This window comes from Somniosus microcephalus, unplaced genomic scaffold (genome assembly GCF_052327205.1).
Source record: "Somniosus microcephalus isolate GS21.2 unplaced genomic scaffold, FLI_Smic_1.0 unresolved_chr1, whole genome shotgun sequence".
NCBI lineage: Eukaryota > Metazoa > Chordata > Chondrichthyes > Squaliformes > Somniosidae > Somniosus > Somniosus microcephalus.
This window is the reverse complement of record NW_028225179.1, coordinates 175,642,275-175,705,647: the sequence shown is the minus strand read 5'-3', so window position 1 is coordinate 175,705,647 and position 63,373 is coordinate 175,642,275. Positions and strand designations below refer to the sequence as shown.

The 63,373-nt window shown below is 47.8% G+C and overlaps 2 protein-coding genes and 1 non-coding gene across 3 annotated transcripts in view; 2 read left to right on the top strand and 1 right to left on the bottom strand.

Annotated features, from left to right (window-relative positions):
* Positions 1-3,387: 3,387 nt before the first annotated feature.
* Positions 3,388-43,098, top strand: LOC147096614 (zinc-binding protein A33-like). The gene is made up of 4 exons (XM_085975394.1): positions 3,388-3,712; positions 33,162-33,184; positions 33,293-33,414; positions 42,291-43,098. The coding sequence occupies exons 1-4, from the start codon at positions 3,452-3,454 to the stop codon at positions 42,833-42,835; spliced, it is 951 nt and encodes a 316-aa protein (XP_085831520.1). The 5' UTR covers positions 3,388-3,451; the 3' UTR covers positions 42,836-43,098.
* trnal-uaa (transfer RNA leucine (anticodon UAA)) lies at positions 19,521-19,602 on the top strand. Its single transcript has one exon. It is a non-coding gene; the product is annotated as a tRNA-Leu (tRNA).
* A 12,933-nt stretch (positions 43,099-56,031) lies between the features above and the next one.
* The window catches only part of LOC147096613 (major histocompatibility complex class I-related protein 1-like), a 19,626-nt gene continuing 12,284 nt past the window's right edge, over positions 56,032-63,373 (bottom strand). The window contains exon 5 of the mRNA XM_085973851.1: positions 56,032-56,276. Within this exon, the coding sequence (XP_085829977.1) occupies positions 56,032-56,276 (245 nt within the window). The remainder of the gene's footprint in view (positions 56,277-63,373) is intronic.

The following is a 63,373-nucleotide window of genomic DNA, read 5'->3' as shown; positions in this document are numbered from 1 at the left end:
GGAGGGAGTTCCAGGATTTTGACCCAGCGATGATGAAGGAACGTGATATATTTCCAAGTCAGGATGGTGTGTGACTTGGAGGTGGTGGTGTTCCATGCACCTGCTGTCCTTGTCCTTCCAGAAACATAGAAACATAGAAGATAGGAGCAGGAGTAGGCCATTCGGCCCTTCGAGCCTGCTCCGCCATTCAATGAGATCATGGCTGATCATCCAAATTCAGTACCCGGTCCCTGCCTTCTCCCCATATCCCTTGATCCCTTTAGCCTTAAGAAATATATCCTACTCTTTTTGAATATATTTAATGAACTGGCCTTCACTGCCCGCTGTGGCAGAGAATTCCACAGGTTCACCACTCTCTGGGTGAAGAAATTCCTCCTCATTTCAGTCCTAAATGGCTTACCCCTTATCCTTAGACTATGACCCCTGGTTCTGGACTCCCCGACCATCGGGAACATCCTTCCTGCATCTAGTCTGTCCAGGCCTGACAGAATTTTATAGGTTTCAATGAGATCTTCTAAACTCCAGTGAGTATAAGCCCAATCGACACAATCTCTCCTCGCACGTCATTCCTGCCATCCCAGGTATCAGCCTGGTGAATCTTCGCTGAACTCCTTCCATGGCAAGAACGTCCTTCCTCAGGTAAGGTGACCAAAACTGCACACAATACTCAAGGTGCGGTCTCACCAAGGCCCTGTACAACTGTAGCAAGACATCCTTGTTCCTGTACTCAAACCCTCTCGCTATGAAGGCCAAGATACCATTTGCCTTCTTAACCGCCTGCTGCACCTGCATGCTTACCTTCAGCGACTGGTGCACAAGAACACCCAGGTCTCTTTGCTCTTCCCCTTTTCCCAATCTATTGCCATTCAAATAATAATCTGCCTTCCTGTTTTTGCCACCAAAGTGGATAACCTCACATTTATCCACATTATAGTGCATTTGCCATGTTTCTGCCCAATCACCCAATCTGTCCAGATCGTACTGGAGTTTCACGACATCCTCCTCACAGCATACCCTCCCACCCAGCTTTGTGTCATCTGCAAATTTGGAGATATTACATCCAATTCCCTCGTTCAGATCATTAATATATATTGTGAACAGCTGGGGTCCTAGGACCGATCCTTGCGGTACCCCACTAGTCACTGCCTGCCACTCGGAAAACGACCCGTTTATTCCAACTCTCTGCCTTCTGTCCACCAACCAGTTCTCTATCCAACTCAATACCTTGCCCCCAATCCCATGTGCCTTAATTTTGCACGCTAATCTCTTATGTGGGACCTTATCGAAAGCCTTCTGAAAGTCCAAATACACCACATCCACTGGTTCTCCCTTATCTATTTTACCAGTTACATCCTCAAAAAATTCCAGTAGATTAGTCAAGCATGATTTACCTTTTGTAAATCCATGTTGAATTTGTCCGACCCTGTCACTGCTTACCAAGTGCTCTGCTATTACATCTTTTATAATAGATTCTAGCATTTTCCCCACTACCGATGTCACGCTTACCGGTCTATAATTCCCCGCTTTTTCTCTACCACCTTTTTTAAATAGTGGGGTAACATTAGCTACCCTCCAATCCATGGGTACTGTTCCAGAGTCTATCGAGTTCTGGAAGATGATCAGCAATGCATCTGCTATTTCTAGGGCCACTTCCTTAAGTACCCTGGGATGTAGATTATCAGGCCCTGGGGATTTATCGGCCTTCAGTCCCATCAATTTTCCTAACACCATTTCCCTACAAATACTGATTTCTTTCAGTTCCACCCTTTCATCAGGCCCTATGTTCCCCGGCATCTCTGGGAGGTTATTTGTGTCCTCCTTTGTGAAGACAGAACCAAAGTATGTATTTAGTTGGTGGAAGAGGCTGGGGGTTTGGGAGGTGCTGCCGAAGAAGCCTTGGTGAGTTGCTGCAGTGCCTCTTGTAGATGGTACACACTGCAGCCACGGTACGCCGGCGGTGGAGGGAGTGAATGTTTAAGGTGGTGGATGGGGTGCCAATCAAGCGGGCTGCTTTGTCCTGGATGGTGTCAAGCTTCTTGAGTGTTGTTGGAGCTGCACTCATCCAGGCAAGTGGAGAGTATTCCATCACACTCCTGACTTGTGCCTTGTAGATGGTGGAAAGGCTTTGGGGAGTCAGGAGGTGAGACACTCGCCGCAGAATACCCAGTCTCTGACCTGCTCTTGTTGCCACAGTATTTATGTGGCTGGTCCAGTGACGTTTCTGGGCAATGGTGACCCCCAGGATGTTGATGGTGGGGGATTTGGCAACGGTGATGCCGTTGAATGTCCATGGGAGGTGGTTAGACTCTCGCTTGTTGGTGATAGTCACTGCCTAGTGCTTGTGTGGTGCGAATGTTACCTGCCACTTATCAGCCCAAGCCTGAACATCGTCCAGGTCTTGATGCATTCGGGCATGGACTGCTTCATTACCTGAGGAGTTGCGAATGGTGCTGAACACTGCAGTCATTGGTGAACATCCCCATTTCTGACCTTATGATGGAGGGAAGGTCATTGATAAAGCAGCTGAAGATGGTTGGGCTGCAATGCCTCCTTCGTATTTGTGAATTGGGCATTGGGTCGTCATATATTCCATGGTTTGTTCTAGGTGATCAAAGTCACCCACTCGAGAGTTTTTAATTGTCCATTAAAATCCGGCCTGAATGGCCTTTGACCCTTCACCTCACGGTCTTTTTTAAAATTCATTCCTGGGATGTGGGCGTCGCTGGCAAGGCCGGCATTTATTGCCCATCCCTAATTGCCCCTGAGAAGTTGGTGGTGAGCCGTCTTCTTGGACTGCAGAGGGCAGTTAAGAGTCAACCACAATGCTGTGGGTCTGGAGTCACATAGAGGCCAGACCGGGTAAGGGCAGCAGATTTCCTTCCCTTAGTGAACCAGATGGGTTTTTACAACAATCCGGTAGTTTCATGATCACCATTACCAGATACTAGTTTTTTAATTCCAAATTTATTTAATTAACTGAATTTACACTCCACAGCTGCCATGAGTGGGATTTGAACCACATCTCGGGATCACGAGTCCAGGCCTCTGAATTACTAGTCGGTAACATTACTACTATGCTGCCGTACCTGAGCGATTTGAGCTCTTTCTGCCAGGCGGGAAATGGACCGCAGTCAGTGCCTGGGATGCTCATTTTACACCCGATTTTCCACTCCATTGACCCCACCCCGTCTTTGTTACCATTTCTAGAATAGTCCTTGCACTGGCCATTGAGGGAGCAAAATTCCTGTCTCCACTGCTAACATGTTCACTTTTTTTTTTTGCAAAATCCATTTTGAAATTTGATTCCCAAGTACATTTCCCTCCCAACCATTTGTGCATTTCATTGGCGCTCTCGTCATTTCCTGTCGACCGCCCCTTGCTTTAGTCAGAATTTGATGTACTGTTCAGCCAGGTGGTGTGGTTTTTGACGCCAGTTAGGAATGATGGGAGAATGGTCCTTTTTCTCTCTTTCTTGAAGGAAACCTCGGGAAGCCTTTTGCATCACATCGCCTCGGAATTCTCTAAAATGCACCAATTCCTCACGGACAAAGAGCAGCGTTTGAGCAAAGCGCTCAGGCAAGAGGTGGAACAGTGTCTGCAATCGATGGAGCAAAATCTGACAGTCATCGAGGAGGTCTGGTCCGCCACGGAAGAAGATCTCTCCCACCTCCGAGCGGGAATCGCTCTGCAGGATGACTGCGCTTTCCTCAAGGTAATGAGGCATTTGCTGTACCCGGCGCGCCACCGAATTTCGCAGCCGCTCCAGAATTCCGCCTGACATTTTTCCCCTCTTGCCCATTGCACCCCACATCTGAAGTGCCAATATCAATTTCGTGGGCCACTTCCCGCTCTCCTGTGGGCGGGGGAATTGGCGGAACTCCTGGAGAGTTGGCATGAGAGGCCATTTTTTAGCCATTTACTCATGGAGGGATTTCATAGAATCATAGAAAATTACAGCACAGAAGGAGGCCATTTCGGCCCATCGTGTCCGTGCTGGCCAACAAAGAACTATCCAGTAAATCCCACTTCTCAGCTCTTGGTCCGTAGCCCTGCAGCTTAGAGCATCCCAAGTGCACATCCAAGTACTTTTTAAATGTGGTTAGGGTTCCTGCCTCTACCACCCTTTCAGGCAGTGAGTTCCAGACCCCCACAACCCTCTGGGTGAAGAAATTTCCCCTCAAATCCCCTCTAAACCTTCCCCCAATTACTTTAAATCTGTGCCCCCTGGTTTCTGACCCCTCTGCTAAGGGAAATAGGTCCTTTCTATCCACTTTATCTCTGCCCCTCATAACTTTATACACCTCAATAAGGTCTCCCCTCCGCCTCCTCTGTTCCAAGGAAAACAGACCCAGTCTTTCCTCATAGCTAAGATTCTCTACTCCTGGCAACATCCTTGTAAATCTCCTCTGTACCCTCTCTAGTGCAGTCACATCTTTCCTGTAATGTGGTGACATCCTCCTTTAAGATGTTCCTTCAGTGTCAGCTGTGTCTCAGTGGGTAGCACTCTCTAGGTGGGAGGGGCTAGGAGTGAGCAGGTGTTACTGGTTGCCTGATTGCAGCAGGGAGTTGGAGGGAGTTTTGTAAAAAGTTGGTGGTGGGTTTTGGGGTTTTGTTTTCAGGTTTTAGGGCCTTTTTGGCCCACAAAAAACAGCCAGATGGCTGCTGAGGGGTCCGGAGTGCCGGGCCCCTCAGAGGACAATGTTCCCGAGAGGAATTTAATTAGGGAAGAAACTGGTGGGAAAGGGAAAAAAAAGGCCCAAAGATTTGGGCCGGGACCCCAGGAGGTTTGGTAAAGAAAACACGGTGGTGGTGCAGTGTGAAGATAAGAAGATTCGAGCCTGGGATATAATCCAGGCGGTTCATGAGGACTGTGGTGAGGGAAGCTGCTTTGCTTGCCGACCAAAGCCGAATGTGGGATTCGAGGTGACGGCCAGTGGCCGTGAGGAGGTGGAAAAACTGTTACTCAGTCTGAAAGTTGGGGAGAAATTCTTGGAGGTGACTCTCTGCTATATTCAGAGGAGGTGGTGGTTTCATTTTTAAACTTGCCAGTTTACATCGAGGACGAAGTGCTGAGCAAAAAGTTGGAGTCGTGGGACATTAAAATCTGTTCTGCAATAAAGAGGAGGTACTATCCAGGAACACGGGTAGCAGACGGAACCCGGTATGTAAAGGTGCGGTTCCCAGAGGGGGTGAGGTCATTGCCGTACAGTATGAAGTTCGAGACACTGGAAGGAGTGCAGTACTTTCGTGTGCTGCATGATAACCAAGTAAAGGTGTGCTATTATTGTCTTGGACATGACCATCTCGTAAGAAACTGTCCAGACCTGTATTGTTACAATTGCGGTGAGTCGGGAAACATCGCTCGGAGCTGCAAGGAGGAGAGCTGTGGGGTGTGTCACAAAGGCCCCACCCACTGTGAGTGTGTGGCAGAAGGGAGCGATATGAGTGATGAGATGGGAGAAGGAGCAGGAAATGAGAGTGGAACAGCCAGAGGAGCAGTGCAGTCGGAGGACACAGCCGGTAAAATGAAGGAGAAAGGAGCACAGGAAGAGGCAGAGGATGGCGGAGCGGAGAACGGGATGGAGATGGCAGAAAACACGCCGAGTGCTGTGGAGGGGAACAAAGACGGCAGCGGGCAGCGAGGGTCGAGTGCAGACTCGAGCCTTAGTGCGGTTCAGCTCCCCCTGAGGAGTCTGGTGTCTGCGGGGGGAGAGGAGGCGGGAGCGGGGTGTGTGGTGGATGTGGGTGCTCCGGGAGAGGCGGGGAGTCGGATATCTTGGTGAGCGGGAGGGGGCAGGATGGGCAGAGGGTACAAGAGGCAGGAGCCTTAAAGGGACAGCAGGATGGGATCGGCGAGATAGAGACGTCAGAAGGGAACAATTTAGGTGCGCCATTGTCCCATGGAGAGAGGGAACAGGGTGCAAGGGTCAGAGGTGGAGATGTGGTCGAAGGGAGCGGCACAGTGGGAGAAACTGCGATAGCAGGAAGACTCTCTATGGGAGATGAAGTATCTGACGGGGAGCAGGATTATGTATCTGACGGGGAGCAGGCACAGGGGGTTGCAGAAGAGCTTGAGTGTGAGGAATTAGAGGGGTGTAGGAATTGATGAATTCCTAACTAAGAACTGAAGTCGACTCAGGCGATCAAACAAACAGGCTTTTAATGTAAAACTAACGAGTTTAAACAGTTTGTTAAGATCGATACAGGAGAACCACGAAAACAGGTCTGTACAAGATGAAGCTTTCACGAGGACTGCCTGGGCCGTCACGTGGTTTGCGACATGACGTCATTGCGTTTACCCGTGTTTTCCCGCACTCTTAAAGGGGCCACGCCCCGTGCATACAAACACTATATACAAAACGAAGTAATGTCTAACACAATGGTACAGACTTAGGTTGGTGTTAGAACATTGTTAAAGGGAATTATGTGCAGTTGCCCAGAGTCATTCAGTGGCTCCGCCACAGGGGGACAGAGACATGGAAGTCGGGGGTGGGGTGGCATCATGTGGAATTGGAAAGGTTAGTGAGGGGCAGAAGGAGGGAGGAAGGGCAGCTCCTGGGCCCAAATTTAATGCAAGGAAGAGGCTGAAACAGCAGGGAAAGTTTAAACAGGAGGTGAAAAAGAGTCGGAGGCTGCAAGAAAAAGCAACAGCTGCCCGAAAAGTTGGGAAGGAGCATGTGAGGAGGGAAGGGCCAGAGATTAAATGATGGGGAGATTATCAGACATCCTTCCCTTCTTTGGAGCCATGATTACATTGGCCTCGATTAATGTGAACGGACTGAGGGGTGAGAGGAAATTGCAGTAGTTGTTGCAGGGTTTTAAAGGTATGGACTTGTGTCTGTAAGAAACCTTTTGGGATGAGGATATCCTAGAAAGATTTCAGAAGGTTTGGAAGGGAGAGGTGTTTGCAAGTTGTGCAAACAATAACCGTAGAGGTGTGGCTGTTTTGGTGAGTCCGTCCATAGAAGAGAACGTTGCCTTGGTGGACTGAGGGGAGAGTTTTACAGCTAAGGGTAAAAATGGAGGGATTTAATTGCGATCTCTTTAATATCTATGCACCGAACGACCATTGCAAGTGTCCCGAGTTTTTTGGGGGGTTATTCACTGAAGCGGCAGAGGTGGAAAATCCTTGTAGAGTGGGGGATTTTAATGTATTTTTATCTCGGATGGACATTTCAGCCCAGATGACCTTTAAGGATGATAACTCCAGAGGGATGATTGTAAAAATGATGGCAAATTTAAATTTAAGAGACTTATGGAGGGATCGGAACCCCATAAAAAGGGAGTTCTCCAGAGCAGGTTGGGTGGGTGATGTTTTAAAACCGAGCCGAATAGATTTTGTGTTAATGCGGGAAGGGTTAAGTTCGGAGGTGATGGAGATTTATTATAAAAAAGTATTTTTTAGTGATCACTCGGCTTTGGTTCTGAGAATTAGGAACAGCAGAGTTAAGATTGGTTTAGGGGTGTGGATTTTAAACAAGCAATACCTGAAAGAAATTGCTTATAAAGAAGGGATTATAAATATAATAAAGAATGCTCAGAAGGAACTTTTGTTCTTGAAAGAAAGAAGAGTTTGGTGGGACAATTTCAAATATGAGGTAAAAGTTTTTTCGGTATGTTATGCGAAAAAGAGGGCGGCAGCTAACCGGCGTCGAGAAGAGAATATAAACAAAAGGTTTACGGATGTCTGTAAAGCAGTTGACGGAGGGGATAAGGGAGCGGAGACTAAGTTCCGGGTGCTAAAGGAAGAGTGGGAATTATTGCAAGCTGAAAAATGCAAGGGGGCCATTCTCCGTGCAAAGGCTAGGGATACATTGGAGGGCGAAAGATGCACTAGATATTTTCTAGAGCAAGAGAAGCTGCGACAGAGATTATCATTAATTGAAGAGTTGAAGGTCGGGGAGAAGATTATTCATGAAAGTGGGGAGATTTTAGAGGCGGCTAGCAGCTTTTATCAAGAGTTATATACAAAAGAAGACATTTCCAATTTGGTGATGGAGAAGGTTACTGCTTTTATTGAAGAAGGATTAAAGGAGGATGAGAGAAGCATGTATGACAAAGAAGTAGGATTAGCGGAAATAAAAGTAGCAATAAGTGGAATGAAGGGGGGGAAAAGTGTTAAGTCTGTGTGTTATAGTGAGAATTACTACACAGACCACAAGAGTAAATTCAACAGGTCTTTACTGGTTGGAGGTCGGACTATACTGAATACAATATTATTACACTGTGCTTATATACCGGTGTGGTCACCACCGGTATTACGTATACAGCAGCCAAAGAAAGTAGTACCTTTCTTAAGGTGGACCAGGCTTAAGCTCTCTTAAGGTGGAACAGGTTACATACACCACAATCCTCCCTTTTTAGCTTAACAGTCATATCCCCAAATAAACATAACATATATACATATATAACTTCAGGTATAACAGTTCAAAGGTTCAGTCTCTCAGGAGGCTTTCTGATTCGGCTTGGATAACGCCTTTCAGTGGTCTCTGATTCTTGTTGTTGAGGTGCCTCCTCTAGTTGGTTGCCAATGTATTGGGTGTCATCATCATCAAATACATTCTCGGCCGAGGTAGATGCTTCAGGTTCATGAACGTCTTCCACAGCTGTCTCTGTCACAACCATGGGTTCGACCCTTGCTCTCGACTCTACCAGTTGATCCGCATGACTCCTTATCACATTATGACCAATATCTACGGTGTACATCAGAGGTCCTTGTCTGGCCCGGATTGTTCCGGACTGCCATTTGTCATTTCCATAGCCCCTTGCCATCACTGGTTGTCCTACGTCGAAAGTTCGAGTGGTCTTGCTGTTAATATGCCGAAACTGTTTGTTTTCCACTTCCCTCCGCACATTTGGTTTTAACAAGTCCAACTTGGACCGCAACCTCCTGTTATAAAACATCATAGCAGGACTTTGGTTAGTCACGGCATGATCGGCGTTTCTATATGACATCAGGAACTTATCGACCTTGTGTTGCAGCGGAATCTGATCATCATTCATGGCCTTAATAGCTTTTTTGAATGTCTGGACAAATCTTTCAGCCAACCCGTTTGTCGCCGGATGATATGGGGCAGAGGTATAATGTTTAACTCCATTCTTCTTTAAGAATTGTTGGAATTCTTCCGATACAAACTGTGGTCCGTTGTCCGAACAGATCTGTTCTGGCAATCCGTTCCTTGCGAATATTGTTCTCAACACCGCAATTGTCTTTTCTGAAGTAGTGGTATTCATCTTGATGACTTCTGGCCATTTGGAATGTGCGTCCACCGCGATTAGGAACATGGAGTCCATGAATGGACCAGCAAAGTCAATGTGTACATGTTGCCATGGGGCTGAAGGCCATTCCCATGGGTGTAGCGGTGCTATCGGAGGTGCATTTTGCACTTTTTGACACCCAGCGCAGCTTTTCGTTAACTCCTCAATCTGTTGGTCAATACCCGGCCACCATACGTAAGCCCTAGCAAGACTTTTCATTTTAACTTCCCCCAGATGACCTTCATGTAGTTCTTTTAAAACTCTTTCCCTTAACTTGGGAGGAATAATCACTCTTGTCCCGTACATCAAAGTACCATGGCAGACGGACAGCTGGTCTCGCCTTGCCGAGAATGCCGGTAACAGAGGATCACCCCGTGTTGGCCATCCTTTCACTGTCACCTCGTAGACTCTGGACAGTGTCGGGTCGTTCCTGGTTTCTCTTTCAATACTTGCATTGGTGACAGGTAAACACTCGATAATGGTCGAATGAAATAACTCAACAGGGTCAACTTCCGTCGTGTCTTCATCTTCAGGTAGTGGCAGGCGCGACAGGCCATCAGCATTGCCATGCTGTTTCGTACCTTTGAATTCTATCTGATATTGACGTGCCCCTAAGAAAAGAGACCATCTCTGGAGACGCTGTGCTGTCATCACCGAAACACCCTGTGGTAAACCACGTTCACTATCGTATCACTGTTAGTAGTTAGCACTGTTCACCACTGTTCGTTATAACTGTATCACTGACCACTATTGTATCACGGTACGAGGTCGCCTCTTGCCACACTGCTATACCTGGGATGACCACTGCCGACTCCGCCTTGGCTCCACCCACCAGGCCAGGTATAAAGGTGAGCGACTGGCTGGTATTCCTCCTGCTTGGATCGGATCACCCACGAGAGTGGGCTCTGTTATTTAGTCAATAAAAACCTTTAGTCACCTTCGTAACTCTTCGCCTTTTATTGGAGGAATTGATAGGTATATCAATTTTATTGACTAAATTTAATGATGTCCGACAACGAGTCACAACCGGCGGAGGAGCCACCAGCGCAGCTCCCAGGAGCACAGCCACACCAGCCAGCTTGGCTGCGAGCCCTCAGACCGCCGTACCTGGACCTGAACCCACGAGCAGCAAACTCAGCCGCAGACTTTAAACACTGGCTGGTCTGCTTCGAATCATACCTGAGAGAATCCAGCGTCCCTCAGGCATCCAAACTAAGTGTCCTGCAGGCACAACTGAGCCCGAGAGTATACACTCTCATCGAGGACATGACTACCTACGAGACCGCCATCAACCTGCTGAAACAGAAGTACCGGACCCCGGTAAACTACATGTACGCTAGGCACCTCCTAAGATCACGGCCACAACAGCCAGGAGAATCAGTAGCCGAATTCTCACAGGCGCTATATGCACTCGCCAGGAACTGTGACTTTAAATCGGTGTCGGCAGCCGAAAATACTGAAGATAATATCCGCGACGCATTCCTGAAAGGCCTACGGTCCGAGTACTCACGGCAAAGACTGCTGGAAGCTAAAGACCTCAGCATGGAAAAAGCTGAAGCCCTCGCTATCTCCCTGGAAGTGGCCCACCAAGATCAGGAAGCATTCACCAGGTACTGCTCGCGACCCTGGGACTCGGGCCCGACCCCTACCACAGCACCCTTCCCAGCGCCGCCCCCGGGACCTACCTCTGCGTCGGCGTCCCGGACCCGACCGGCCCCGCCACCCCCGGCACCGGCCCCGACATCGGGCATCCGCGATCGGGCCGCCGGCTGTTTTTTTTGTGGCCAGGAGAAGCACCCGAGGTCGCGCTGCCCAGCCAAGAACTCCATATGTAAAACCTGCCTGAAGAAAGGCCACTTCTCCAAGGCCTGCAGGAGCGGATCCTCAGAGGCCAGCAGTGCCGCATGCGAACTATGGGGGCGGCCATCTTCGTTTAGGGCAACTGAGGCCAGCATCCCCACACATGAGTCATGGGGGCGGCCATCTTTGTTTAGGGCAACTGAGGCCAGCATCCCCACACATGAGTCATGGGGGCGGCCATCTTTGATTAAGGCAACCGACCCCAATAGTGCCTCATGGGGCCCTACCTCGTGGGAGACGCCATTTTACTCACCACGCCCGACCGCCTCGCCCGCAGATGACAACGACTCGCTCAGCTACACACTAGCTTCCGTCACCCTGGACCAAGCCCGCCCGCACCATCTGTCCAAGTCAATGATGGACATCAAAGTGAACGGCCACGCCACGACCTGCCTGTTTGACAGCGGAAGCACGGAGAGCTTCATCCACCCAGACACGGTGAGCCACTACTCCCTCTCTGTCCTACCAACGCGCAGCCGAATCTCGATGGCATCGAGGTCCCACGCCACGGACATCAGCGGCTACTGTGTCGTGACCCTGTCGGTTAAGGGCACGGAGTATAAAAACTTTAAACTCCTCGTCCTCCCCCATCTCTGCGCTGCCGTCCTACTAGGGCTGGACTTCCAATCCCACCTCCAAAGCGTAACCCTAGCATACGGTGGACCCCTCCCCCCACTCACAGTCAACAACCAGCAAACGTTAAACCGCCCACCGCGTAACACCTGCAGTCTCTCCACCCTCAAGGTCCCGCCACCCTCTCTGTTTGCTAACCTTACCCCTGACTGCAAACCCGTCGCTACCAAAAGCAGGCGGTATAGCGCCGGGGACAGAGCCTTCATTAGCTCTGAGGTGCGGCGCCTCCTGAAAGAGGGCATTATCGAGGGGAGCAGCAGCCCCTGGCGTGCCCAGGTCGTAGTCGTAAAGACCGGCGATAAAAACCGCCTGGTCATCGACTACAGCCAGACCATAAACAGATATACCCAGCTGGACGCATACCCCCTCCCCCGCATATCTGACATGGTCAATCAGATTGCACAGTATAAAGTATTCTCGACCATCGACCTGAAGTCGGCCTACCACCAACTCCCTATCCACCCTGAGGACCGCCAGTATACCGCCTTCGAGGCGAATGGGCGCCTATACCACTTCCTTAGGGTCCCCTTCGGTGTCACTAATGGGGTCTCGGTCTTCCAAAGGGAGATGGACCAGATGGTTGACCAGAACGAACTGCAGGCTACATTCCCCTACCTAGATAACGTCACTATCTGCGGCCGCGACCGGCAGGAACATGACGCGAATCTGGAGAAATTCCTCCGTACGGCCCAACGGCTGAACCTCACCTACAATAAGGAGAAATGCGTGTTTAACACCACGCGCCTTGCCATCCTCGGCTGCGTAGTGGAGAACGGAATCATCGGCCCCGACCCAGAAAGAATGCGCCCCCTCATGGAGCTACCCCTCCCCCACTGCCCTAAAGCACTTAGGAGAACCCTGGGGCTTTTCGCCTACTATGCCCAATGGGTACCCAATTACGCGGACAAAGCCAGACCCCTCCTGAAAGCCACTTCCTTCCCCCTCACGGAGGAGGCGTGCGCGGCCTTCTCCCTCATTAAGGGAGACATAGCCAAGGCCACGATGCACGCAGTGGACGAGTCCATCCCCTTTCAGGTGGAGAGCGACGCATCCGACTTCGCCTTAGCCGCCACCCTAAACCAGGAGGGGAGGCCAGTGGCCTTCTTCTCAAGGACCCTACAGGGCCCCGAGATCCGACATTCGTCGGTCGAGAAAGAGGCCCAGGCGATCGTGGAGGCAGTACGGCGCTGGAGGCACTACCTGGCAGGCAAACGATTTACCCTCCTCACCGACCAGCGTTCGGTGGCTTTCATGTTTAATAACAAGCTGAAGGGCAAAATCAAGAATGACAAGATTTTGAGATGGAGAATCGAGCTCTCCACCTACGATTATGAGATCTTGTACCGGCCAGGCAAGCTGAACGAATCCCCTGATGCCCTTTCACGAATGACATGCGCCAGCGCGCATATCGATAGGCTTCAGACCCTCCACGACCAGCTCTGCCACCCCGGAGTCACCAGACTCTACCATTTCATTAAGGCCCGCAACCTGACCTACTCCATCGAGGAGGTCAGGACCATGACCAGGAACTGCCAGACCTGTGCGGAGTGCAAACCGCACTTCTATAGGCCGGACCGAGCAAGCCTGATCAAGGCCACCCGCCCCTTCGAGCGCCTGAGCATCGACTTTAAGGGGCCCCTCCCGTCCTCTGACCGTAATGTGTACTTCCTCAACATCGTTGATGAGTACTCCCGTTTCCCCTTTGCCTTCCCCTGCCCCGACATGACCAGTAGCACGGTCATTAAGTGCCTGAATGCCCTCTTCGCCTTGTTCGGGTTCCCGAACTATATACACAGCGACCGGGGCTCCTCCTTCATGAGCGAGGAACTCCGGCAATTCCTCCTAGAGAGAGGTATTGCAGCAAGCAGGACCACCAGCTACAACCCCAGAGGTAACGGTCAGGTGGAAAGAGAGAACGCGACGGTATGGAAGGCCGTCCTCTTAGCCTTAAAGTCTAAGGGCCTCCCAACCTCCCGCTGGCAAGAAGTCCTCCCGACAGCGCTGCACTCCATCCGGTCATTACTTTGCACGGCCACTAACACCACCCCCCATGAACGAATGTTCGTTTTCCCCAGGAAGTCGACTACGGGAACCACTCTACCAACCTGGCTGACCGCCCCGGGGCCGGTCTGGCTGCGGAAACACGTGAGGACCCATAAAACGGACCCCCTGGTCGAGAGGGTGAACCTCCTGCACGCCAACCCCCAGTACGCCTACGTGGCGTACCCAGACGGGCGGGAGGACACTGTCTCCCTACGAGACCTCGCACCCTCAGCCGATCCGGAAACACCGCCACCACCCCCCCCAACCTCAGTCCAGGTAGACGGCATGCCGGAACCCCACGAGCCCTCGCCGACCACGCAAACACCAGCATCAACACCGGATAAGGCACCAGCACCGGATAAGGCAACACCACCGCTGCGGCGATCGGAGAGGCTTACGAAGCCTCCGGACAGACTGACCTACCAGAATTGGTAGTACACTTCACCCCGCCGGACTTAATTCTAAACAAGGGGTGAATGTGGTAAACCACGTTCACTATCGTATCACTGTTAGTAGTTAGCACTGTTCACCACTGTTCGTTATAACTGTATCACTGACCACTATTGTATCACGGTACGAGGTCGCCTCTTGCCACACTGCTATACCTGGGATGACCACTGCCGACTCCGCCTTGGCTCCACCCACCAGGCCAGGTATAAAGGTGAGCGACTGGCTGGTATTCCTCCTGCTTGGATCGGATCACCCACGAGAGTGGGCTCTGTTATTTAGTCAATAAAAACCTTTAGTCACCTTCGTAACTCTTCGCCTTTTATTGGAGGAATTGATAGGTATATCACACCCTTCTTAGGGTTAAAAATGGACACCAACGGTTGATGGTCCGTCAGAAGTGTGAATTTTTGGCCCTGTAGGTAATGATTAAACTTCTTCACTCCCCATACAAGGCTAAGGGCCTCCCTATCGATCTGCGCATAGTTGCGCTCAGCGGAGGTCAATGATCTGGATGCAAACGCGACTGGCCTTTCCGTGCCATTTGGCAATTTATGTGAGAGTACTGCCCCAATACCATATGAAGAAGCATCACAAGCCAACCGAATCGGCAGTGTCGGGTTGAAGTGAGCCAACACTTCCTCTGAGGCGATCAATTCTTTGCTTTTGCGAAATGCCTTCTTACAGTTTTCGCCCCAGTCCCATGGTACCCCTTTCTGTAAAAGAGCGTTCAACGGATGCAGCACCGTGGATAGATTTGGCAGAAATTTATGGTAGTAGTTAATTAATCCTAGAAACGACCTCAACTGAGAGATATTCTCCGGAGCGGGAGCCTTTACAACTGCCGCTATCTTGTCAGGAGACTTATGAAGCCCCTCCCGGTCAATGACATGACCACAGTACGAGATCCGCTTCTGGAAGAACTCACATTTCTGCCGATTTACCCTCAGTCCATACTTTTTCAGTCTGTTAAGCACCAGTTCCAAGTTAGCGAGATGCTGTTCATCACCATCACCTGTGATCAGAATTTCGTCCAGGTAACATTGTGTGCCTGGAATTCCCTGTAATACCTGCTCCATGGCCCTCTGCCAAATTGCTGGAGCCGATGCCACACCAAAAACCAGCCTATTGTACCGGTACAACCCTCGATGCGTGTTGATAGTGAGGTATTGGCGTGACTCTTCGTCAACCTCCATCTGCAAGTACGCCTGCGCCAGGTCTATCTTGGTGAAGTGTTTCCCGCCAGACAGTGAAGCGAAAATATCCTCAATCCGTGGAAGCGGATACTGCACCGTGTGAAGCACCGGATTAACGGTGATCTTGAAATCTCCACAGATGCGAACCTTCCCTGGATCTCCTGGCTTATTGTTCGCAGGACGTTTCATAACGGGAACAATGGGCGTAGCCCACTCACTCCAATCTACTTTAGACAGTACCCCTGAACGTTCTATTGCTTCCAGCTCCGCTTCAACCGCAGGTCGTATTGCATAGGGTACCGGTCTGGCTTTAAAAAATTTTGGTTGTGCATGTTCATCAATCTTGATGTTTGCCATAATTCCTCTGTGTTCCCAGTCCCGGCTGGAACACCTCTTTAGCCTCATCCAATATTCTGGACAATCGTTTAGGTTTGACAGCTGTTTCCCCGGAATCTACCGTTAGTGCTTTCAAGGAGTGCCAGTCCATATTCATTTTCCTAATCCACTCCCGTCCTAGTAGTGGTGGACCTTCTTCAGGTAGCACATATAAGTCCATTACTTGGCTTCCTTCGCCCTTGTGGACCACTTCTACCTCTATTTTTCCGATGGGGTACACTCTTTGCCCCGTGTACGTTTTCAATATAACCTCCGTATCCTGTAAGGGAATATGTTGGAATAACCTTCTGTAATCTTTCTTATTCATGACCGTCAATGCCGATCCAGTGTCCAATTCCATTTTTACTTGGACTCCTGCTATCTTAAGAGTGACCCAAATTGTCTGGAGGTCTGTATCCTTACCAACGTTGTGTATTCTTAAGCTATCCAGTTCATTACTGCTAGCGTCTGAATCTGACTTCTGTTCAGTCAAACTGTTGTCACCTTGTGTACCTTTGCATATTTTCCTTGCGGTGACTTTTTATTGCTGGTCTTCTTTCCTGACCGGCATACTTTAGCTATGTGGCCAAACCTGCCACACGTTCTGCATTCTTGGTTTTTAAACCAACACTGGTTCTGATCGTGCGTTGTCTTTCCACAACGATAACATTTGACAGAACTCAAACCCAATTTGTTTGTACCGAGTTCCGGTGGCCGTAGCTGCATTACTGCCGTGCCTCTCGCTGCGGCCTCGTGTGCTGCTGCCATAGTGACCGCCTTCTCGAGAGACAGCTCATTCTCCTCAAGCAGTCGCCTTTGTGTATCCTGTTTAAATAAACCACACACAAATCTATCTCGAAGTGCCTCTGTCAGTCCCGTTCCAAACTGACAATATTTTGCTAGCTTACGTAATTCCATCAAATATTCAGCATTGCTTTCATTTTGCCGCTGTCTTCTATCGTAAAATTTAAATCGTTCCGCTAGCATCAGCGGCGTGGGGCTAAGATGATTTTTTTTAGGACAGTAACAATCTGTTCGAACGTCTTATCCGCCGGTTCATCTGGTGATAACAGGTGTTTCAATTGCCCGTATGCCTTCGCACCCATTAAGTTTAGTAATGTTAGTGCTTTATCTGTCTCAGGAATTTTATTTGCCTTACAATAGTTTTGTATGCGTTCTACATACATAGCCCAGTCTTCTATATCACTGTCGAAGGCATTAATGTTCCCATGTTTAGGCATCGTAGCAATTTATCGTATTTTTAATGTTATCTAAGATGGCGGCTTCCCGCTCTTGCCGTCGTCCTCCGCCCACAAAATGGCGGTTTTCCCGCGCTTGGCGGTCTTCACCCGTCCCCCGACGCTGTCTCTGCTTCACCGCGGCTCTCGCGCCTTCAGTTTCCCCAGACGCTGCGCCTTTAGCCCAAATGCGGCCCTTATCTCCGGTCGCGATCGATGTCCCGCGCTGCGCCTCTCGCTCGAAAGCGGCCCGGCCCTTATCTCTGGTCGCGATCGACCTCACCGCCCTTATTCCTCCGTCTTCCCAGCCCCGTCTGTACAGCCAACGCGGTTGACTTTCTGTCGCGTTGCTGCCCGGCTTACCCACCACGAGGTAGTAGAAGAAGCTGACAGTCGCTGATGGAGGCTTCGAGGTCAGGATGTCTTCTGCACTCCGGTTGCTCGATGCCTGCCGCTCGACGTGTCTTCCTGTAGGTGATGAGGGTGGAAACCTCTCTTCGACGTCCTGTCTGTGGACGAAGTCGCCGTGGAAATTACTGCAGCAGGGTAAGAATCGGACTCGTCGCCACTGTTAAGTCTGTGTGTTATAGTGAGAATTACTACACAGACCACAAGAGTAAATTCAACAGGTCTTTACTGGTTGGAGGTCGAACTATACTGAATACAATATTATTACACTGTGCTTATATACCGGTGTGGTCACCACCGGTATTACGTATACAGCAGCCAAAGAAAGTAGTACCTTTCTTAAGGTGGACCAGGCTTAAGCTCTCTTAAGGTGGAACAGGTTACATACACCACAAAAAGCCCAGGGTCCGATGGACTAAGTGCAGAATTTTATAAAGAATTTTTCGAGATTTTAAGTCCATTGCTCTTAGGAGTTTTTAAGGAAATTAAAATTGAGGGAAGCCTGGCCCCATCTATGAGGAGAGGTATCATAAGCTTAGCTTATATAAAAATAAAGGGGATAGACGAGATCTGAAGAATTGGAGGCCTATCACATTATTAAATGTGGATTATAAGATCTTGGCGAGGGTTATGGCAAATCGTTTGAAGGAGGTGTTGCCGCAGATAGTTTTGCCCTCTCAGTCCTATGGAGTCATAGGCCGGGACATTGCAGACTCTGTGGTCTCAATCTGAGATGCGATACAGCTCATGGAAGAGAGTGGGAGAGAGGCTTATGTATTAAAGATAGATCAAGAGAAAGCCTTTGATAGGGTCTCTCATGAGTTTTTATTGAAGGTTTTGGAAGCATTTGGTTTCAGGGAAAATTTCATTCAGTGGATAAGGATTTTTTATTCAAACATATTTAGCTGTGTTAAATGTAATGGTTTTTTATCTAAGTATTTTCCGATACAGAGATCAGTGAGACAGGGTTGTCCCCTGTCTCCATTGTTGTACACATTGGTTGCAGAACCATTAGGTTACATGATGCGAAAGAAACAAGGTGTAGTTGGGATTGTGGTCCCCAGCTCTGGGCTGGTGTCGGTGATACACCAATATGCAGATGACACAACCTTAACATTGAGAAATAGGGAGTTAGTGAGGAAAGCTATGGATGTAGTGGAGGAATATTGTAGAGCTTCAGGAGCCAGAGTGAATTATAGTAAGTCCCAATGCCTGGTTGCTGGGAGGGGTAGGGAGGAAGGGTTGGGGGAATGTCCCTTTAAGGTGGTGGAGGTTTTGGAAGTTCTGGGGTGCAAGAAAGACAGGGATGAAGTGGGTCGATTAAATTGGGAACCAAAGGTTATGAAAACTAAAAAGATTTTGGGAAGATGGGAAAGAAGGTGGTTGAAAGTGCAAGGAAGAGCAACAGTGGTGTCTGCTCTCCTGCTATCTAAGCTATGGTACTTGTTGACGGTGGAGGATATTCCCGAGTGGGCGGAAAAGTCCATTCGAGAGGCTTGTGTGAGGTTTTTATGGGAAGGGAAACCAGCCTTGGTGGCTTACAATACCATCATTGGACGGAGAAATCAGGGAGGACTCAATTTCCCAGATATTGATTTGAAGAAAAAATCCTTTAGAATCAAATGGGTGAAGAGATTTCTTCAGAAGTCAAATACAAGTTTTTGGAAGAGTTATTTTGAGCATTTTTTAAAACGAAGTGGGATAGGAGGGCAGGGGATATTGTATATGGAATATAATAATATGTTTTTGAAATCGGTTAAACTTCTCCCGAGGTATTATAAGGGGGTTGTAGAGACTTGGGCCCAATTTTTAAAAAGTGTGCAGTTTATGCCCAAGGGGGCTGAGGAATTTCTAGAACAGCCCTTATTTTTGAACAGGTGGGTCAACATCGAAGGAGAGGTTTTATTTAATCAATCTTTTATAAAAGCTGGGATTATATCTGTTGTGTATGTACCTTTAAGAGAAGAACTGATTCTATACTGCAGTACCGGCAGTGACCACCCCTGTATATAAAGTCATAGCAGGCTTCTGTATTTCAGTCGAAAGTTACCCTCTGTTCAGGGCTGCGATGGCCGAGTGGTTAAGGCGTTGGACTTAAAATCCAATGGGGTTTCCCCGCGCAGGTTCGAGCCTTGCTCGCAGCGGGTTTTCTCATTTAATAAAAGAGTACCCTCTGTTCAGTAAATACCTGTTATTATTGTTCTCCTGCAGTCCGTGTATTATTTATACTCAGACACTACATTGGCGACGAACAAGTTCGAACTCCCCTGCAGTACTGCATCACCTCACGGGGATCTTTCCCTGAGAAGAAGCTTTTGGAGGTCGAAGTCAGAACAACAGGCATCGACCGCGGGCAACCGCCCAAGGATCCATCGGAGTTCGGAGAGTTGCAGGAGAGGCTGTGGAGAGCTGGGCTTGGCTCCCCAGTCAAGGTGTTCTAGCAAATCGTGCTGGTAGCAGGTAGTGCGCTGACCCTTCCGGACTGCGGCGGGCTCGAGCTCGATCGAGCGGCTCTGCAAAAGGGGCCGTGCAGCGTCGTCGGGAGGAAAAGAGAGAGGGTGGAGCGCACAGGGCGCGGTCGGTGCTCAAGAACCGGGCAGCGTAGCAAAAATAAAACAAGGGGAAGGAAAAGTGAGACGCGCCGAAGCCGCGGGTCGCTGCCATTACCCTGCAGAACGCTAGGAGCAGCGTGGCAGCAAGGGGAAGAAGGAAAAGCGCGGGAGGCACCATTTTATTCCATTGGGGAAGAAGGAAAAGCGCGGGAGGCGCCATTTTAATCCATTGGTGAAGAAGGAAAAGCGCGGGAGGCGCCATTTTAAATCACCCAAGATGCCGAAAAGTGGCAGTATCACTGCTTTCGACAACGAAGTAGAAGACTGGACCACGTATGTGGAAAGAATTGACGTGTACTGCAAGACAAATGAGGTGGCCGATGGAAAGAAGGCCTCGGTTATATTAAATTTGATAGGCGCGAGAACGTACGGCCTATTGCGGAATTTAATTACCCCAGCTAAACCAATGGAGAAAAGTTTAGAAGAAATTGTTAATATCTTACAGGAACACCTAAACCCTACACCGCTGCTGATAGCAGAAAGATTCAAGTTCCATAAAAGAAACCAGCACAAAGATGAGAGCAATGCTGACTATCTTACGGAACTACGCAAGTTATCGAAGCACTGCCAGTTCGGAGCAGGACTGGCAGACACCTTACGGGATAAGTTTGTCTGCGGGCTCCAGAGTGAAGGAACCCAGAAACAACTACTTTCGGAAAAGGACCTGACGCTAGAACAGGCTTTCAGCGTGGCAGTATCCTACGAAGCAGCAGCACGGGGAGCTGCGGAAATACAACAGAAACCACAAGAATACAGCGCTAACGAAATGGCGTATGGAGCAAAAAAGTGCTATCGCTGCGGCAGAACAACCCATGATCAGAAGGACTGCTGGTTTAAGGACAAAGTATGCAGGCAATGTGGGAAAATGGGACACATAGCAAGAGTCTGCAGGTCGGGAAAGAAAACCAACACTACAAGAACTACTAAGGAAAAGTACAAGAAAGTAAAGAAATTGACAGACAGTAGTTCGGAAGATCAGGAGAGTGATAATGACCCCGAGAGCAGGAGACTAAGTTGTCTAAAGTTACACAACATGATCGCAAAGGAGGATCACCGAACCATTTGGGTCACCCTCATGATAGCAGGGTCCCCAGTAAAGATGGAATTGGACACAGGATCAGCCCTAACTGTCATGAATCGACGAGACTATGAGCGGCTATTCCCACACATACCCTTGAAGGACACATCCATTGTATTGAAGACATACACGGGGCAAAAAGTCTACCCCAGAGGAAAAATAAGGGTGCCAGTTGAATACAACGGCAAGGAAACACAGAAATTGTATCTATATATACTACCAGATGGAGGACCACCATTATTGGGATGTGAATGGATCCGAAAAATACAATTGGATTGGCATTCCATTCAGGCGCTAACTGTGACTGACAAAAAGGATGATGACGTCACACCTGGCCGACTGTCAAAGATTCTAACTGACATGAAAGAGGTGTTCCAACAAGGACTTGGGACTCTAAAAGGAGTAATGGCAACGATTAAAATCGAAGATAACGCAAACCCAAAATTTTTTAAGGCCAGACCGGTACCTTACGCGATCCGCCCAGCCGTTGAAGCAGAGCTGGAGAGACTGGAGCATTCGGGTGTGCTGTCCAAGGTAGACTGGAGCGAGTGGGCCACACCCATCATTCCTGTAATGAAGAACTCATTGAGCAGCACGCTTGGGGAACCGAAGAAGGTTCGCATCTGTGGGGACTTCAAGGTAACTGTGAACCCAGTCCTGCACACAGTACAATATCCACTTCCACGGATAGAAGATATTTTCACCTCACTATCTGGAGGGAAACGTTTTACAAAGATTGATCTGGCCCAAGCGTATCTACAAATGGAGGTGGAAGAAGCATCTAGGAAATACCTCACGATAAACACTCACAAAGGCCTTTACCAGTACAATCGACTGGTATTCGGGGTAGCATCAGCCCCGCTATTTGGCAGAGGGCGATGGAACAAGTCCTGCAAGGGATCCCGGGGACCCAGTGTTATTTGGACGACATCCTGGTTACGGGCGTAAATGACAGTGAACACCTTGCCAACCTGGAGCAGGTGCTCACGAGATTACAGGAATATGGGCTACGAGCCAACCGCCCCAAATGCGAGTTCTTCAGGAGACAAATCTCGTATTGTGGCCACATGATTGATGAGGAAGGGTTGCATAAGTCGCCGGACAAGATTGAGGCAGTAGTCAAGGCTCCAGCACCGGAAAATGTGTTGCAACTGAGGTCGTTCCTCGGGTTGGTGAACTACTACAATAAGTTCTTGCCGAATTTATCTACAATTCTACACCCACTAAACGCCCTACTGCAAACTGGAGTAACATGGAAATGGAGTGATGAGTGTAAGCGTGCCTTTCAGAAATGTAAATGCCTAATCACTTCAAAAGAAGTATTGGCCCACTACAATCCAACACTACCGATTCGGTTAGCATGTGATGCGTCTCCCTACGGCATCGGAGCGGTGCTGTCACACAAATTCCCTGACGGTCCAGAGAGGCCAATAGTCTTTGCGTCGCGCTCGTTAACCTCAGCCGAGCGTAATTACGCCCAGATTGACAGGGAGGCCCTCAGCCTGGTGTGGGGGGGTGAAGAAGTTCAATCACTATCGGCACGGGCAGAAATTCACCCTACTGACTGATCATCAGCCCCTGGTCTCCATTTTTAACCCAAAGAAGGGCGTTCCGGTGATGACGGCGCAACGGCTGCAAAGATGGTCACTTTTTCTAGGGGCACATCAGTACGACATAGCGTACAAGGGTACGAAACAGCATGGAAACGCTGATGGGCTGTCGCGCCTACCGTTGCCTACGGTAGAGGAAGCACCTGCAGTGGACCCTGTTGAGATATTCCATGCGACCATAGTCGAATGTCTACCTGTTACAAACTCAAGTATAGAGAAGGAAACCCGAAATGACCCGACACTCTCTCGGGTCTATGCTTTGACGGTGAAGGGATGGCCAGCACATGGTGACTCACTGTTGCCAGCATTCTCGCCAAGGAGAGAACAGCTGTCAGTGTGCCGGGGGACCTTGATGTGTGGATCCCGAGTGGTAATTCCACCCAAGTTGAGAGATAGAGTGCTCAATGAGCTTCATGAGGGTCATCTGGGAGGGGTAAAAATGAAGAGCCTAGCCAGGGCGTTTGTGTGGTGGCCGGGAATCGATAAAGAAATCGAGGATATGACCAAGAGATGCACAGGATGCCAGAAGGTCCAAAACGCTCCACCACAGGCCCCGCTACATCCATGGGAGTGGCCCTCATCTCCATGGCAACGGGTACACATTGATTTTGCTGGTCCATTTATGGACTCAATGTTCCTAATCGCTGTGGACGTCCATTCGAAATGGCCAGAGGTCATCAAAATGTCCTCCACCACCACGGAGAAAACTATTGCAGTCCTACGGACCATCTTCGCCAGGAATGGCTTGCCAGAACAGATTTGCTCCGACAATGGGCCACAGTTTGTGTCAGAGGATTTCCGGAGGTTTCTGAGGGATAATGGGGTGAAGCATTACACATCTGCCCCATATCATCCAGCCACAAATGGATTGGCTGAGAGGTTTGTTCAGACCTTTAAAAAGGCCATAAAGGCAATGCATAATGACGACATACCACTACAACACAAGGTGGATAATTTCTTCTTTGCTTACCGGAATGCGACACATGCAGTCACCAACCAAGCTCCAGCCATAATGTTCTTCAACCGAAGGCTAAGATGTCGCCTGGATTTGCTCAAACCAAACATAAGACGAGATGTTGAGGATAAGCAGTTCCAGCACATAAATGAGAAGCCAACCAGGAGCTTCAAGATAGGGCAACCAGTCTTGGCCCGCGACTACCGAACAGAAAAATGGCAGCCAGGAACGATATGCACACAGCAGGGACCACTAATGTACACACTGGACATTGGCGAGAGCATCGTGAGATGCCATGCTGACCAGATTCTAGAGTCACGGGAACAAGCCAAACCCATACCACGAGCAGGTGCACCTGGTAATCAACCCGAACTACAGATTGCGTCTACCTCAGAAGCAGTGGTATTGGAAGCTGACGAACCAACCAATGACAATGAGCCAGAATCAACTCTGCCGCAAGAACAGGATACTCGAGAAAGCGCTATCCAGTCAGGATCAGGAAGCCTCCTCAAAGACTGAACTTATAAATGATTATTTCAGTTGATGTATATAGTACAGAGAAAATTGTAATTGTAATTAGTTATTATTTAGTTGTTAAATGAATGTTATGTACTGTTTATCTAAAAGGGGAGGAATTGTTGTGTATGTACCTTTTAAGAGAAGAACTGATTCTATACTGCAGTACTGGCAGTGACCACCCCTGTCTATAAAGCCATAGCAGGCTTCTGTATTTCAGTCTTAAGTTACCCTCTGTTTAGTAAATACCTGTTATTATTGTTCTCCTGCAGTCCGTGTATTATTTATACTCGGACACTACAATATCTGTGAAAGATGTATTATATGAGGTAATTCCAGGTTGGTTGCCGGAAGCGATAGTGAGGGATATGGTGTGGGAGGAGGATCAGGAGGTAGAAGGAAAAGCAATAGGAATCATTTATGAGAAGATTGTGAGGGCAATGCCACAGGATTGGATGGGAGAAATAAATGCGGAAACCTCCAAAGGAAGTAAAATGCGTCCAAGCTTTGTACTGGAGAAAGGGGAGAGTTGGTCCAATTTGACAACTAATACCTGAGATTTCTATGAGGTATTTAGAGAATGGAGATTCAAGACACCTGCTGGTCAGGAGTTTTGGCAGAGTATATACCCACAGCTGGACTTCAACAGGATTTGGAAGGGAGTGTGGGTGAGTTTTAAATGTCCTGAATGGATTGAACTGCATTTCAAATTGGCTCAAAACCGGATTTTTACCATGACGGTCTTGTACAAGATTGGACGAGTGGAGGCGGCAACTTGTGCAGTTAAATGATTTTAAGTACTATGTTCGACAGTTGTGTGGAGTTTTTTTTGCTGGGTGGGGACCAAAGAGTGAGAATGGGAATCCCGTGGGACTCAATTTTGAGATGGGGATTGCAAGAGAGTCTGCCCGAGTCTAGCGGAGCGGCAATTAATTTAATGTTCAGTTTGGCTAGATTCATGATTGTGCAAAGAAGGAATGCTCTGTTTTTTAAGGGGAGGAGAATCAATCTAAGAGTATTTTAAATATAAGTTGAAGGATCATTATAAGGCTCTGTGGTTGTTTTATACAGTAAGGAATTTAAGGATCATATTTTACAACCAATTTTTAAAGTACAATCGATTAATATATGTTACAGGTGACAAATTAAACTTCAGGTTTTGATGTGAAAATGTGGTGGCGGAATGGCTGTGCAGAGCGGTGGAATTGATTGGTATCATACAATGTAATGATCACGATGCTGTAAATGTTCTTAATGTTCAATAAAGTATAATATAAAAAAAAGTGGGTAGCACACTCACCTCTGAGTCAGAAGGTTGTGGGTTCAAGTCCCACTCCAGGGACTTGAGCACATAAAGCTAGGCTGACACTGCAGTGCAGTGCTGAGGGAGTGCTGCACTATCGGAGGTGCCGTCTTTCAGATGAGACGTTAAACCGAGGCCCTGCCTGCTCTCTCAGGGGGACGTAAAAGATCCCACCGCAACTATTTGGAAGAAGAGCAGGGGAGTTATCCCTGGCGTCCTGGCCAATCTTTATCCCTCAACCAACATAACAAAAACAGATTATCTGGGTCATTATCACGTTGCTGTTTGTGGGATCTTGCTGTGGGCATATTGGCTGTCGCGTTTCCCACATTTACAGCAGTGACTACATTTCAAAAATACTTCATTGGCTGTAAAGCATTTTGAGACGTCTGGTGGTCGTGAAAGGCGCTATATAAATGCAAGTCTTTCTTTAAAACCTACCTCTTTGTTCAAGTTTTTGGTTACCTAATTTCTCCTGATGTGGCTCGGTGTCAAATTTCAGTTTGATAACGCTCCTGTGAAGCACTTTGGGATGTTTTACTGCGTTAAAGGCACTGTATAAATACAAGCTGTTGTTGTGACCTGGAGATTCCCCCTGGGATTTCAGGACCCTGATGTTCTGGGGCCAAATAGTGTCATGTGACACCAATCTTCTGACCCCCCTCCCTTGACAATACAGCTCCTTAATCCCCATGCATTTCACACCTTGTACAGTTCACCTGCAGCTGTTGTGCGGAAATTGTGTCTCCACCCAGTTTAACTCCTGAATGAGGTGGTTTTGCTGTTTGGCAAGTTGTGGCGTGCTTGGGGTTCAACCAGCTGCTAATCCACGGGATTGGGAGACTGGTGTCGAGCGATACCATTCTGATTGAGAACGTCAGCTACTGATGTACCAGATATTGGTTACTGATTACTCAGCACTTTGCTAAAACTGAACACCGAGCTGTCTCAACTGGCATCTGTACAAGGGAACGCAGGGGCCGAACACAGTGCAGTAGATTTTCAATCCCAGACATTTCATTGAGAATGAGCAAGCTCAGTGTGATGATTTCAATGTTGTGCCCATCAATAAGGAGAGTTTCTGTCTGTCAATTAATGGATAACACACGGGGGATCATTTTAACTTCGGCCACTGGTATAAGAGAAGCGATCGGGAGTGAAGTTTATGGGGAGCGGGCGGGGAAGTGGTTTTGAGCCCAAGATCAGCCATGATCTTATTGAATGGCGGAATAGGCTCGAGGGGCCAAGTGGCCTATTCCTGCTCCTATTTCTTATGTTCTTACGTTCTTATGATACTGAATGCACCGCCCGTTGTACACTCCGCCCGATTCCATTCATCTCAATAGAAAGGAAAGTCGAGCGGGGCCGGTTAATCCGATATTGCCCATTTTACACCATCGCCCACAGTTAAAATGACTCCCTGACCTGCTTTCTGGTAAAGGGTCAAAGGGCAGGGGCTTCCTGCACTGCTTTCTTTTAAAGGGTCAAAGGACGGAGCTGTCTGTTCTGCTCTCTCTGCTCCTTTGACTCTGGATTAATAATTGTTCCGTACTCCCTGCTCTCCGTCATCATCAGTCCCTCATCCCCTGCCCTTGACGATTCCCTTCCACAACCACTTTGACTTGTTGCCTCCCTTCGTCGCTGATGGTTCCCCTTTAATCTTCCCATACGCCCCTTAATCATTCCGACTCCCACTCGGTGACTTGCCCGCTTAAAGCACTCTGAAACACTCCTTGTCTGTGAGGAGTGTGTTATGTTCATAAATAAATAGACGTTTTCATTATGAACAGCTAGCTTGAGCTAGTCATTTATTCAGCCATGTGGACTAGTGTACAGGCATCCATCTTGACTACTGCCTTGTGGGTAGCCCCTTACTAAACATACAGCTCCACCTAATGTACCATTCTAGAATGACATGATACTGATCATTACATCCCCCTTCCTTAGAGGTTAAACAAAATCAATATCAATCAATATCAATCAATCATAATGACATAAACATCTTCAACAGTCAACATATTTTCAAAGCTTTACTTTATGAACTCTAAGCTTTTCATTCTTTTATTAGACTTAATCTTTGAGTACAAAGAAAACTATATCTGGCTTTTTTACTTCACGTGTGGATCTTCTCAGCACAGGTAAGTCTGATGTGTTTTCATGAGAGCCTGTATGTGTGTTTGTGTTAGATTGTTCTGGTGGTGAGTGACAAGATTCAGTTGCGGCATTGTCATCGATTTGCTCTTGGATAGTTTCTTGTGATTTCAGGAGGGAACGGCGGTTCCTCCTGAGAATCTGTCCTTCCTCAGTTCTAACAGTGTATGACCTTGGTCCTACTTCCTCAAGAACTGTAGCTTTCCTGTTCCATGCATCTGGATCCTCAATCCTGACAACATCATCCCTTGTCAATGGTTTCAGAGTTTTGGATGACTTGTCATAGTGTGATTTCTGTTTCAGCTTTAACAGTTGAAGTCTCTGTCTCAGTTCCTTACTCTACTTTTCTTTTGCACAGCAGGGTAGCGTGGTGCGCAACTTGCGATCCATTAGGAGCTCAGCGGGTGAAGAACCAGAGTCAAAGGGGAGGCTCGGTAGCTCAGCAGGGTGAGATAAGGATCAGACTTGCTTTCTGTCGCTTTCTTCAGTAGCTGTTTGAGAACTTGAACACCTTTCTCTGCCTTACCATTCAACTGAGCATACAGAGAACTGGATGTGATGTGTTGAAAGTCATAATGTGCTGCAAACTGTTGCCACTCCTTACAGTTGAAGCACGGACCATTGTCGCTAACGGCAATCCTGGGAATTCCATGTCTGGCGAAGATGGATTTAACATGCATTATGACACTGCTTGCTGATGTGCTTGAGAGCAGTGTCATCTCAGGATAGTTAGAATAGTAGTCAATCACTATTACATAGTCTTTACCATTCAAATGAAAGAGGTCCATACCAACCTTTTGCCATGGTGCTGTTGGTAAGTCAGCTACTATCATTGGTTACTTTGCTTGTTTGTTTTGGTGTTTCTGACATGTCTCACATTCGCCGATCATGTTCTCAATGTCCTTATTTATGCCAGGCCAATAAACAGTGTCTCTTGCTCTCCTTTTGCATTTTTCAATTCCGAGGTGTCCCTCATGAACCCTTTTGCGCATGTCTCGATGTAGAGCCTGTGGAATGACTATTCTGTTCTGTTTTAGTAATAGTCCACTTGCGACACTCAACTCTGACCTGATGTGATAGTACTTTGGACAGGAACCTTTTGGCCAACCATGATGAATGTTCTCTCTTACTGTTTGTAACACTGTATCTTTTACTGTTTCTTCTGCTATTTGCTTTGATTTTGTGTCTGACACGGGCAGCGCAGCAGTGACCATACTCACATGAACATCCACGTCTTCCTCAGTAGAGCTCACATGACTCATTGTGGGTGCTCGGGATAGTGCATCTGCTAACACTATGGCCTAGAAATTGAGTTGACGCCGCGCCAGGGCTTTAGCGCCGGAAATTTAGCGCCGGCGCTAATTCCCTTGCGCGCGCCAAAAATTCAGTAGCGCCGCGCCCAGACGGCTGCCGGCGCTACTGGCGGGCGTGAGTGCCTCCCAATGGGCGCTGAGTGCCGAATTGCGGCGCTAATCCGGCGCTGCGGCACCCGATGCGGTGCGGCAGGCTGGGGAAGTGCAGGCCTCCTCCTTCAGTTAAGGAGGAGCTGCCTGCACCCGCCCGCTGTCCGTTCAAATATTGAAAAAATGAGCCCGGCACCTCGGACAAGTGCCGGGCTTGCAGGCCAGACGCATCTGTTCCGCGGGGGGGGGGTGGAGGAGTCCGGGGAGGGAGGTGCGGGCAGGCGGCCGACGGGAAAGCGGCCGGCCGCCGCGCGACCTTAATGCGCCGGCGCTAACTCGGGGAAGACTCGGTTGCCAGAGTCTTAGTTGCGGCTGCCACGGGCGAGGCGGCCGCAACTGAATTTCGGCGCTGGGGCCCGTCGGCATGGCAACCGGGACGCTGCGCACACCGATGACGTCATCGGTGCTGGCGCAGCGCTACCGGCTTAACGCCGACGGAAGGGCCCCACTCAATTTCCCAACTGGCCATAACTCCGGTGCTAGGCCCTCTAGCGCCTCAAATGCGGCGCTAAGGCTACTCAATTTCTAGGCCTATGTGTTTGCCTGGTGTGTAGATCAGTTCAAAGTCATATCTTTGCAGCTTCAGCATGAGTCGTTGAATCCTTGGAGACATCCCATTCAGATTTTTTTTTTATGATGGCAACCAGTGGGCAGTGGTCTGTCTCAACTGTGAAGGTGGGAAGTCCATATATGTAGCCATGGAACTTTTCTAGTCCAACTACCAAGCCTAGACATTCCTTTTCAATCTGGGCGTATCGACACTCAGAATCAGTCATAGACCTGGAGGCATAGGCAACAGGCTTCCAATCTTCACCCTCTGCTTGTAGCAAGACCGCGCCAAGGCCATCTTTTCATGCATCCATTGACACTTTGATTCTCTTTGTTGGGTCAAAGAAGGTGAGTACAGGTGTGGTTGTCAGCACTATTTGAGGTTCATCCACTCTTGTTCATGTCTTTCTGTCCATGCGAACTCATTTGTTTTATGTAGCAGGTCTTGCAGACAGGCTGTCTTGGCTGACAAGTTAGGAATGAACTTTCCAATGAAGTTTATCATCCCCCTGATGTGTAGCACTCCTTTTTTGTCAGTGGGTCGGGGCATTTTGAGTATGGCGTTTACTTTTTCCATATCTGGCTCTGTTCCTTTACCAGATAGATTATCTCCTAAGAAAGTGACTTCCTGGACGCCAAACTGACACTTGGCTTTGTTGAGCTTCAGTCCATTCCGGCGTATGCTCTGTAGCACTTTAGTCAGTCTCTCATTGTGTTCTTTCAGTGTGGAGCCCCAGATGATGATGTCATCAACATAGACCCGAACTCCTTCCAGACCTTCAATTATGTGTTCCATTGGTCTATGAAAGATTTCAGATGCAGATATTATCCTGAAAGGCATTCTGAGGAAACAATACCTGCCAAATGGCGTGTTGAAGGTACAGTATTTGGTGCTCTCTTCATCCAGTTTTAGTTGCCAAAATCCTTGTGAGGCATCGAGCTTTGTGAAGTATCTGGCACCTGACATTTCACTGGTGATTTCTTCTCGCTTGGGAATCTGGTAGTGTTCACGTTTTATGTTTGCATTTAAGTCCTTTGGATCCATGCATACTCTTAGATCATTGTTCTTTTTCTTTACACATACCATGGAGTTAACCCAGTCTGTTGGCTCTTCAACTTTCCTGATGACTCCTAGTGTGGTCATTCTGTCCAGTTCTTTCTTGAGCCGGTCACGCAGGGGTGCTGGAACTCTCCGTGGAGCATGTACCACTGGCTGAGCATCCTCCTTTACCTGGATCTTGTAAGTGAATAGTAGAACTCCAAATCCTTTGAACACATCCTGGAAATTACTCACTACAGAATCCACTGAGTCATCTGGTCTGCTTATGGCACAGTTTATATGGTAGACTCTCTTGACCAGTTCTAAGTCCTCACAAGCTTTGTCACCTAATAGTGAATCAAGTCCTTCAGCCACAACAGAAAACATGAGATGATGCACTTTGTCTTTGACTGTCACTAAGTCTGCATACACCTAAGCTATCTATTTTCTGTCCATTATAGTTCTTCAGTAGTACTGACTTTTTCTGTATTTTGGGCTTTTCTTTCATATTTTTAATGTCACTCATACTGATTAAGTTTGCTTTTGCCCCAGTGTCTAGTTTCAATGTAACTAATGCTCCATTTACCTGCAGTGGCATCATCCATTTGTCCTCTTTTACTGCATTAACTTTATGTTCAGCATTGTCAATTCCTGAGGGCTGCACATTTTCTGTATCCTTTTCTATATTGTCACATGACACCATTCCTACAAAAAATGTCTCGCTTAAATCAGTGTCCTCAATCACATTGACTTTTTGCCCTTTCTTTGTTTTTACTTTTGAAAAGCATTGTTTGGCAAAGTGATTCTTTCCATTACATTTTGTGCACATTTTCCCAAACGCTGGGCATTGTCTTGACTGGTGCTGGTAACCACAGCATTTACAATTAAAAGTTCCATCCTCCGATTGCTTTGCATTTCTGTTCTGCCCACGTTTCTTCCCCTTGTAGGACACGGCACCGACAGCAGCACAGTCACTCATTACAGTCGCATCATTATTAATTTCACTGAAAGTCTTTGCGTGCTGCTGAGCTAGCTCACTGGCATGGCGTATTTTCACAGCATCCTCCAATGTTAGTTCGGTTTCTCTCAACAAACGTTTCCTGACCTTTTTTATCATGAATACCAAACACAATCTGGTCATGAATCATGGATGATTTCAGTTCAGAGAAATTACATGTCTGTGCTTTCAGTTTCAGATCGGTCACAAAGCTATCAAAAGTCTAATTTTGCTGCTGTGTCCGTGAACGGAACACGTACCTCTCATAGGTCTCGTTCTTTTTGGGAGAACAATGTGTATCAAACTTCTTTAGCACATCGTCCATTTTTTCTCTGTCCTCCTCTTGATCAAATACAAACATACTAAATACCTCTATCGCCTGCGGGCCTGCAACCGTGAGCAGTAACGCTATTTTCCTTGCATCTGGCTTCACAGCGAACCTGATGGCAGCAATGTAGAGTTTGAATTGTTGTTTGAAAGTCCGCCAATTGCAGTCGACATTCCCCGTGAGTTTCAAACCCTCCGGTGGCTTCAAATTCTCCATGTCGCGTTTCACAATATTCAGCAGATATTACCAATCCTGGTACCATGTTATGTTCATAAATAAATAGACGTTTTCATTATGAACAGCTAGCTTGAGCTAGTCATTTATTCAGCCATGTGGACTAGTGTACAGGCATCCATCTTGACTACTGCCTTGTGGGTAGCCCCTTACTAAACATACAGCTCCACCTAGTGCACCATTCTAGAATGACATGTTACTGATCATTACAGAGTGGTAGGTAAGTGCTGGTTATTTTTGATACAGGTCAGTCTGTTTATCACATGAGCAGCTGATTTGAAGTCGCTACAGAGGTGGAGGCAGTTAAACCAAGTCTCTCTTGTGATCATTCTGTGGGGTCGAAATGGGTCTTGGGGCCTTAGCACAAAATGGCCGCTATCAGATCTGCCGCCTTTTCTACTTCCCGCCTGATACTCCATTCCATTGACTGCAAGACAACTGAATATTGGGCGGATCATATAACAGGCAGCCGGTGCAATACCGCCCTTTCTACAATAGAACAAACATGTCTATGTGCATAATTGGCTTCATCTTCCCCCTCCCTCATAGTATAGGCAGCCCGCCAGTACATTGCGCAGGTGGCCACTTTTCGTATGTGAGAATCGGGAAGCTATCACAGCTGAGCCTCATCCTTTAATCAACCTCTCTGCAGCCCAGGGCACTGAGCCCCATTGCTCCCTCAGCGGAGATCAGCTGACTGAGCAGGGTGATGAGCTCTCTGGGTCATTGTGGCTGTGTACGACACCGGGCGATGCCTGGAACTATTGGCCATCGGGGAGATGTGATTTTCACTTCAATGCAAAAGGCAGATTGTGTGCAGTAAAATGGTTCACTAATTGTTAACTGTTATTTTATTGATTGTACGCAGGAGCTGAATGGACTGAAGCAGAGGTGAGTGTGCATTTTAAACCATGTCTTGCACATTCATACACCGTCTATTTATTTTTAAACCCTCCATTTAATGATTCAGACAAACCTGTTAATGAACCACTTCCACAGGTTCCAGGAAAAGAGTGTAAACGACAGAGATTGTGTGGTGAGCAGCAGTCTGGAGTTGGGTGTGTTTAGGGGACCCTTACAATACACAGCCTGGAAAGAAATGCAACAAATCCTCTCTCCCGGTAAGTACCAAAAGATTTACTGTAATCCTCTCTCCCGGTAAACACCAATAGATTTACCCTAATACTCTCTCCCGGTGAGCACCGATAGTTTTACCATAATCCTCTATCCTGGTGAGCACCAATAGATTTACCGTAATACTCTCTCCCGGTGAGCACCGATAGTTTTACCATAATCCTCTATCCCGGTGAGCACTGATAATTTTACCATAATACTTTCTCCCAGTAAACACCGATAGATTTACTGTAATCCTCTCTCCCAGTAAACACCGATAGACTTACCGCAATCCTCTCTCCCAGTGAGCTCCGATAGTTTTACCGTAATCATCTCTCCTGGTAAACACTGATAGATTTACCATAATCTTCTCTCCCAGGGAGCACCGATACATTTACCACAATCCTCCCTCCCGGTAAACACCGATAGATTTCCCGTAATCCTCTCTCTCGGTAAACATCGATAGATTTATCATAATCCTCTCTCCCGGTGAGCACCAATAGGTTTACCACAATCCTCTCTCCCAGTGAGCAGCGATAGATTTACCATAATCCTCTCTCCTGGTGAGCATCGATAGATTTACCACAATCCACTCTCCCAGTGAGCACTGATAGATTTACCATAATCCTCGCTCCTGGTGAGCACCGATAGCTTTACTGTAATCCTCTCCCCCGGTGAGCACCAATAGATTTACCATAATCATCTCTCCCGGTGATCACTGATAGATTTACCATAATCCTCTCTTCTGGTGAGCACCGATGGATTTACCATAATCCTCTCTCCCGGTGAGCACTGATAGATTTACCATAATCACCTCTCCCAGTGAGCACCGATAGATTTACCGTAATCCTCACTCCTGGTGAGCACCGATAGATTTAATGTAATCCTCTCTCCCGGTAAACATCGATAGATTTACCATAATCCCCTCTCCCAGTGATCACCGATAGATTTATCATAATCATCTCTCCCGGCGAGCACCGATAGACTTACCGTAATCATCTCTCCCGGTGAGCTCCGATAGATTTACCATAATCCTCTCTCCTGGTGCACTCCGATAGATTTACTGTAATCCTCTCTCCCGATGAGCATCAATAGATTTACCGTAATCCTCTCTCCTAGTGAGCACCGATAGATATACCGTAATCATCTCTCCCAGTGCACTCTGATAGATTTACCGTAATCATCTCTCCCAGTGAGCACCGATAGATTTACTGTAATCATCTGTCAGGGTGCGCTCCGATAGATTTACAGTAATCATCTCTCCCGGTGCGCTCTGATAGATTTACCATAATCATCTCTCCCGGTGCGCTCTGATAGATTTACCGTAATCATCTCTCCCGGTGCGCTCTGATAGATTTACCATAATCATCTCTCCCGGTGCGCTCTGATAGATTTACCGTAATCATCTCTCCCGGTGAGCACCGATAGATTTACCGTAATCCTCTATCCCGGTAAACACCAATAGATTTACCGTAATCCTCTATCCTGGTGTGCTCTGATAGATTTACCGTAATCATCTCTCCTGGTGAGCACCGATAGATTTATCATAATCATCTCTCCCGGTGCGCTACGATAGATTTACCGTAATCCTCACTCCTGGATGCACCGATAGATTTACTGTAATCCTCTCTCCTGGTAAACATCAATAGATTTACTGTAATCCTCTCTCCCGGTAAACATCGATAGATTTACCGTAATCCTCTATCCCGGTAAATACCGATAGATTTACCATAATCCTCTCTCCCGGTGCACTCTGATAGATTTACCGTAATCATCTCTCCCGGTGCGCTCTGATAGATTTACCGTAATCATCACTCCCGGTGTGCTCTGATAGATTTACAGTAATCATCTCTCCCGGTGCGCTACGATAGATTTACCGTAATCCTCACTCCTGGTGAGCACTGATAGATTTACTGTAATCCTCTCTCCCAGTAAACATCGATCGATTTACTGTAATCCTCTCTCCCGGTAAACATCGATAGATTTACTGTAATCCTCTCTCCCAGTGAGCACAGATAGATTTACCGTAATCCTCACTCCTGGTGCGCTCCAATAGATTTACCATAATCATCTGTCATGGTGCGCTCTGATAGATTTACCGTAATCATCTCTCCCGGTGAGCACCAATAGATTTACTGTAATCCTCTATCCCGGTAAACACCGATAGATTTACCATAATCCTCTATCCCGGTGTGCTCTGATTGATTTACCGTAATCATCTCTTCCGGTGAGCACCGATAGATTTACCGTAATCCTCTATCCTGGTGTGCTCTGATAGATTTACCGTAATCATCTCTCCTGGTGAGCACCGATAGATTTACCGTAATCCTCTATCCTGGTGTGCTCTGATAGATTTACCGTAATCATCCCTCCTGGTGAGCACCGATAGATTTACCATAGTCATCTCTCCCGGTGCGCTACAATAGATTTACCGTAATCCTCACTCCTGGTGAGCACCAATAGATTTACCGTAATCCTCTATCCCGGTAAACACCAATAGATTTACCATAATCCTCTATCCCGGTGTGCTCTGATAGATTTACCATAATCATCTCTTCCGGTGAGCACCGATAGATTTACCATAATCCTCTATCCTGGTGTGCTCTGATAGATTTACCGTAATCATCTCTCCTGGTGAGCGCCGATAGATTTATCATCATCATGTCTCCCGGTGCGCTACGATAGATTTACCATAATCCTCACTCCTGGTGAGCACCGATAGATTTACTGTAATCCTCTCTCCCGGTAAACATCGATAGACTTACTATAATCCTCTCTCCCAGTGAGCACTGATAGATATACCGTAATCCTCTCTCCCGGTAAACATTGATAGATTTACTGTAATCCTCTCTCCCAGTGAGCACTGATAGATATACCGTAATCCTCTCTCCCGGTAAGCACTGATAGATTTATCGTAATCCTCTCTCCTGGTGTGCTCCGATAGATTTATCATAATCATCTCTCCCGGTGCGCTACGATAGATTTACTGTAATCCTCTCTCCCGGTGAGCACCGATAGATTTACCGTAATCCTCTCTCATGGTAAACAGCGATAGATTGACCATGTGAGCTTTTTATAGAAACATAGAAGATAGGAGCAGGAGTAGGCCATTCGGCTCCTCGAGCCTGCTCCGCCATTTAATGAGATCATGGCTGATCATCCAAACTCAGTACCCCGTCCCTGCCTTCTGCCCATTACCCTTGATCCCTTTAGCCTTAAGAAATATATCCAACTCCTTCTTGAATATATTTAATGAATTGGCCTCCACCGCCTTCTGTGGTAGAGAATTCCACAGATTCACCATGATGTTACCGGTGCTGTCTGTAGCTGCCCTGATGGTGCCGTGACTTTAATAAATAGGAAGTCGTGCCCCACAGACCAGGAAAGTTTCATGTTCCATCCTTGATCTGTTTGAATCAGCCACAATGTCCATTAGACACAAATATCTATTGTTTCAGTATTCATAGAGGAGCCGGGAGTGTCTGGCGCAGCTACAGTGGCAATGGGAAGTACTGTGAGCAGTCTCCAGATTTCTCCCTACGCCCTGCGATGTGATATTCACTTCACACACCTCAGACAGTTGAAATGTTGAGTGGACACTGTTGGGATTCAAACCCGGGAATTCCGAACCCTTGGTCCAGTCTCAAACAGCTGAGAGACCTGAAGCTCAGGAGGAACACAGACCTGTTGAGCTCAGTTTTTCGAAGCCCTCAGCCATTGGCATGGCCTTGCACGCAGCGTGCAGTTAATGGGAACGAGGTAGGGTGCACTGCCCACAACTCTTGCTCCATTGACATTAATGAATGGACAAGGGCGAGCAGTGGACCAGACATTTTCTGATAATCTGCCACTGCCGGTGAGGCTCGTCAGTGGAGCAGGGACTCTGAACATTCCACTCCACTTTTCAATGCCACAAACCATCTAGAAATGCACACACCAGGATCAAAGCTCAATCACACACCAGGATCAAAGCTCAATCACGCACACCAGTATCAAACCTCAATCACACACACCAGCATCAAACCTCAATCACACACACCAGGATCAAAGCACAATCACACACACCAGCATCAAACCTCAATCACACACACCAGCATCAAACCTCAATCACACACACCAGTATCAAACCTCAATCACACACACCAGTGTCAAAGCTCAATCACACACACCAGGATCAAAGCTCAATCACACACACCAGGATCAAAGCTCAATCACACACCAGGATCAAAGCTCAATCACACACACCAGGATCAAAGCTCAATCACACACACCAGGATCAAAGCTCAATCACACACACCAGGATCAAAGCTCAAGCACACACCAGGATCAAAGCTCAATCACACACACCAGCATCAAAGCTCAATCACACACACCAGCATCAAAGCACAATCACACACACCAGCATCAAACCTCAATCACACACACCAGCTTCAAACCTCAATCACACACACCAGGATCAAAGCTCAATCACACACACCAGCATCAAAGCTCAATCACACACACCAGCATCAAAGCTCAATCACACACACCAGGATCAAAGCTCAATCACACACACCAGCATCAAACCTCAATCACACACACCAGGATCAAACCTCAATCACACACACCAGCATCAAACCTCAATCACACACACCAGCATCAAAGCTCAATCACACACACCAGCATCAAAGCTCAATTACACACACCAGGATCAAAGCTCAATCACACACACCAGCATCAAAGCTCAATCACACACACCAGGATCAAAGCTCAATCACACACACCAGCATCAAAGCTCAATCACACACACCAGGATCAAAGCTCAATCACACACACCAGCATCAAAGCTCAATCCCGATACTGAATCCCATTCCCCATTCAGACCCTACCGATTCCCATTCCCCATTCAGACCCTACCGATTCCCAATCCCCAATGAATTCCTATTCCCTATTCAATTTCAGAGCAATTTTTGTGCTGTGGGCCCACATTTAGCAACGACTGCATTGAGACGGCCCTGAACTCACCTGATGTCAAACCTTTACAGACCATTCATAGACACATAAGAAACATCAAAGATAGGAGCAGGAGTAGGCCATTCAGCCCTTCGAGCCTGCTCCGCCATTCAATGAGATCATGGCTGATCATTCAAATTCAGTATCCTGTCCCTGCCTTCTCCCCATATCCCTTGATCCCTTTAGCCTTAAGAAATATATCCAACTCTTTCTTGAATATATTTAATGAACTGGCCTCCACCGCCCTCTGTGGCAGAGAATTCCACAGGTTCACCACTCTCTGGGTGAAGAAATTCCGCCTCATTTCAGTCCTAAATGGCTTACCCCTTATCCTTAGACAATGACCCCTGGTTAAGAACATAAGAACATAAGAACATAAGAAATAGGAGCAGGAGTAGGCCAATCGGCCCCTCGAGCCTGCTCCGCCATTCAATAAGATCATGGCTGACCTGATCCTAACCGCCAATCCACGGTTCTGGACTCCCCGGCCATCAGAAACATCCTTCCTGCATCTAGTCTGTCCAGGCCTGACAGAATGTTATAGGTTTCGATGAGATCCCCTCTCAATCTTCTAACCTCCAGTGAGTATAAGCCAAATCAACACAATCTCTCCTCATACGTCATTCCTGCCATCCCAGGTATCAGCCTGGTGAATCTTCGCTGCACTCCTTCCATGGCAAGAACGTCCTTCCTCAGGTAAGGCGACCAAAACTGCACACAGTACTCAAGGTGCGGTCTCACCAAGGCCCTGGACAACTGTAGCAAGACATCCTTGTTCCTGTACTCGAACCCTCTTGCTACGAAGGCCAACATACCATTTGCCTTCTTAACCGCCTGCTGCACCTGCATGCTTATATTCAGTGACTGGTGCACAAGAACACCCAGGTCTCTTTGCACTTCCCCTTCTCCCAATCTATTGCCATTCAAATAATAATCTGCCTTCCTGTTTTTGCCACCAAAGTGGATAACCTCACATTTATCCACATTATAGTGCATTTGCCATGTTTCTGCCCAATCACCCAACCTGTCCAAATCGTACTGGAGTTTCACGACATCCTCCTCACAGCATACCCTCCCACCCAGCTTTGTGTCGTCTGCAAATTTGGAGATATTACATCCAATTCCCTCGTTCAGATCATTAATATATATTGTGAACAGCTGGGGTCCTAGGACCGATCCTTGCGGTACCCCACTAGTCACTGCCTGCCACTCGGAAAATGACCCGTTTATTCCAACTCTTTGCTTTCTGTCCGCCAACCAGTTCTCTATCCAAGTCAATACCTTGCCCCCAATCCCATGTGCCTTAATTTTGCATGCTAATCTCTTATGTGGGACCTTATCGAAAGCCTTCTGAAAGTCCAAATACACCACATCCACTGGTTCTCCCCTATCTATTTTACCAGTTACATCCTCAAAAAATTCCAGTAGATTAGTCAAGCATGATTTACCTTTTGTAAATCCATGTTGACTCTCTCCGATCCTGTCACTGCTTTCCAAGTGCTCTGCTATGACATCTTTTATAATGGACTCTAGCATTTTCCCCACTACCGATGTCAGGCTTACTGGTCTATAATTCCCCGCTTTTTCTCTACCACCTTTTTTGAATAGTGCAGTAACATTAGCTACCCTCCAATCCATGGGTACTGTTCCAGAGTCTATCGAGTTCTGAAAGATGACCAGCAATGCATCTATTATTTCTAGGGCCACTTCCTTAAGTACCATGGGATGTAGATTATCAGGCCCTGGGGATTTATCGGCCTTCGCTCCCATCAATTTTCCTAACACCATTTCCCTACAATACTGATTTCTTTCAGTTCCACCCTTTCATCAGACCCTATGTTCCCCAGCATCTCTGGGAGGTTATTTGTGTCCTCCTTTGTGAAGACAGAACCAAAATATGTATTTAGTTGGTCTGCCATTTCTTTGTTCCCCATTATAAATGCCCCTGATTCTGACTGCAAGGGACCTACGCTTGACTTCACCAATCTTTTTCTCTTCACATATCTATAAAAGCTTTTACAGTCTGTTTTTATGTTCCCTGCAAGCTTACTGTCATATTCTATTTTCCCTTTCTTAATTCATCCCTTTGTCCTCCTTTGTTGAATCCTAAACTGCTCCCAATCCTCAGAATTATTGCTTTTTCTGGCCAATTTATATGTCCTCTCCTTGGATCTTATGCTATCCCTAATTTCCCTTGTTAGCCACGGTTGAGTCACATTTTTTGTTTTATTTTTATGCCAAACTGGGATGAACAAATTCTGTAGCTCATCCATTCGGTCTTTGAATGTTTGCCATTGCCTATCCACCGTCAACCCTTTGAGTGCCATTCCCCAATCAATCCTACCCAACTCACTCCTCAGACCATCGTAGTTTCCTTTATTTAAATTGAGGACCCTAGTCTCTGAGTCAACTACTTCATTCTCCATGTTAATGAAGAATTCGATCATATTATGATCGCTCCGACCCAAGGGGCCTCGTAAAACAAGATTGCTAATTAATCCTTTCTCGTTACATAATACCCAGTCTAAGATGGCCTGATCTCTGGTTGGTTCCTCAACATATTGGTCCAGGAAACCATCCCGTAAACACTCCAGGAATTCCTCCTCCACAGTATTGTTACTAATTTGGTTGGCCCAATCTATATGTAGATTAAAGTCACCCATGATGACTGCTGTGCCCTTATTGCACACTTCTTTAATTTCCCTTTTAATGCCATCCCCAACCTCCGCCTTACTGTTTGGAGGTCTATATACCACTCCCACTAATGTTTTTTTCCCCTTGGTATTTCTCAATTCTACCCATACAGATTCCACATCATCAGAGCTAATATCCTTCATTACAATTGTGTTAATCCCTTCTTTAACCAGCAATGCTACCCCACCTCCCTTTCCTTTTTGCCTATCTTTCCTGAATATCGAATACCCCTGCATTGTTTTGAACTCGGGTCCGGTATTTGAAAGACAAATTTCCTTAGAAGCCTCCCCAGTTATTAATAGAAGAATCTTTCTGTATCTTTACACACAGAGGAAAATATGCCCCAATTCATTTGATTTGCTTCCTGGACCCCCTCTGTGCTGCGGCATGTATAACCACTCTGCGGTCTGTGTCTGGTCTCAGCTCGAATCAGTCTCAGGCTGGGGAGAGACAGACATTGAGCCTCGGTTCCTGGTCCTGATCACTCACCAGTGTGGACACCAGGTGAGGCCCACTTCAAGGCTGAGCTGTGACACCTCCTGCAGTCAAATAATAGCTTGCCAACACTCCCTGTGCAGGCTGATATATGAAGGTCGGCCATGTGGGAATGATACTGAAGGCACTAGGGCTCCATGGAACCAGAACGGAGAAGGGAATCAATACCCTTGTATCGGGAGAAGAGAAAATATTGATAAAAAACTTAAAATGCCCCTGCGACATTGTGGAGGGTGAGTCATTTTGTAACAAGAGGGGTGTCAGCAACAAAATGTGAGGTGAAATGTGTCACAAGAAGGATGTGCTTATTGTATGCAAAGCCTTTAACACCTTCTTGATATATCGCCATGGATTTCAGTATTTTCATGCTCCAGTTATATTACTTAGAATATACAGCACAAAAACAGGCCATTCGGCCCAACTAGTACATGCCGACATTTATGCTCCACTCAAGCCTCCTCCCGTCTTTCCTCATCTAACTCTATCAGCATAACCCTCTATTCCCTTCTCCCTCATATGCTTGTCCAGCCTCCCATTAAATGCATCTATACTATTCGCTTCAACCACTCCCTGTGGTAGCGAGTTCCATATTCTCACCACTCTCTGGGTAAAGAAGTTTCCTCTGAATCTCCTATTGGATTTCTTGGTGACTATCTTATATTCATTGCATGCTTATAATGTTCTCCCTGTTTGTTGTTAAAAGTGCCGGCCTCGCTCACCCTGGATCCCAGAACCGCGCAGCCCAGGCTCGTACTGTCCGAGGACCTGACCGCGGTGCACATCGGTGACCGGAGGAGAAATCTGCCGAACGGCCGAGAGAGGTTCGAGCCCTGCACCTGTGTCCTGAGCAGCCAGGGATTCACCTCAGGGAAACACTACTGGGAGGTGGTGGTGGCCAACAAGACCGACTGGGACTTGGGGCTGGCCCAGGAGACAGCCAGTAGGAAGGGGCAGATCACGCTGATGCCCTCGATTGGGTACTGGACCATATGTCAGAGGTACGAGCACACCTATGGGGCCCTGACTTCCCCCTCCACTGTCCTCAAGCTAACCGCCAAGCCCAGGAAGATTGGAGTCTACCTGGACTACGAGGGAGGACAGGTGTCATTTTACAACTCAGATGACATGTCCCATCTCTACACTTTCACCGACACCTTCAAAGGCAAACTGTTCCCTTTCTTTAACCCCTGGATAAACAAAAGTAAGAGAAACGTGGAACCTCTCAAACTGTGCCATTTAAAACTGTGATGAGTTAATTGGGCCAAATCTTGCTCAAAGAATAATGGTGATATAGTAATCTCAGATGTAATGCTTACGTTATCCACCAGAGGGAGACAAATGTTAAGGGTTCATTTACCAGTGTTTTAAGGTAATGTTGCATTGTGGGAATGACTCATAGGATCATCCATCTTGGATGCATCGTGCAGTAGAATTAGAAGTGCATGCCTGTAGCTTGTAAGAGCTCTGTTCTCTCCTTATTCTGTGTAAATTAAAAGTAAAGTTTTGAGTTCCTGAAGTCTCACTTATATCAATTAATTGGACCTTACTACTCGGATATAACATTTGGCGACGAGGATTAACAGTTTCAACTTGAAGAAGGGAAAATACAAGAACACTGCATCTGAATCATGGCTACTCAAGTAGGAGGGATTTCTGCTTTTGATGTTCAAGAATAAACTTGGATCGAGTACTGTGAGTTATTGGAGCATTTCTTTGTAGAAAATGATATTGTCGATGTTGGAAAAAGGAGAGCTATTTTGCTAACTTTGGTGGGAAGTCTGACGTATAGTTTATTGAGAAACTTATGCAGTCCTGTAAAGCCTGGAGATAAATAATTTACTGAATTAGTGGACTTGCTAAAGGAACATTTCAATCCAAGACCGAGTGAGATTGTACAGCGTTTCAAATTTAATTCACGGAACAAGATACCGGGAGAAACTGTGTTGGATTATGTAGCAGTGTTGAGAAAACTGGCACATGATTGCAATTACGGGAACAGCTTGAAAGACATGCTGAGAGATAGGCTGGTTTGCGGGATAATGGATGCTCGAATGCAGAGGAGATTATTGTCCGAGACTGGGCTTACATATGAAAAAGCGTTGGAACTTGTTCAATTAATAGAGACAGCTAAGCGTGATGTACAAGAAATACAAGGTTCAGACTGGTCTGCTACAATGCAAGTTGCAGGTTCACTGGTGCACAAGTTAAATGAGTCTGAAATCACAACGTGAGCAGGTAAAGGCATGTTATAGATGCAATGGAGATCACCTGGCAAGGGAATGCAGGTTTCTGGAGGAAAAGTGCCATAAGTGTGGGAAAAAAGGACATATAAAACGTGCATGTAGAGCAAAAGCTACCCGGGAGGTATACAAACCTAAAGGGGGAGAAAAGCAAAACCTTGGAAGAGAAGTGAAAAAACAGGGAGCACATCACATCAGTGGAGAAGCTGAGGAAGAAGACAACGTGTTCATAATGCATAGTATGGTAGAGGACATTCCAAAAGTGGATCCTATCACTTTGCAACTGATAGTAAATGACACTAAGGTCAACTTTGAGGTGGATACTGGATGTGGCGTTACCATAATGAACAGGGAGGAATATTCAAAATTGTGGAACCGTGCAAAAGTTCCAGAGTTAAAGTCTTGCTCTATGAAGCTTAAAACCTATACTGGTGAACGAGTGGCAACCTGGGGTACAGCTATTGTAACTGTGAAACACAGCGACACTGTGGAACAGCTACCTGTAGTTGTAGTATCGGGTTCTGGACTGAACTTGTTAGGTCGGGGCTGGATACGAGAACTTAAATTAGATTGGGGAGCAATAAATCAATTGGAGAGAGGCAAACAGTTGTCTTTGCAAGACGTGTTGATTGAACATGAGAATGTGTTCAAGGAAGAACTTGGAACATTTAATGGCCCCCCAGCTAAGATTTATGTCGACAAGGAGGCACTGCCAAGATTTTTTAAACAACGACCTGTGCCTTATGCCATGAAACTGAAGGTAGAGGCTGAGCTTGATCGTCTTTTGAGGGAGAACATTCTGGAACCCATGAAATGTTCAGAATGGGCAGCTCCCATTGTACCTGTTTTAAAACCGGACAATTCGGTACGAATCTGTGGAGATTATAAATTGACTGTAAATAGGGTGTCTAAACTTGAACAGTATCCTATTCCTAAAACTGAGGATCTTTTTGCAAACCTGGCGGGAGGGAAGAAATTCACGAAGCTGGATATGAGTCATGCTTACTTGCAGATTACACTAGATGAGGAATCCAAGAAGTATGTAACCATAAATACACACAAGGGTTTGTTTACCTATAACCGCTTGCCATTTGGTGTCTCATCTAGTCCAGCTATCTTCCAGAGAACAATCGAGGGTGTACTGCAAGGGATTCCACATGTTTCCATCTATCTGGATGATATTCTGGTGACGGGAAGAACTGACCAGGAGCATCTGAGCACTCAGAGGTACTACTAAGATTGGATAAGGCTGGGTTATGGCTCAAGAGGAGTAAGTGTACTCTCATGGGGAATGAGGCCGTGTTCCTGGGACACAGAGTGAATGCCACTGGGCTCCATCCAATCAAGGAGAAGGTAAAAGCACTGCAGGAGGCCCCAGATCCTACAAATGTGACTGAGTTAAAAGCTTACCTGGGACTGCTAAACTATTATAACAGGTTTTTGCCAAACTTGTCAACAGTGTTAGCACCTCTTCACAAACTACTGCGCAAGGAGACACAGTGGCAGTGGGAAGAGGAACAGAGGGTTTCATTTGAACAATCCAAGAAACTGATGCTGTCCTCGGATGTGCTGGTTCACTACAATGCAGAGAAAGACATCATTCTCTCTTGTGATGCTTCACCTTACGGGGTGGGGGCAGTTCTTTCACACTGTATGGAAGATGGAACTGAAAGACCGATAGGGTTTATGTCTTGAACTCTGACCCCAGCGGGAAAAAACTATTCCCAGTTAGATAAAGAGGGATTAGCAGTAATGTTTGGGTTACAGAGGTTTCATAAGTACATATATGGCAGGAAATTCACCATATGTACAGATCATAAACCTCTTCTACCTCTTTTTAATGAGATGAAAGCAGTACCACAGATGGTGTCACCCCGAATCCAGAGATGGGCAGTGACGTTGAGGGCATATGCGTATGTCATCATTTACAAAGTGGGCAAGTACCATGGGAACGCAAATGCCTTGAGCCGTCTTCCACTACCAGGTACACCTATCCGGGCAGCTCCAAAGGACAGAGTTTTGTTGTTGGGAACTGGTCAGGTAGTATGCAGACATGTGGATCAGATACTGACCAGACAACGGGAGATCGAACTGGAGGTTCCAGAGGAAAGGTTGGAGGACAAGTTGGTCCCCAGTTATCCAAATGCACTGGTGGTACCAGCCCCACAAACAGAGACAGTTACACCTGGACCCCTTAATCAAGAGGAAACCATCGTAGCAGAGTCAGATACTTTGAGTGCTGCTCAGGAGCAGCAGGTGGCTTTACCACAACCAAGCAGGGACTTGACTGTAAGACGTTCAACAAGGTCTCACAAGCTGCCAGAGCGATTGATCACAACCTGCTAGATTGTTCAGGATGGACTCTCGTTAAAGGAGTTTCCTTATGGACTTTTTAAGAATGTTGTTAAGAATTGTTGTAACTTAAGAGGGGGGGGGATATAGTAATCTCAGATGTAATGCTTAAGTTATCCACCAGAGGGAGGCAAATGTTAAGGGTTCATTTACCAGTGTTTTAAGGTAATGTTGCATTGTGGGAATGACTCATAGGATCATCCATCTTGGATGCATCGTGCAGTAGAATTAGAAGTGCATGCCTGTAGCTTGTAAGAGCTCTGTTCTCTCCTTATTCTGTGTAAATTAAAAGTAAAGTTTTGAGTTCCTGAAGTCTCACTTATATCCGAGTAGTAAGGTCCAATTAATTGATATAACAGGCGAGTTCATGACACATGCCGTTACTAATGTGCAAATCAACCAGCAAGTCCAGGGGATTAAGAGATACGCCGTCAGTTGCGGATCTCCAGAATTTGCGGGTCGATTTACTCCGCCCCGCAGTTTGCTTCACACAAACGGTATCTCGCCCTTAGCCTCCTCGTTATTTTTTAATGACTTGCTGGATTTGAACATTAATTGCCCGTTAAGCGCACCGCAGAAAGTTAGGGCTGGAATTTAACAACATAAGTACCTTTTTAACCACGTGATAATTGTTAATGCTCAAATGCCGATCAAGCTCTCCGGCCCAGAAAGGAAACTATTGAAACTGTTGAGTCTCATTCCTGCATGTAGTAAATTCTTCCTAGAGATTTTTAAAATTAAAAATGTTTTTAATTTTTAAATGTTTATCCTACTTTTCCTTTCTGTCTCTTTTTCTCTCTCTTAATCCAATCTTTCTTTCCCTCTCTTTTTTATTTCTCTCTCTGTACTTGATTTGACTCTAATTCACCCCATTTCCTTCTCTGTCGTTCCTCTGTTTCTTTCTCAATCCTTAAATCTCATTGGTTCAGGAGATAAGACATCGTTCACTAAAATCCCAGATGCCCTGTTGCCCTCCCCGCGCCATTACCTGCTCGCACTTCCAGCAAGTTATGGTGCAAATTATACTCGAGCTGAAGTGTGCTGGAAAAAGTCTAACTAACGGCGCACTCCAGCAAGATTTGGTCCATTACAGCAGCCCCTCGACATTCTATATCTGTACAAACATCAGCATGCCTTATAGAACTATTTAGATTCAGTAAAACATAGAATACCATGAAATAAGCATTACCGTGAATAAACATTTTAATATGCAATAAACACTGATAAACACCAAACTGCTGTGTTTCATTCAATCGCCTCCTGTAACCTGTTAACTGCACACGAGTCAATATCCAATACCGAGTTATTGTTAAGCCTTTTCAAAACACATCTCTGCAACCGATGTGTTCATCACCTCGCCTTGCGTCAAAGGCTCAGTGTCATTCCTTTCTTGCTCCGTAAAGTGCCAGGAGATGTCTGTTTTCTATATTATAGGTGCTATTTCAATGCAAATTGTGGTGGTCATTTTTGCCCAGATTTCTCCTCTCCCCCGCACTTGTGATGTGATTCCACAGGTACAGTCCCCACCCCTCGCACCAGCTCCGCGTATCCGCCTATGTCGGGCAAATAGTGCTGACCATTTCCCATTGCCATAGGCGTCGATTGCAAAAGCGCCGCTTAAACCGTATTAAGTGGGCCAGCTCTTTCGGGCAGTTCAAGCAGCTGTTCTCACCTCTGCGATTACCTGTCAATCTCCTTTTTAGGCAGCCCTTTCACCTTTAGTCACCCCACCTTACCCCCTCCTGCCCCCGCCCCGTGACCTTCAGAACTCCTGTGATTGCTGTTCACAAACATTTACCTGCTGTAGAGGTGAAACTGGCCGAAGGTAAAACTGGCCAGAGTTAAAACTGGCCAGAGTTAAAACTGGCCAGAGTTAAAACTGGCCAGAGTTAAAACTGGCCAAAGGTGAAAATGGCCAAAGGTCAAACTGACCAGAGGTGAACCTGACCGAAGGTGAACCTGACCGAAGATGAAACTGACCGAAGGTGAAATTGATCGAAGGTGAAATTGATCGAAGGTGAAACTGACCAGTGGTGAACCTGACCGAAGGTGTACCTGACCGAAGGTGAAATTGGCCGAAGGTGAAACTGGCCGAAGGTGAAATTGATCGGTGGTGAAACTGACCGAAGGTGAAACTGACCAGAGGTGAACCTGACCGAAGGTGTACCTGACCGAAGGTGAAATTGGCCGAAGGTGAAACTGGCCGAAGGTGAAATTGATCGGTGGTGAAACTGACCGAAGGTGAAATTGATCGAAGGTGAAATTGATCGAAGGTGAAACTGACCAGTGGTGAACCTGACCGAAGGTGAACCTGACCGAAGGTGAAATTGGCCGAAGGTGAAACTGGCCGAAGGTGAAATTGATCGGTGGTGAAACTGACCGAAGGTGAAACTGACCAGAGGTGAACCTGACCGAAGGTGAAACTGACCAGAGGTGAAATTGATCGAAGGTGAAACTGACCGAAGGTGAAACTGACCGAAGGTGAACCTGACCGAAGATGAAACTGACCAGTAGTGAACCTGACCGAAGGTGAAACTGGCCGAAGGTGAAATTCAAAATCAAAATCAAATCAAATCAACTTTTATTGTCATTGTTAGTGCACAAGTGCAGTACAACGAAATGTAGGCTTGCAGCTCCCGAGAGTGTACATTTGGATTAAGACATTTAAACATTCAACATACATTTGGCTTGTAGTATATTAACATAAATATGACCATAATAAAGTGCATTGGCAGATGTGCAGGCTTTAGAGTTTATTTGTGGAGTTCAGTAGGGTGACAGCCCTGGGAAAGAAGCTGTTCCTAAATCTGGTCGTACGGGTGCGAATGCATCTGTAGCGTCTCCCAGATGGTAGGAGGGCGAACAGACTGTGGCTGGGGTGGGTAGGGTCTTTGATGATGGACCGTGACCTCCGTAGACAGCGTTTCTGGTATATGTGCTCTATGGTCAGTAGCCGGGTGCCGGTAATGCGTTGGGCAGTTGTGACTACCCGCTGCAGGGCTTTCCGGTCATAGTAGCTACAGCTGCCATACCATACTGTGATACATTTTGTCAGGATGCTCTCTATAGTGCAGCGGTAAAGTTAGAGAGGATCAGGGGTGACAGATTACATCCCTTCAGCCTCCTTAAGAAATATAGGCGCTGCTGGGCCTTCTTCACCAGAGAGGAGGTGTTGAGGGACCAGGAGAGGTCTTCCGTGATGTGGGCTCCGAGGAACTTAAAGCTGTCCACCCTTTCCACCACAGCCCCATTGATGTGGATGGGGGTGTGACTACCGCCTTTGGACTTCCTGAAGTCCACAATGATTTCTTTTGTTTTCTTGGTGTTAAGGGCCAGGCTGTTATCGGCGCACCACTTCACGAGATGCTGGACCTCCTCCCTGTAGGCTGACTCATCGTTGTTGGTGATCTGGCCTACTACCGTGGTGTCATCCGCAAACTTGATGATGGTGTTGGAACCATGAACAGCCACACAGTCGTGGGTGAAGAGGGAGTAGAGGAGGGGGCTCAGCACACAACCTTGTGGGGCCCCCGTGTTCAGGGTCGGGGGGGGGGAGGTGTGGTTACCTAATTTGACAGACTGGGGTCTGTTTGTTAGGAAGTCCAGGGTCCAGTTGCAGAGGGAAGTGTTCAGGCCAAGAGTTTGGAGTTTGGTGGCCAGCTTGTTGGGGACGATAGTGTTGAATGCTGAGCTGTAGTCTATAAACAGCATTCTGATGTAGGTCTCACCATCTAGGTGATTCAGGGCCGAGTGTAGAGCAGTTGTGATTGCATCCTCCGTTGATCTGTTTGCACGATAGGCAAACTGGTGTTGGTCAAGGGAGGCAGGAACACTGGCTTTGATGTGGGCTAAGACCAGTCTCTCGAAACACTTCATTATGATGGGTGTGAGTGCGACAGGTCGATAGCCGTTCAGGCACGTCACAGCCATTTGTTTTGGCACAGGAATAATGGTAGCGGTCTTGAAGCATGTAGGGACTACTGCCTGGGCCAATGACAGATTGAAGATGGCGGTGAAGACATCAGCCAGCTGATCAACAGTGATCGAAGGTGAAACTGACCAGTGGAAAAACTGACCAAAGGTGAACCTGACCAGAGGTGAACCTGACAAGAGGTGAACCTGACAAGAGGTGAACCTGACAAGAGGTGAACCTGACCAAAGGTGAAATTGATCGAAGGTGAAACTGACCAGGGGGGAACCTGACCGAAGGTGAAACTGGCCGAAGGTAAAGCTGATTGAAGGTGAAACTGACCAGTGGTGAAACTGACCAGGAGAGCTGCGTATTTCAGCATGATCTCCGGAACCTCTTCAGCATAATGCTTCCCGCACTCAAGGTAGGAGATAGGAGATATGCAGAGTAAACTCTCACCGGGAGTGATGAATGTTACATTAATTAGCTATTTTATAAACTTCACCAGAAAATGCGCCCGTGCAGCAATGGCGAGAGTTGAATACAGGATCACACGCACAGCATCGCAATGGTCAATGGCAAACTCAAAATTGATGCTTTCGTCAGTGTTAAATCTGAAATTGAGTGGCGTGAGTTTACAAGATATCGTACAACAACATCATCAACTTGTATTTATATGGTGCCATTAAAGTAATAAAACGTCCCAAGGCGTTTCACAGGAGTGCTCATCAAGCCACCTAGACAGTTGAGACAGCTCGGTGTTAAGTTTTAGCAAAGTGCTGAGTAATCAGTAACCAATATCTGGTACATCAGTAGCTGACGTTCTCAATCAGAATGGTATCGCTCGACACCAGTCTCCCAATCCCGTGGATTAGCAGCTGGTTGAACCCCAAGCACGCCACAACTTGCCAAACAGCAAAACCACCTCATTCAGGAGTTAAACTGGGTGGAGACACAATTTCCGCACAACAGCTGCAGGTGAACTGTACAAGGAGTGAAATGCATGGGGATTAAGGAGCTGTATTGTCAAGGGAGGGGGGTCAGAAGATTGGTGTCACATGACACTATTTGGCCCCAGAACATCAGGGTCCTGAAATCCCAGGGGGAATCTCCAGGTCACAACAACAGCTTGTATTTATACAGTGCCTTTAACGCAGTAAAACATCCCAAAGTGCTTCACAGGAGCGTTATCAAACTGAAATTTGACACCGAGGCACATCAGGAGAAATTAGGACAGGCGACCAAAAACTTCAACAAAGAGGTAGGTTTTAAGGAGCGTCTTATAGGAGGAGAGAGAGGTCACGAAGTGGAGGGGTTGAGGGAGGGAATTCCAGAGCTTGGGACCGTGGCAGCTGAAGGCACAGCCGGCAATGGTGGGGCGATTATAATCGGGGATGCGCAAGAGCAATCTCTACCCCTTTGTCTGTTAAGTAGCCATTTTCTGTTTAAAAAGACACAAACCACCTCATGCAGCAACAGTCTGAACTCGCTCAACTGGAAGAAAGAAATGATATGCGGAAACACGGGCAGATTCCCAACTTGCCACCCCGGGCGTTATTGAAAGCACTCAATTTACATTCCCGCTGATTTCAAGGGTGCGGCACCAGCACTGAGGCTGTGATAATCAATGCTCAGCTCTGTGGGGCTGGACAGGTGGTTCGGACGGGCGATGGACGGTTACCGAACCAGATGCTTTATGGAGTGCTGGTGGAAGTCAGTAAGGGGCGGGAACGAAGGCGCTACAGGGACACACTGATGACTCACTGGAAGAGTACAGCATGGCCATTGACTCTTGGGGAACCCTGGCCATCGACAGATGACAATGGTGTGCTGGGTGGAGAGGAGTGCTGAAGGGCTTTGAGTTACAAGGCCGTGCCACTGTGGAGGCAAGACACGAGAGGCAACATCAGAGGATCAACAGGAGAACTCTCCCCGGGAGATGGGAGTTATGTGAGGCTTGTGGTAGGCAATGTCTATCACGCATCAGCCTGCGTAACCATCAACATGCCGCCCACCATCAACCCATGGCCCCCTTCTTTGTTGGCACCATTAGTCTCCAGTACGAGGGTCACACTCCGAAAATGGCATCTGGTGAAAACGATGGTCTCGGACTTCCCCAGCTCCAAGTTGAAGGAAGTTTTGTCTCACTCATGACTTAGATTCATAAAGTCATATCGGCACAGAAGGAGGCCATTCTGCCCATCGAGTCCATGCTGGCTCTCTGTAGAGCAATCCAGTCAGTCCCATTCCCCGCTCTATCCCTTTAACCCTGCAAGTTTATTTCCCTCATGTGCCTATCCAGTCTCCCCTTGAAAACATTGAGGCCTAGAAATTCAGTGGGCTGCACCACCCGTTAGTGCCCAAAGAGGGCACTTAGTGGGTTTTACGCCACTGGCCATGCCTCCCGCTAAATTTAACGGGACGCTAATGGCGGCGCTAGCTGTTAGCGCTGCGCCGCTACCGATGATGTCATCAGTGTGCACAGCGCCCCGCTACCACCCCGATCGCGAAATTTGGTAGCGGCCCCTGCTTTAACGCCGGTCGCAATTTGCGACCGGCTCAGGGGGGCCTACCTGCGGCGGTAAAGGCGCTGAGGTGCGGGACAGCCATTTATTTTGCTGGTCGCCTGCCAGCATCTCTCCGCGCCACCGTCTCCGGCCTCCTAAGCATCCCCCCACCCACCCCGCAGAGTGCCGGCTGTGTCCCAAGAGCCCAGCACTTCTCCTCGGTGCCGGGCTCTTTTGCCGGCACTCGCGCTCTTCGAGCGTGCTGCAGCAGGCCCCTCCCCTTTAAGAAGGGGAGGAAGGCCTGCAGTACTGCAGCGCGCCGTGCCGCAGCGTGTGGCACTGCGGCACATTGCGCTGCGAACTTCAGTTGCAGTGCCCCAAGAGGGATGCGGGGCGCCTCGAGTAGTGCCGTGCTTCCCTCTGGGGTGCGCAAACTGAATTTGCGGTGGGCGGCCGCGACGTCTTCCGGGGCGCTACTTTCTAGGCCTGAGTGTCTCCGCTTCCACCACTTCCGTTGGCAGCGAGTTCCAGGTCATCACCACTCGCTGTGTAAAAAAGTTTTTCCTCACGTCTCCCCTGTATCTCTTGCCCAAAACCTTAAATCTGTGTCCCCTAGTCCTTCTCCCATCAATTAGTGGGAACAGCCTTTCCCTGTCTAGCCTAATCAAACCCGTCATTGTCTTGTACGCCTCTATCAAATCACCCCTCAACCTCCTTTGCTCTAATGAAAACAAATCCAGCTTCTCCAACCTGTCCTTGTAGCAAGATCCCTCAATCCCCAGAACCATTCTGGTAAATCTCCTCTGCACCCTCTCAAGGGCCTTCACATCCTTCCTAAAGTGTGGTGACTTGGCGTCAGACGGGCAGTCAGAAAGCACCATGTGGTCATGGGGCTGAGCAAGCTGGTGGGCAGATAGAGCTGGGTGTCCCCAGCATACACGTGGAAACTAACACAGTGCGGGTGATGTCATCGAAGGGGGTCAGCACGCAGATGAAGAAGAGGAGGGAGCCAAGGGCAGGAGTCTCCAGGGGTAATGGTGAAACAGCTCCAATTGGGTCTTCAGCTTACTGAGGATTGAACTCCACTCTAGACGTTCAGCTGGAGCACTGGGAGATTATAACTAAGCAGAGGCATTCCTCCCATACAAACAACAGCCAGTCTCCAGCTCTGTCTCGCTGTAGCTAACAGCTCCTGCTTCTCCATTTCTAGATAAGTTTATAGGGCATCTTATTCCCACTGAGCGGATGATCAAGAATTCAAGAAAGATATTCTAGTAGAAGGGCAAAACTCTGATTGGAAAATGTTGTAAGCAGCAGGTTTCCCACCCTAAGCACAGGCAGAGTCAAAGAGACAGACGCTGCCCACAGAGAATGGATCTCAGTAGACATTTCCACACATGGAAAGCCAACAATGTCACTCCCACTGCTCAGTTCCTCCCGACTTCTGTTTACTCCTTCTACACTGTCCCATCAAACACTCCCAGGTCAGGGACAGCACGGGTTACATACAGAGTAAAGCTCCCTCTACACTGTCCCATCAAACACTCCCAGGGCAGGTACAGCACGGGTTAGATACAGAGTAAAGCTCCCTCTACACTGTCCCATCAAACACTCCCAGGGCAGGGACAGCACGGGTTAGATACAGAGTAAAGCTCCCTCTACACTGTCCCATCAAACACTCCCAGGTCAGGTACAGCACGGGTTACATACAGAGTAAAGCTCCCTCTACACTGTCCCATCAAACACTCCCAGGTCAGGTACAGTACGGGTTAGATACAGAGTAAAGCTCCCTCTACACTGTCCCATCAAACACTCCCAGGTCAGGTACAGGACGGGTTACATACAGAGTAAAGCTCCCTCTACACTATCCCATCAAACACTCCCAGGTCAGGTACAGCATGGGTTAGATACAGAGTAAAGCTCCCTCTACACTGTCCCATCAAACACTCCCAGGTCAGGTACAGCACGGGTTAGACACAGAGTAAAGCTCCCTCTACACTGTCCCATCAAACACTCCCAGGGCAGGTACAGCATGGGTTAGATACAGAGTAAAGCTCCCTCTACACTGTCCCATCAAACACTCCCAGGGCAGGTACGGCACAGGTTAGATACAGAGTAAAGCTCTCTCTACACTGTCCCATCAAACTCTCCCAGGTCAGGTACAGCACGGGTTAGATACAGAGTAAAGCTCCCTCTACACTGTCCCATCAAACACTCCCAGGTCAGGTACAGGACGGGTTACATACAGAGTAAAGCTCCCTCTACACTGTCCCATCAAACACTCCCAGGTCAGGTACAGCATGGGTTAGATACAGAGTAAAGCTCCCTCTACACTGTCCCATCAAACACTCCCAGGGCAGGTACGGCACAGGTTAGATACAGAGTAAAGCTCCCTCTACACTGTTCCATCAAACACTCCCAGGCCAGGTACAGCACGGGTTAGATACAGAGTAAAGCTCCCTCTACACTGTTCCATCAAACACTCCCAGGGCAGGTACAGCACGGGTTAGATACAGAGTAAAGCTCCCTCTACACTGTTCCATCAAACATTCCCAGGGCAGGTACAGCACGGGTTAGATACAGAGTAAAGCACCCTCTACACTGTCCCATCAAACACTCCCAGGGCATGTACAGCACTGATTAGATACAGAGTAAAGCTCCCTCTACACTGTCCCATCAAACACTCCCAGGGCAGGTACAGCATGGGTTAGATACAGAGTAAAGCTCCCTCTACATTGTCCCATCAAACACTCCCAGGGCAGGTACAGCACGGGTTAGATACAGAGTAAAGCTCCCTCTACACTGTTCCATCAAACACTCCCAGGGCAGGTACAGCACGGGTTAGATACAGAGTAAAGCTCCCTCTACACTGTCCCATCAAACACTCCCAGGGCAGGTACAGCACTGATTAGAGACAGTGCACGTCTCCCTCTACACTGCCCATCAGACACTCCCAGGGCAGGTACAGCACGGGTTAGATACAGAGTAAAGCTCCCTCTACACTGTCCCATCAAACACTCCCAGGGCAGGTACAGCACGGGTTAGATACAGAGTAAAGCCCCCTCTACATTGTCCCATCAAACACTCCCAGGGCAGGTACAGCACGGGTTAGATACAGAGTAAAGCTCCCTCTACACTGCCCCATCAAACACTCCCAGGGCAGGTACAGCATGGGTTAGATACAGAGTAAAGCCGCCTCTACACTGTCCCATCAAACACTCCCAGGGCAGGTACAGCACGGGTTAGATACAGAGTAATGCTCTCTCTATACTGTCCCATCAAACATTTGAAAAAGGAGCACGTGGTTTGTTCTAGAGGGTCCTGGCACATACCGCAATTAATAGTTCAGATCTTCAGGAGAATATGTGAGGAGAATGGAAGAAAATAAATCATTCGCGGAATTAACTACTGAAAATGGAAGTTGTCAGTCGGCAGTTAGGAACCTGCTGGTCTTTGTTGGTCACTGCTGGTCTCTCTTGGTTGCTGCGGATCTCTGTTGTTATTTGCTGGTCTCTGCTGGTCTTTGCCAGTCTCTGCTGGTCTCTGCTGGTTATTGCTGGTCTCGCCATTTTGCCTCTTCCTCCAGAGGCCAATTCCAGTGATGATGCCGAGAAGAGTGAATGAGACGGCTGCTGCTCCAATCATAATCCCGACCTTCGTGCTTCCTTGTGACGCCCTCTCTGCTGACACGTAGTTTAAAATGATACTGATCAATAACAATTTCCTAATGATTTCATTATGTATTTCATTAAATGCAAACTAGCACTGTACATGCCTGATAGTAAAAAAAGAAAGTCTTAGAGTTATGTAGCGCCTTTCACAAACTCAGTTTAGCTTGGGATTGATACAGGGTTATGGAGAGAGTGGGGCAATGGGATTAGTGTGGGTTTGATACAAGGCTATGGAGAGAGCGGGACAGTGGGATTAGTGTGGGATTGATACAAGGCTATGGAGAGAGCGGGACAGTGGGATTAGTGTGGGATTGATACAGGACTATGGGGACTATGGGGAGAGAGCAAGGCAGTGGGATTAATACCGGTCTCGCCGTTTTGCCTCTTCCTCCAGAGGCCGTATATATATATTAATTAATGATCTAGACAAGAGAACTAGATGTAATATCTCCAAATTTGCAGAAGACACAAAGCTGGGTGGGCGTGTGTGCTGTGAGGAGGATGCCGAGAAACTCCAGGATGATTTGGATAGGTTGGGTGATTGGGCAAAAGCATGGCAGATGCAATATAACGTGGATAAATGTGAGGTTATCCACTTTGGTGGCAAAAACAGGAAGGCAGGTTATTATCTGAATGGCAATAGATTGGGAGAAGGGGAAGTGCAACGAGACCTGGGTGTCCTTGTGCACCAGTCGTTGAAGGTAAGCATGCAGGTGCAGCAGGTGGTTGAGAAGGCAAATGGTATGTTGGCCTTCGTAGCGAGAGGGTTTGAGTACAGGAACAAGAATGTCTTGCTGCAGTTGTACAGGGCCTTGGTGAAACCACATCTTGAGTATTGTGTGCAGTTTTGGTCGCCTTATCTGAGGAAGGATGTTCTTGCCATGGAAGGAATTCAGCAAAGATTCACTAGGCTGATACCTGGGATGGCAGGAATGAGGTATGAGGAGAGATTGGGATGATTGGGCTTGTACTCGCTGGAGTTTAGAAGAATGAGAGGGGACCTTATTGAAACTTATAAAATTCTGACAGGACTGGACAGACTAGATGCAGGAAGGATGTTCCCGATGGTCGGGAGTCCAGAACCAGGGGTGACAGTCTAAGGATAAGGGGTAGGCCATTTAGGACAGAGATGAGGAGGAATTTCTTCACCCAGAGAGTGGTGAACCTGTGGAATTCTCTACCACAGAAGGCAGTAGAGGCCAATTCATTAAATATATTTAAGAAGGAGTTGGATATATTTCTTAAGGCTAAAGGGATCAAGGGGTATGGGGAGAAAGCAGGGACCGGGTACTGAAATTGGATGATCAGCCATGATCGCATTGAATGGCGGAGCAGGCTCGAGGGGCCGAATGGCCTACTCCTGCTCCTATGTTTCTATGTTAATACAGGACTATGGGGAGAATGTAGTAGTAGGCTTAGTTTGCAATTGATACAGGACTATGGAGAGAGCGAGGCAGTGGGATTGATGAAGGACTATGGAAAGAGTGGGGCAGTGGGATTAGTGTGGGATTGATACAGGACTATGGGGAGAGAGCGAGGCAGTGGGATTAATACAGGAATATGGGGAGAATGTAGCTGTAGGATTAGTTTGCAATTGATACAGGACTATGGGGAGAATGGGGCAGTGGGATTAGTTTGGGATTGATACAGGGCAATAGAGAGAGCGGGGCAGTGGGATTAGTGTGGGCTTGATACAGGACTATGGGGAGACAGTGGGGCAGTGGGATTAGTGTGGGATTGATACAGGGCTATGGAGAGAGTGGGGCAGTGGGATTAGTGTGGGATTGATGCAGGGCTATGGAGAGAGTGGGGCAGTGGGATTGATACAGGGCAATGGGGAGAAAGCAGGGCAGTGGGATTAGTTTGGGATTGATACAGGGCTATGGAGAGAGTGGGGCAGTGGGATTGATACAGGGCAATGGGGAGAAAGCAGGGCAGTGGGATTAGTTTGGGATTGATACAGGGCTAAGGAGAGAGTGGGGCAGTGGGATTAGTGTGGGATTGATGCAGGGCTATGGAGAGAGAGTGGGGCAGTGGGATTGATACAGGGCAATGGGGAGAAAGCAGGGCGGTGGGGTTAGTTTGGGATTGATACAGGGCTATGGAGAGAGTGGGGCAGTGGGATTATTTTGGGATTGATGCAGAACAAGGAGCACGGACACAATGGGCCAAATGGCCTCCTTCTGTGGAGTAACCCTCTCTGTGCCACCATTCTAACATGCCCTGTTGTATATTCTCTATTTAAGAACAAGGCTGGCTGGCCAGTTCAAACCCCAGACTCAGGGCAGGCCCGGGGTTGAACCTGGGACCCTCTGGTCTGTATGTCTTAGTTCCAGATTGGGCAGTCCATTTACTAATTGTGCGAAATGGGCAATTGATAGGGTTTATCCTCAGTGTAACACAGTGAAACATTTACAAGGGAGGTAAGAATAAGCTTTTGAAAGAAGGAAAGGAGAAAGAAAGGTTTGCATTTATATGGAGCCTTTCATGACCTCAGGACATCCCAAAGCACTTTACAATCAATGAAGTACTTTTGAAGTGCAGTCCCTCTTGTAATGTAGGAAACACAGCAGCTAATTTTGCGCACAGCAAGATCGCACAAACAGCAATGTAATAATGAGCAGATAATCTGTTTTAGTGCTATTGGCTGAGGGATAAACATGGGCCCAGGACACCAGGGAGAGCTCCCCTGCTCTTCTTCGAATAGTGTCATGGGTCTTTTACATCCATCTGTTCAGCTCACCCAATTGCTTCAATCCTCACCTCCCAAGAGCTCATGGCCAGGTTAATCAGTTGTCTAACCATCAGCGAGTGACTATGGCTCGGTTTGCGGTCTGTGGAGCCTCTTTGGGTCGAGGTGGCTCCTAGTGGTGGAAGATGGTTACCAAGTGGCAGACTCGGTAACCCGATAACTGAACCAGGGTGTCCATCGCGCTCCAGGCTCTGTTGGTTATCGACCAGCCATCCTGGTCACTGATCCAAGAGTAGACCTGTCACAGGGGTGTGGCCATTCTTCCCAATCAGACCAAGAGCTTAACTGGTGAGATTGCCCTGGCTGGCCAAGCAATAGGAAGCTTACCAGTGCTCAATGTTGGTAGACTGTGTGGCTTTAGCTGGTTAAACTTCACCAGTGTTCCTGCACAGACCTGGGGCTCCCTAAGCCTTAGCTCTGTCAACCACAGTTCTGCTCTCATGTTATAAAAACTAAATACATATTTTGGTTCTGTCTTCACAAAGGAGGACACAAATAACCTCCCAGAGATGTCGGGGAACATAGGGTCTGATGAAAGGGAGGAACTGAAAGAAATCAGTATTTGTAGGGAAATGGTGTTAGGGAAATTGATGGGATTGAAGGCAGATAAATCCCCAGGGCCTGATAAGCTACATCCTAGGGTACTTAAGGAAGTGGCCCTAGAAATAGTAGATGCATTGCTGATCATCTTCCAAGATTCCATAGACTCTGGAACAGTTCCCATGGATTGGAAGGTAGCTAATGTAACCCCACTATTCAAAAAAGGTGGTAGAGAGAAAACGGGAATTATAGACCGGTAAGCCTGACATCGGTAGTGGGGAAAATTCTAGAGTCCATTATAAAAGATGTAATAGCAGAGCACTTGGAAAACAGTGACAGGATCGGACAAAGTCAACATGGATTTACAAAAGGTAAATCGTGCTTGACTAATCTACTGGAATTTTTTGAGGATGTAACTGGTAGAATAGATAAGGGAGAACCAGTGGATGTGGTGTATTTGGACTTTCAGGAGGCTTTCGATAAGGTCCCGCATAAGAGATTAGCGTGTAGAGTTAGGGCACATGGGATTGGGGGCAAGGTATTGACTTGGATAGAGAACTGGTTGGCAGACAGAAAGCAAAGAGTTGGAATAAACGGGTCTTTTTCTGAGTGGCAGGCAGTGACTAGTGGGGTACCGCAGGGATCGGTCCTTGGACCCCAGCTATTCACAATATATATTAATGATCTAGACAAGGGAACTAGATGTAATATCTCCAAACTTGCAGATGACACAAAGCTGGGTGGGCATGTGTGCTGTGAGGAGGATGCTGAGAAACTCCAGGATGATTTGGACAGGTTGGGTGATTGGGCAGAAGCATGGCAGATGCAATATAACGTGGATAAATGTGAGGTGGCAAAAACAGGAAGGCAGATTATTATCTGAATGGCAATAGATTGGGAGAAGGGGAAGTGCAACGAGACCTGGGCGTCCTTGTGCACCAGTCGTTGAAGGTACGCATGCAGGTGCAGCAGGCGGTTAAGAAGGCAAATGTTGGCCTTCGTAGCGAGGGGGTTTGAGTACAGGAACAAAGATGTCTTGCTGCAGTTGTACAGGGCCTTGGTGAGACCACATCTTGAGTATTGTGTGCAGTTTTGGTCGCCTTATCTGAGGAAGGATGTTCTTGCCAAGGAAGGAGTTCAGCGAAGATTCACCAGGCTGATACCTGGGATGGCAGGAATGACGTATATGGGGAGGTTGGGTCGATTGGGCTTTTACTCGCTGGAGTTTAGAAGAATGAGAGGGGATCTCATTGAAACTTATAAAATTCTGACAGGACTGGACAGGCTAGATGCAGGAAGGATGTTCCCAATGGTCGGTGAGTCCAGAACCAGGGGTCACAGTCTAAGGATAAGGGGTAGGCCATTTAGGACAGAAATGAGGAGGAATTTCTTCACCCAGAGAGTGGTGAACCTGTGGAATTCTCTACCACAGAAGGCAATAGATGCCAATTCATTAAATATATTCAAGAAGGAGTTAGATATATTTCTTAAGGCTAAAGGGATCAAGGGATATGGGGAGAAAGCAGGGACCCGGTACTGAATTTGGATGATCAGCCATGATCGCATTGAATGGCGGAGCAGGCTCGAGGGGCCGAATGGCCTACTCCTGCTACTATCTTCTATGTTTCTATGTTTCTATATATTATAGAGGCACTGGAGAAGGTGCAAAAAAAGATTTACTAGAATGATATCAGAACTGAGAGGTTATACCAATCAGGAAAGGCTGAACAGGCTGGGGCTCTTTTATCTATGAAAGAGAAGACTGAGGGGTGACCTGGTAGAGGTCTTTAAAATTTTGAAGGGTTTTGATAGGGTCGAAGTAGATAAGATGTTTCCACTTGTGGGGGAGTCCAGAACTTGAGGCCATGAATATAAGATAGTCACTAATAAATCCAACAAGGAATTCAGGAGAAACGTCTTTACCCAGAGAGTGGTGAGAATGTGGAACTCGCTACCACATGGAGCGGTTGAGGCGAATCGCATAGATGCATTTAAGGGGAAGTAGGATAAACACATGAGCGAGAAGGGAATAGAAGGATATGTTGATAGGCTGAGAGTGGGAGGAGGCTCGTGTGGAACATAAACACCGGCAGAGACCAGTTGGGCCGAATGGCCTGTTTCTGTGCTGTACATTCTATGTCATTCTATGTAACCAGCACCAAATCTCTCTGGACTTGGGTAAGTGACAGCTGTCCTTGCAGGGAAAGAGTGCAGACTCCATATTTGGCACAGATACTCACCCCGTGTGGATTTCTCAGTCACTTACTTTGGAGACGAGGTTTGGTGTCAGTCACCTGATTGGCCAAATATAATCTGAAGGCACTGACTCCCTGTTGTGAAGTGATTCAAAGGTGCTGGCCGCCCTCCAGTGACTTATCCAAGCGGCCTACAATGCTGTACTGTCGGATGGGCAGTACTGAGGGAGTGCGGCACTGTCGGAGGGGTGGTACTGAGGGGGCGCTGCACTGTCGGAGGGGCGGTACTGAGGGAGTGCGGCACTGTCGGAGGGGCGGTACTGAGGGGGCGCTGCACTGTCGGAGGGGCGGTACTGAGGGAGTGCGGCACTGTCGGAGGGGCGGTACTGAGGGGGCGCTGCACTGTCGGATGGGCGGTACTGAGGGAGTGCGGCACTGTCGGAGGGGCGGCACTGAGGGGGTGCTGCACTGTTGGAGGGGCTGTACTGAGGGGGCGCTGCACTGTCGGAGGGGCAGTACTGAGGGGGCGCTGCACTGTCGGAGGGGCGGTACTGAGGGGGTGCTGCACTGTCGGAGGGGCGGTACTGAGGGGGTGCTGCACTGTCGGAGGGGCAGTACTGAGGGGGCGCTGCACTGTCGGAGGGGCGGTACTGAGGGGGCGCTGCACTGTCGGAGGGGCGGTACTGAGGGAGGGCTGCACTCTCGGAGGGTCAGTGCTGAGGGAGTACTGAACTGTCGGAGGGGCAGTACTGAGGGAGGGCTGCACTGTCGGAGGTGCAGTATTGAGGGAGCGCTGCACTGTCGGAGGTGCAGTACTGAGGGAACGCTGCACTGTCGGAGGGGCAGTACTGAGTGAGCACTGCACTGTTGGAGAGGCAGTACTGAGGGAGCGCTGCACTGTCGGAGGGGCAGTACTGAGGGAGCGCTGCACTGTCGGAGGTGCAGTACTGAGGGAACGCTGCACTGTCGGAGAGGCAGTACTGGGGGAGCGCTGCACTGTCGGAGAGGCAGTACTGAGGGAGCGCTGCACTGTTCGAGGGGTAGTACTGAGGGAGCGCTGAACTGTCGGAGGGGCTGTACTGAGGGAGCACTGCACTATCGGAGGTGCAGTACTGAGGGAGCGCTGCACTGTCAGAGAGGCAGTACTGAGGGAGTGCTGCACTGTCAGAGAGGCAGTACTGAGGGAGCGCTGCACTGTCAGAGAGGCAGTACTGAGGGAACGCTGCACTGTTGGAGGGGCTGTACTGAGGGAGCGCTGCACTATCGGAGGTGCAGTACTGAGGGAGCGCTGCACTGTCAGAGAGGCAGTACTGAGGGAGCGCTGCACTGTCGGAGAGGCAGTACTGAGGGAGCGCTGCACTGTCGGAGAGGCAGTATTGAGGGTGCGCTGCACTGTCGGTGATGAGAACTTTCGGATGAGACGTTAAACTGAGGCCGTCTGCCCTCTCAGGTGGACATAAAATATCCCATGGCACTATTTCTAAAAGGAGCTTGAGAGTTCTCCCCATGTCGTGGCCAATACTCATTCCTCAACCAATATCACTAAAACAAATTATCTGATCATTATGTCATTGCTGTTTGTGACATCTTGCTATGCATTAAATTGGCTGCAGTGTTGC

Coding starts and splice junctions, on each gene's coding strand:
- LOC147096614 (XM_085975394.1), top strand. CDS start 3,452: ATGGTCCTTTTTCTCTCTTTCTTGAAGGAAACCTCGGGAAGCCTTTTG. Junction 3,713..33,161: donor ATGACTGCGCTTTCCTCAAG/GTAATGAGGCAT, acceptor GATTGTACGCAG/GAGCTGAATGGACTGAAGCA. Junction 33,415..42,290: donor GCAACAAATCCTCTCTCCCG/GTAAGTACCAAA, acceptor TGTTGTTAAAAG/TGCCGGCCTCGCTCACCCTG.